This window comes from Xenopus laevis, chromosome 5S (assembly GCF_017654675.1).
Source record: "Xenopus laevis strain J_2021 chromosome 5S, Xenopus_laevis_v10.1, whole genome shotgun sequence".
NCBI classification, from domain to species: domain Eukaryota; kingdom Metazoa; phylum Chordata; class Amphibia; order Anura; family Pipidae; genus Xenopus; species Xenopus laevis.
The window spans coordinates 141,058,055-141,130,143 of record NC_054380.1 but is presented as its reverse complement, the minus strand read 5'-3'; the positions used below and the strand labels follow the sequence as shown (position 1 = coordinate 141,130,143).

At 39.4% G+C, this 72,089-nt stretch overlaps 2 protein-coding genes across 2 annotated transcripts in view; one reads left to right on the top strand and one right to left on the bottom strand.

Annotated features, from left to right (window-relative positions):
• Positions 1 to 11,879, top strand: part of LOC108717514 (vomeronasal type-2 receptor 26) — a 14,715-nt gene extending 2,836 nt beyond the window's left edge. Inside the window, exons 3-7 of the mRNA XM_041564152.1 lie at positions 1,099 to 1,352; positions 3,903 to 4,467; positions 8,279 to 8,506; positions 9,174 to 9,297; positions 10,981 to 11,879. Of these exons, the coding sequence (XP_041420086.1) occupies positions 1,099 to 1,352; positions 3,903 to 4,467; positions 8,279 to 8,506; positions 9,174 to 9,297; positions 10,981 to 11,879 (2,070 nt within the window). The remainder of the gene's footprint in view (positions 1 to 1,098; positions 1,353 to 3,902; positions 4,468 to 8,278; positions 8,507 to 9,173; positions 9,298 to 10,980) is intronic.
• A 39,791-nt stretch (positions 11,880 to 51,670) lies between these two features.
• Positions 51,671 to 64,380, bottom strand: LOC108717512 (vomeronasal type-2 receptor 26). Its single transcript, XM_018264747.1, has 8 exons — positions 64,233 to 64,380; positions 62,735 to 62,803; positions 62,290 to 62,587; positions 57,174 to 57,468; positions 55,783 to 56,610; positions 55,344 to 55,571; positions 53,244 to 53,367; positions 51,671 to 52,647 (listed from the first exon to the last, which is right to left on the bottom strand). Exons 1-8 carry the CDS (start codon positions 64,378 to 64,380, stop codon positions 51,671 to 51,673), a joined length of 2,967 nt encoding a protein of 988 aa, XP_018120236.1.
• Positions 64,381 to 72,089: the final 7,709 nt, after the last annotated feature.

Below are 72,089 nucleotides of genomic sequence, written 5' to 3'. Positions count from 1 at the left end.
ACCCGTCATGTAGAAAACACGCCAGCGTTTTTTGGGACTTAGAAAAAATTTTGACTTTTTTTGAAACAATCCCTATCTACTCTATTGCGCTTCGCCAGGTCTGAGGTGGCGAAGGAAGTCTAGCGTAAAAGGTAGCGTTCAGTACACTGCGCGCGTTAGTGAATTTGCGTAGTTTCGTCGCTAGCGAAGATTTGCCTGGTGTAAGGTTGCGAAGTAACACTAGCGAAACTACGCCAGCGTTCATTAGTGAATTTGCGCAGTAGCGATAATGCCGAACGCTAGCGAAAAAACAGCTAGCGTTCGGCGCTTCGCGCCTTAGTGAATTTGCCCCGAAGAATCTCACCCAGGAACTATAGGACATAGACCTACATTGGCCAATGAGTCAGTGCAGTGTAGGGGGTTTTATAGGCAACTTAATGGCTTACACTGATCAGCTGAGGTCAGATTGACAACAGGTGAAACAAGTCATGTCTACTTGCAATTACATGGAAAGCAATAGGAGGGAAGGAGGACCATAGCTGTCTGCTCACATAGCACAGGGGAAATGCAGAGAGCCCAGAAACACCAGGTTCCCGGTTCAAATTCAGCCAGGATATTATACCAAGTCTGGCTGCATACATAAAAAATAACCCATTTTGGCCTGGTTTATAACTGGTTTTTATTATCTTACATTACAAGGATATTATAGACAAATAGCAGGGTAACCTTTTTTTTACTATGATGATGTTTTGATGCTGATTCTGTTAATGCCTTCAAGAGTGGCTTGGATGATTTCTTGGACAAGCAGAATATCTAAGGTTATTGTGATATTAAAATGTACAATTAATATAGATATTGGTATATATAGTTTCAGTCGGTGTGTAGGTATGTGCACTGGGTTTTAATTTGGAGGGTTGAACTTGATGGACTTTGGTCTTTTTTTAACCTAACTTAACTATGTAACTATATATAATGAAGGTGAAAACATATGTATAAATAATGCAAGTTTTGGTTTTTGCCATTCTTGCCTATCAGTATGAAAAAAATATTTAGCTAATTCCATATCTGCTTATTGTTTAGCTTCACTAGAAGAAGCTGAAATGTTTCTTTAATCTGCAGATCAGTTACAGCTCTGAAGATCCAATATTTAATAAAAAAGTAGAGTTTCCATCTGTCTATCGAATGATCCCCAATGAGTTATCAGAAGTTGATGCTATAATGAGCATGTTTAAGTATTTTGGCTGGAATTGGGTTGGACTTATTGTATCAGATGATGACTATGGTTACAGGGCAAGTAAAAGTCTGGAAAAAGTAATGAGAAAAGAAAGTGTCTGTTTGGATTTCCTTATCAGACTAAGATTTACTGAAAAAAGGTAGGTTGTAAAGGATTCTGGATGTTCAATCCTGTAGCCATTTCATTTCCATTCTCCAACCTGTATAAATCTTAGAAATTCAAACACTGTGAAACAGCACTTCATATGGAAGCTCTGGAGAAGACAACAAGAAAAATGAAAGGGCAAATATAATGTAGTAGGTTTTTTAACTCCTCGACACCTCTCTGTGTAAGTACTCTTTACTATTCATTCTCACGTAAAAACCCATTCAGTGGACCAAAGTTACAATCTTTCCTTAACTATTTGTGATCCGCCGCCAGGGAGAGATGTGTACTTACAAATGTTTCATAAAGTTGTGTGACTGTCAGATAATTCCCTCGTTACTGTTATCCAGATTCGGTAGGAAAAATGGGCTTCAGATAGTGTAAAACTTTTTTAATAAATATCAAAATGTTTACAAATTTACATAATACCAGCAGATTGGCGCTTCTCAGTCTTTCCAGGTCTTATTTGTGGTTACCCGCTATGCTGTAGTTGGAGTTCAATTGTTTGGGCCAACATACCTATATACTTTTAGTTTTAAATGCATATAAAAAGTGTTTTTGGGAACATCCAGGGGACAAAAGAATTTGATATAACATTTTTAGTGTGTCACTCAACAACATCTTATCCCGTGTATTATTATAAAAATGCTCTCAAGTTGACATCTATGCTAAGGCCTTTCCATTACATCCACCTACTCTCACATTGTAAGGTCTCTCTATTACTAAGTTACCACCTCGACAATTATTGTTCACTTGTTCAATCCCCCAATATATCAGATTGCAATTGCAATTTCAGGCCATTTACTGTAATAGTCTATCAAGGTTATAGCAAATCTGGAGTCTATAGGATCATCTGTAAAAGGACCAACATTATCAATAGCAAGTTTTTCCCATGCTGAATCAGGGAATGGTACTGGTTTTACATCTGGTCTCAACTTAACTTTGTGTATAAAGTTCTTTGCACAGCCCAGTGAAGTGTTGCTTTGTGGTGAAATTTTAGACACTGTGCTGGGCTGTGTGGCACTGGTGCTGTAGTAATGAGACCATCAACTAATTGTAGGTTTAATGCAGCAAAGAGATCCCTTCCAAGTATAGCAGTTCCCTTATTCACAATGTAAAAGTCACATTTTGCAGTATTTTATTCAAATTGTACAGTCACTGGCAACCAAGCACAGGGATTGGATCCTTTAAGTAACTGATCAGTTTCAGGGCAGGTGCAACAAGCGGATCTTTTGCAAAGTATTTCAAGAAAATATCCTTTGGTTGTATAGAAGGAGCTGAACCTGTATCAATCATCAGGTTAATGGAGTGTCCCTTGTCAGCAGAAGCAGTACTGACACTGACATATAAACTTGTCTGGAATAAATGTACCAGCTTTATCCACACTTAATACTGTAACATTTGTAGTAGTGACTTCATGAACATCTTTAGCAGAACTACGGCAGATCTTAGCAAAATATCCTATTTTTGTGCATTTGCGGCACCGTTTAGCTTTTGCAAGACATGTAACATGATTTGCAGTGTGTTGTGTTGAACCACAGCGAAAGCAGTATTTTCTATTTGTATTTGCTGTATGATTTTGCAGTGTAGGTGAATCCCTTTCCTTAGCACTGTATTTTGCCTGTGACTGTGCATTATTAGGCCACAGTGCTGAATTCACAGTCTGTACATTCCCAGCAGTTCCCTGTCTGAGAGTTTTAGCCTGTGCCACTGCTGTTTCAATTTGGCTAGCAACTGTAATAGCCTTTGCAAGGGTTAAATCCTGCTCTAGGAGCAGTCTCTCTCTAATGTGAGGTGAGGTTGTTTTTTCCACTATTTGGTCTCTTAGCATTTCATCTGTTAGATTCCCAAACTCACAGGTAACAACCAGCTCTCTCAAAGCTGCCACAAATTGTTCTGTGGATTCGCCATTACGTTGTCCACGTTGGCGGAATTAATATCTTTCAGCAACCACATTTACTCTTGGCACGAAAAAGTTCTTTAAAGCAGTAAGAGCAGTTTCATAAGTCTCATCAGGTAATGGTAATGTATAGAATCCCTCTGCTCCCAGGCAGTGAATAAATAAAGCACACTTTCTAGCAGCAGAAATCTCCCCTTGGTCAGCAGCAATAAAGTAATTTTCAAACATATGGATCCAAGCAGTAAAAGGTATGGTAGGCTCACCAGGGTTTGGAAGAAAAGTTGCAGGCTGCTGCAGAGGTAGAATATCCCATCCTCGTCGCCATTTGTTATGTTTTGGGTAGCCGAGGATGAGTAGAGTATAACAGTGCATTATTAGCAGAGTCATGCAGGCATTACACAACAGTAACTTTCACTTTTACTTTTAAGCTACCAGGAAGTATGCACAGTATGTCTGAACACAGTGACATCTACAGGCCAACACCAAAGACTTACAAACTGATAGTTATGGGAATTATTGCTTTCGGGAAAATGTTTGTAATAACTAACCCTATTAGAATAGTTCTTTTATCTGTCCCATGTTTTTATTACTCCCAAACTATAGTCATCAAGATCTCTCTTAAATTTTTTTTGTTTGTTTTCAAAGATCTACTGTTCATCTAAGAGAAACCGCTAAAATTAAAGACACAATCTACAGAAGCACAGCTAAGGTCATCATGCTCTTTATCAGTTTAAAGTTTGCTGACCACACTAAATTTTTCCTTGATCCTGATAAAATTCCCAAAAAAATATGGATTGCATCCTCGTCTCTCCCTCATATAGCTGAAATGCGATATTTGCCAGTATTTGTTGCTTTAAATGGCACTTTGGCATTTTCTTCCCAACAAGGAGAGATTCCAGGTTTTAAGCAGTTTTTCTATTCCTTAAATCCATTTAAATATCAACGTGACATTTTATTCACAAACATGTGGCAATTATTATTTCACTGCACCTTTCCAAAGATAAAGAAAAAATCATCTATAAAGTGCACAGGGAATGAATCATTTGATGATATAGATCTGGCATCTTATGAAACATTTGATTTCAGAATATCTTATCGGGTTTACACTGCAGTTTACGCAATGGCTCACGCTCTCCATGAACTGTACGGCACAATGACAAGTCACCCTAAATCAGCAGAGAGTCTACAAGTTTATTTTAAGCAATGGCAGGTAAGTTGGTGAACAGTTCTACTTTAATAGTTGTTTATACAGTTTGCAAATAGCTACTTAGACATATATAGTTAATTTATGTTGGAAGAAAACAATATTCAGTTCAGTCTTTCCAAATTATCTCCAGCACACACAGAATATAATACATATGTAGGTCTTGAGATCAGAATAGCCCTGGATATTGCGGTTATCAAAGACATAACCCGCTCTAACAAGTATTAAGTCTGCCATCATATCATCACCCAACTGGTTATTCCACAGCCTCACTCAATTATTTTCTTTTCTATGTGAAAAATATCCCCCACTTTTCTTTATCTATTTATAAAATTCCTTTATGTTCTTCTAAAGAGTACCGTATATACTCGAGTATAAGCCGATCCGAGTATAAGCCGAGGTACCTAATTTTACCTACGAAAACTGGGAAAACTTATTGACTCGATTATAAGCCTAGACACAACTACAGCCATGTCTCCCAGCAGCGCACATTCCGCCAAAGAGACCCCCCTAGCGATCAACCGGACTTCTTTGCAAAGTTGATGGTGACAGAGAATTGCCAAATGGATTACTGTGTGCATTGTCCCACTGTCCCACTACCATGTGCAAAGGGTGCTGTGTGATATTGCCATCACTGTTAATCTTTCGTATAACCAACAGATGGCGCTGTGTGATATTGCAGTCACTGTTATTCTTTGATATAACCAACAGAGGGCGCTGTGTGATATTGCAGTCACTGTTAATCTTTCATATAACCAACAGATGGCGCTGTGTGATATTGCAGTCAGTTATTCTTTGATATAACCAACAGAGGGCGCACTGTTATTCTTTGATATAACCAACAGAGGGTGCTGTGTGATATTGCAGTCACTGTTAGTCTTTGATATAACCAACAGATGGCGCTGTGTGATATTGCAGTCACTGTTATTCTTTCATATAACCAACAGAGGGTGCACTGTTATTCTTTCATATAACCAACAGATGGCGCTGTGTGATATTGCAGTCACTGTTATTCTTTGATATAACCAACAGAGGGTGCACTGTTATTCTTTGATATAACCAACAGATGGTGCTGTGTGATATTGCAGTCACTGTTATTCTTTCATATAACCAACAGAGGGTGCTGTGTGATATTGCAGTCACTGTTATTCTTCCAAATAACCAACAGAGGGCGCTGTGTGATATTGCAGTCACTGTTATTCTTTGATATAACCAACAGACGGCGCTGTGTGATATTGCAGTCACTGTTTTTCTTTGATATAACCAATAGAGGGCGCACTGTTATTCTTTCATATAACCAACAGAAGGCATTGTGTGATATTGCAGTCTCTCCCCAAGTGAACTGTTGGTATAGGAATGATTAAAAGTGACTGCAATCTCAGCTACTGCCCGCTGACCCGAGTATAAGCCGAGGTAGACTTTTTCAGCACATTTTGGTTGCTGAAAAACTCGGCTTATACTCGGGTATATACGGTAAGTACCTTTTCTACATGTCAAACTTGATCTATTTCCTAATAGTTTCATTGTTTTATATTTTTAACCAAAGTCAAAGTCCGTTAAGCCATTTAGAAATGTAAATAGCCTTCCTAACATTTGAGTTTCTTTTCGGGAGAAAAACTTGATTTGTATGAACTAATAGAATTCGAATCTTTTGGTCAGAACCATTCGATTGAATATTAGCGATTCAAATTTTTTCTTAAATAACCTCCTAGTTGAATTGTTGAATATATTCGAATTAAAAAACATTTACATGGATTAATGGGCCTGTAAATGTCAGCATATTTGGGGTACTCAGTGTTTTCATACCTTGAGTCAATTCCATATTTTAGTTGACACTGATTGGCACTGCAAAGAGTTTCACAGTATGTTGTCCAGAAAAACCCCAAATCATTCTTAATTAAAGAGGTACCCAATGCTCATGGTCTTCTTTCTATTGTTTTTCTCTTTTCTTTTTTGGTTCTCCTTTTTCTTTTCTTTTATCCGAGTCAATTGTTTAAAATGGTGTAGCATTGTTTACTGTTATTTGTGCAATGGCAACTAATACGCTAACAATAGCTCATGCCCTGTGAACTCCCGGAAAGGTATTCTTAAATATTGTCATATGTATAAAACACAAATAAAAACATTTAAAGAAAAAAAAAAAAGAGTTACCCAATGCATTTCCATTTAGTTTATAACTAGCATTTATTTTAGCAAAGTGCATAACCTTTCCTGTATCAACATTGAACCTTATTTAAAGAGAAAATTGAGAGGAGGCTCAGATGCACCATCTTGAACCTTTAACTAGGGGAGCTAAAACAACAGTCTACATGAAAACGGGCACTTAATGAGCAATTCCTGAGGCTGACATATAATAGTTTACCTCTCTTTTGTACATCAATACATTTCTACCAGATGTATATATGCCTGCCTTAAGGACTGCTCATTGAGTGCCTGCTTACATCCATACAGTTGTTTTCATTAAACCTCTTTTGCTCATTTTCAGCCAGACACATCTCTCTGCAGAGGGGCAAATCCCTGTATGGAACTTATAATGGGTCATTTATGTCTGCAAGTGTAGTGTGCAACTTAATCACCCCTATAATTCCTTCTACCTTACTTCCGCTTAGTAGGAGTTCAGTCGGTTACTTTTTATATATGCTATAGTAATGATGTTGCTCTTTTGGTGATTTAGTGACCATGTCTTTGTATAATATCATGTAAAATTGGTTGCCAAAAATGTTTACCATTTTTTTCACCTTGTCAAGACAGCAAAAATTATTTTAAGGGCAATTGTGAGATATGCTATAGTTTTTTTATAAATGTGTTTCTGTTTGATGTACCGTATTTACTCGAGTATAAGTCGACCCGAGTATAAGCCGAGGGACCTAATTTTACCTACGAAAACTGGGAAAACTTATTGACTCGAGTATAAGCTTAGACACAACTACAGCCCTGTCTCCCAGCAGAGCACATTCCGTCAAAGCGCCCCCCCCCCAGCGATCAACCGGACATCAAAGTTGATGGTGACAGAGGATTGCCAAATGAATTACTGTGTGTATTGTCCCACTACCATGTGCAGAGGGTGCTGTGTAATATTGCCATCACTGTTATTCTTTCATATAACCAACAGAGGGCGCTGTGTGATATTGCAGTCACTGTTATTCTTTCATATAACCAACAGAGGGCGCACTGTTATTCTTTCATATAACCAACAGAGGGCGCTGTGTGATATTGCAGTCTCTCCCCAAGTGAAATGTTGGTATAGGAATGATTAAAAGTGACTGCAATCTCAACTACTGCCCGCTGACCCGAGTATAAGCCAAGGTAGACTTTTTCAGCACATTTTGGTTGCTGAAAAACTCGGCTTATACTCGAGTATATACGGTACTTGATTGATTAAGCTAAGATTTTAGGTACACTTAACTACCTTTACTTTGGTTGGTCACTGCAACTTATATCCATTGATCTGCACTTTTATCCACAGTTAGGAGTGTACAATAAGCATATATCCACATCAGGAACTCTGAATGGTACATTTAAATTCCCACAGTTCCCAGTTGGAACTTTTTTTTCAAGACTATTCAATATATAAAAGATTATTTCCTGTGGGTTTTGGGTTCCTTGTATATTATACTGTACTGTGAGTGGGGAGCCCATCCACCCTGCAGTATTGGGCGGGGCTAAGGTTTATTTTAATCTTTTTGGCCTTGCTGAATAAAATTTGTTTTTAACAAAATGGTAATATAATCAACTTGGGCCCATTTTTGATATTCATTACAATTGATCACTAAATCTTGCTCCTGTTGTACCAGATGTACTTTTTCATCTTTTTAAGCTAAATTCATTGATGCAGCGTCTGAAATTCAGAACTTCGTCTGGGGATGAAATACACGTTGACAACAATGGAGACCAACCAGCCCGTTATGATATTCTGAAATACTACTTCTTAAAAATAGGAAATGTAAAAAGGATAAAGGTTGGAAGTTTTGATGCATCCAAGTCTGATGGGAATCAATTATTTTTCAAGAACATCACCAGTCTCTGGGAACCCTATTTTTCAGAGGTAACAACACAGACAAACTATGTACTTTAAATTTTCAGTATGTAAAAGCCAAGATGGGAGTTAGATGGAAACCTGTAAAATGATCAAAACACATTGGTGTCGGGTAAATAGAGTCTTTATTTCCATTTTTTTTTCTTGTTTAAGCTCTATAATAGTGCCCAATAAACTAGAGCTACCTTTCTGCAATGTGCCATGTAGTCTTCATGGTGAACATTAAGAAAGTTTTCCATTCATGATCTCCAGGCCATGTTGGGTGATTCCCTGTTAAGGCCTCTTCAGGCAGAGGATTCTTATAGTTGTTGTCAGAACTGAACATCAGAGATGTCCTTCTCCAGGAGACATTGATACTCTGCTAAGAATATGTGAGAAACTCATGGTTCCAACATTAGTGCAGGTAGGATGGCATCTGGTGTGCCAAGAGTAGGCACTTGTCCCTGCACAGATACCAAATTCAAGGATCTCAGTTACACAGGTGACATGTTAATAATTTTAATTTCTGGACCCAACCAGTAAGAACACTGCAATGTTAATGTCACAGCTTATACTAATCTTCTATACTGCTGACATCAAGCACAAAACACTAAAGAAAATCCCTGTCCCTGTTCCCTTTCAAGCATTTATTTTCCCATATTCTGCTTTAAATTCATGTCTCTCTTTCACTCCACAGTTTGTCCATTCTCATTGTAATGAGCCCTGTATACCAGGGTACAGAAAAGCTAAAACAGAAGGAAAACCAAGTTGCTGTTATACCTGTGTACCGTGTGATCATGGGGAAATGTCTAACATAACAGGTACTGTATGTCTGATCTCAAATGCATTGTCTCTTCAAGTCTAGAAGAATATGGGATGATAGCTGAAAAAAATTAAAATGAGAAATAGAAAATGGGGAAATAATGTTTTTTTAAAAGAAAACAATAAAAAAACACAATGATAAAATGTGTAATTACCTTCCCCCCTCAGATAATATAAATATCTAGATAGGTTTGCCCACTTCTCACAGAGCAGAATTTCTTTATATTTGTGGAGAGGGGAGCAAAGCATTTACAAACATTGGACTTCTTATAGTGACCAACTTGGGGCAGCAAAACCTACATTCTAGTTCTACATTGTAGTAGAAGTCCAGAACACTGGAATAAATGAAAAGCTTTAACTTAACACTATTCCATCACCCTTAGTTCTGTGGGGTGGTTTGTTCATCTTGAAACAAGACAAAATAACACTGAGAAGTAGGAAGGACTTAATTATACTGTGCTCATTATATTTCATTTACATGACATTGTCAGACAGAGAGACTGGTACCTACTGTATATCACTGGCTTTGCAACAAACTTAAATCACCAGCCTTTTCCACATTTCTCTATGTGAAATACTGAAAAAATATAAACATACATGGAACATTAATGTACAGTGAAGGCAACAAGTCACTATCTCCACTATGACATTTAGGGGCACATTTACTAAGCTCGTATGAAGAATTCGAATGAAAAAAAGTTTAAATTTTAAAGTAATTTTTTGGGTACTTCGACCATTGAATAGGTTACTACGACCTTCGACTTTGATTCAAACGATTCGAACTAAAAATCATTCGATTTGTTTTTCGTCAAAAATTTAGAACAGAGGTAAGAACATATGCAAGACAAATGGCAAGTTATCAAAGCAACCAATCAGTGCATATAAAATACATGGTGTTGCAAAAATCCCAATCATGGATCTGTTGGTTTTGTAGATGTTTCTTAGAGTTAGCCATATCAATGTCAAATGTAGAGATATAATATAACATTATAGCAAGAAAAGGAAAGGGAAAAAAAGTAGGAAATAAAGGCAGAGGAGGAGACGTCATTATATTGTACATAGACATTTTGATTCACCAATAGAGGAGTAGGAGTTGGGATCTTTATGTTCCCAAATGGTCTGCAGGTAGGAAGGTAAGTGCTCCAGGGTGAGAAGCTTCTGGCCACCATTTAGTATATTGAAAGGGAGCTACTATATTTTCTTGTTTTTCCTGAATTCTGTTTGTCTAAACCTGTGCTTGAACTGGGGCGTGAAATGTTTTGGGCCTGTTCCCAGTATCTTCCCAGTCTAGTATCTTCATCCAGTCTTCTAGCATTTTGCCATGACTTATTGTAATTGGTGATGTCCCTGCCAATTGTCATTCTGGTGAATTTTTGCTAAAAAATGTGCTTTGCTCTTTAGTAAAATCGCCCCAGAGATTGAGCTGAAAGGGCACATATAAATGTAACTTCCATATATGAGAAGGGTTTTATATATAGTGTGATAACAATTTTCATGAAATAAATCAACACCCACTTGGTCCACATAGAATAAAGAAAGTATCCAAGAGTAATAAATATGCAAAAGCAAAATGCATTTTCAAATCTGTTTAGTGGCCTTGACTGTATTGAAATTCATTTGGCACCTGGCTAATAAGAGTGTCAAGTTGTACCCCAAGTATAACATGTACATTTTTTTTACAGATGCTCAGACTTGCATGAAATGCTCTAAATATGAAAAATCTAATTCTGGAAGAAACAGCTGCATCCCAAGGAATTCAAATTACCTTTCCTATAAAGACCAACTGGGAGCTACTTTATCCTTCATCTCTATAATATTATCCTTTACTTGTGCTGTAATCCTGGGAATATTTAGAAAGTACCGTGAGACTCCTATAGTGAGAGCCAACAACCAATATCTCAGCTGTCTCCTCCTCATCTCTCTCATGTTGTGTTTCCTTTCCTCTTTATTATTTATTGGGCGCCCCACACAGATATGTTGTCTCCTCCAACAAGTGATCTTTGGGATTGTGTTTACAATTTCTCTTTCATCTTTGTTGGCTAAAACGCTCACAGTTATTATTGCCTTCAATGCCACAAAGCCTGGGAGCAAGATGAAGAAGTATGTAGGAACCCAACTGTCCATCATACTAATCATTGTATGTTCTTTAGGTGAGACTGTGATTTCTGCTGTGTGGTTGGCCTCCAATCCCCCATTTGCAGAGGCTGATACTCTTTCTGATCCAGACTATATATTTCTGTTCTGTAATGAAGGGTCTGGCATTTTTTTATTCTGTATAATTGGTTATATGGGAACCTTGGCCCTACTGAGTTTCATTGCTGCATTTCTAGCCAAGGATTTCCCTGACCGATTTAATGAGGCTAAAAACATCACTTTCAGTATGTTGGTGTTCTGTAGCGTGTGGGTGACATTTGTCCCTGCATACCTGAGCAGTAAGGGGAGTAGAATGGTGGCAGTTGAGATATTTGCCATTTTATCTTCCAGTGCTGGATTATTGGGCTGTATATTTATCCCCAAATGTTATATCATTTTTCTAAGGCCTGAGCTGAACACAAAAGACCTCGTTGTTAGAAAATCATAGAATTATATAGGAATACGAATTTCAGGAAATCCTAGAGGAGGAATACCATTGGGAAACATCTCTATAAAATGGAATGTGATTTTTCAACATTTTTTCTTTTTTTGTTGGAAAACATTCCTGAAATCTTATATCTCCATTCAGAAGGAAAAAAAAAAAGATATAATGATCCATGGAATGTATTAGTAGCTTTGGCCTTGACTACTCAGTCATCATTTCCCCCTATACAAAACACCTATTTAAGATAGGTGTTACATAAGGTATATCTACTGTAGGATAGGTAAATTTAAAACAACTGGACTTGCTGAGTAATCAATGAAGACGTTTCACTACTCATCCGAGCAGCTTCTTCAGTACAACTAACTGGTGTGGGAAGTTCCGTTATATAAACTCTTCCACTAATCCAATCACAATGGCACATTGTAACTCTTCAAAGAGATGACATCTGAAGAAATTCACAAAGGTGTTGATTCTGTGTAGTTTCTGTGATAGGATTATCCAATGTGTCATGCAACTCCTAGATACAGGTGTTACTTGTGAGTTGCATGAATGGATGTGTTAAGTGTTCTGAATCCGCTGGGGTAGAGATCTTAGAACAGCATTGTATGTAGCAGACAGGTGGCCTCTGTTCAGGGATGGTTTCTCCACCTTGACATGAATCACCTCTTTCACGCCTTGTTCAAACCAGCGTCTTCTTTATCCAAGATTTGGACCTTGCTATCTTCAAAGGAGTGTCCCTTGTCTTTTTAGGTGTAGAAAGACAGCTGAGTCTTGACCTGTAGAGTTCTCCCTCCTGTGCTGAGCCATTCGCTTGGTGAGCAGTTGTTTTGTCTCCCCAATGTATAGATCTGTGCTCTCCTCGCTACACTGGACTCCGTATACCACATTGTTTTGTTTTTCTTTTGGAGTTGGATCCTTTGGGTGTACCAGTTTTTGTCTCAGTGTGTTGCTAGGTTTGAAAAACATAGGGACGTGGTGTTTGTTGAAAATCCTCCTGAGTTTCTCTGACACTCCAGCTACATATGGGATGACTATGTTTCGCCTAATATGTATTTCCGGGCGGTTATTTCTATTGGTGTTCCTGTTGGGCTTGGTTGCTGCTGTTTTGACAAAGGCCCAGTCTGGGGAGCCACACGCTTTCAAAGCTCCTCTGAGATGTTTTTGCTCTTTGTCTTTGGACTCTGTATCAGTTGCCACAACTTCCGCCCTGTGGTGCAGAGTTCTAATGACACCCAGTTTGTGTTCCAGCGGATGGTGGGAATCAAACAACAGATGTTGATCCGTATGAGTGGGTTTCCTGTATACTTACGTCTTCAAGTTACCCCCCTCTTGGATGCACATCAAACAGTCCAAAAAGGCAAGTTTGTTCTCGTGGACATCTTCCCTTGTGAACTTGATGTTATTGTCCACTGAGTTTATGTGTTCTGTAAAGGCCGCCACTTCTTTGGATCTGGATTTTATCATCCACATACCTGAACCAGTGAGTCGGTGTAGTTCCCTGGAATGTAAGTAAGGCCCTCCTTTCCACTTCCTCCATGTACAGGTTCCCTACAATAGGAGAGACTGGAGAACCCATTGCACAGCCATGTTTCTGTCTATAAAAAAAGGTTCTTGTATTTGAAGTATGTGGTGTTAAGACACAAATCTAGCAACAAACATACTTGGTTGGGACTGAGCTTCGTTCTGCTGCTGAGGGTGTTATCTTATTGCAGTAGATTTCTTACGGTCTCAATCACCTCTGTAGTAGGTATACATGTGAACAAAGAAGTGACATCATATGATACCATTGTTTCTTCTGCCTCTAGTGTAACGCCGTGAATTTTGGTTACAAACTCTTTGGCGTTCTGGATATGATGCACTGTATTGCCTACCAACGGGGCTAAGATGTTAGCCAAGAATTTTGCAATGCTGTATGTCACTGAATTTATGCTGCTGACAATGGGTCTTAGTGGGGCTCCTTCTTTGTGTATCTTGGGGAGTCCGTATAAGCATGGTGTGGCTTTTCTGTGGTACAGGCGGTGGTATAAAACTCGATCAATGGCTTTCTCCTTTTCAAGTTGTTGTAGGCAACCTATTACCTTTTTCTTGTAACCGCTGGTTGGGTCTTTCTTTAAGGGTTCATATGTATTGCTATCACTGAGTAGAGATGTTATCTTGCAGTCATAGTGAATTTCTGTGAATTTCTTCAGATGTCACCTCTTTGAAGCGTTACAATGTGCCATTGTGATTAAAAATTCTATAAATACATATGCAAATTATTATTGTGAATAGACCTAACTGCCAGCCATTATGTTATTAAATATTAAATGTTGAAATATAAATACATGAAGTCATGTCTCATGTTTAGACCTATTGGTATTCTAGTATCCAGTTCCAGAATCCAGTATGCTTCTCTTAGATTCAAGGGGCGCAAGGTGTCACCATGACTTTCACCCTAGATCTTGTGTACCCCTAGAGGAGCATAATAGAAAGTGTTTACCTATGGCTGACTTGTCATCTTTATTTTCAATTGCCCTAATATGCTCTCTTACTCTTTTTTTTCAGGCATCGAATAGAGCGGCCCACATACTGTTTCCTGCAACACTTACATTCCAATAAATATACTATCCGCTTAGAGTTACAGTTATAACATTCTTTACTTTGATAAATTCAACCTGTTGCATTAGCTGTAAAGCTGCTACTTATGTCAATTACCCTACAGGTTTTACATTTCATAGATCCACCCTCAAAAGTGCCTTTTGAGGTGAGCCAATCACCTGTCTGTTTCGGTATGGATGAAGAGACTATGCTAGGTGCCAGTATATTGTCCAATGTAGGGGCTTTTTTGGACACAAATTTAATTTAATTAGAAGATAATACTTCATGTAGTTTTTTATCGCCACCCAAAATCGGGAGGTATCTCTTAACCACTTTGCACATTTGATTATATTCTTCACTATATTTGGTTACAAAATAAATTATTTCATTTTGGCCACACAGTGTAACATTATTGTGTTGATTTTCATCCATATATTGCCTTTTTGGGACTAGTTTACTCGCTTTATCAGAAGAGTTATCATATGAGGTCCTTAGAGTAACCCCTTCCACGTAGTCTTAGAGACAATTCCCTTGACTGTTTGTGGAAGGAGCTAGTCTGTTTCTGCGATAGCGTACGAATTGACTATATTGGATACTCCGCATGGTATTTGCTGCTGTGGGCTTACGGAAAATCTCAGTGTCAATCTTATCTTGGTTTCTATTACCTATTAGTTTCAAATCCAAAAAATTAATCTTAGTAGTGCGATGCTCTAAAGAAAATTCTAAATTAATCTTATTATCATTTAGATATTTGTGAAAATCCATTATTAAATCAGGTGAACCATCCCAAATACATAAGAGATCGCCTATAAAACGACCGTACCAAATTATGTGACCTCGATAGGGATTATCATATCTAAGGATGCAACGAATGTAGTTCAAGTGTGCTTCAAAAGTGGATTAGGCTCCTTGCAGCCCAGGGTGCAGCAGCACTCCGGTATTGTTGAAAATAGTGAAAAACCTTAGGCGTTTGCGTTACAGCTCCCACCAACCCATGTATAGGTTGGCATAGGTGGGGGCATAGGATGCCCCCATGGTGGTCCCGCATCTCTGGAGGTAGTAATCCCAACCAAAATAGAAAAAATTGTGAGTAAGTAAAAATTCCAAAGTCAATAAAGTGAAATCAATAAAATCGTGTGTGAATTGGTGCAACGTGTTTAAAATTTCTGTTATAGCTCACACTCCCATGTTGTGTGATATAGAAGAATATAAGGATTTGAGGTCCATAGGGATCAAACTATAGGTATCTAACCAAGTAATATCTTTTACTTTGTCCAATAGGTGACCAGAGTCTCTTAAATAAGAGTGTAAGCGTAAAACTAGAGGTTTAAAGCTAAAATCCTGGTCACAATGGGTCTTCCCTCTGGTGAAGTTAGGGATTTATGGATTTTGGGGAGATGGTGGAACACGGGGACCACTGGGGAGGAGCTTGTTAAGTACTATCTATCCCTGGAATCCACCACCCCCAAAGAAATACCATAAGATACCAATTGGTCTATTTCAACCAAGAATTTTTCTTGTGGATTGGAGCTTAGTTTTTGATACACTTCCATGTCCCCCAATTGGCGCCTCACCTGAGCCAAGTAGTCCTCTTTGTTCATTACTACCACACCCCCTTCTTTGTCCACCTGCCAGTTCGTAATATTTGGGTTATCCCATAGGGCCTTCAACCCTTTTCTCTCCTTTATAGATATGTTATCATAAATCATATTCCTATTAGTGATGGGCGAATTTGCGCCGTTTTGCTTCGCCGAAAAATTCGCGAAATTCGCGAAACGGTGAAAAATTCGCGAAACGGCGCCAGCGTCTCGTTTTTGACGCAAGCGCCCGTTTTTGACGCCGGCGCCCATTTTTGCCGTGAATTTTCGCTGGCGTTTCGCGAATTTATTCGCTGGCGGCAAATCGCACGAATTCGCCACGAATTTGCGCCTGGCGAATAAATTCGCCCATCACTAATTCCTATGTTTACCCAGGTATAATTTCTTAAGGTCAGTTTCGACCAGTTCTTGGAAGATGTCCATAGAAGGGCATCTAGATATTATTCAGTAAAAATTGGAAAATGATTTCTTAGGGAGGTTGATATGACCCACTAATCCCTCTTCACTAAGATCGCTACTTTCCTCCTGTAAAGAAACCAGATCTGTCAAACAGCATTGTTCCTGAAAGGTAATGAGAGCTATTGTTTCTCCATCAACTCTCTTTGTTCTTGTATCAATGTTCACATTAGTATCGATAGTTGCACTGATATCTATGCCTCCACTATTAAAGTGTCTCCTCAAAGTCAACTTGCGAACAAATTTATTCACATCCAGCAGATTATTGAATAAGTTGAAATGATGGGAGGGAGTGAAAGATAGACCATTACTTAGAATTTTTTCTGTGATTCTGTTAGCTCAAATGAGGAGAGGTTAATAACATTCAGTAGGTCCTGTCGCTCCTCTTTGGATTCTCCCTCAGACTGTACGTTTTCCCCCAGAAACCTCTTTCCTCCTCTTTTTGTCCTCTTGTGTCCCTGTGGTTCTTCCCGGTCCATTCTCCGCTCTGTGGGGTTCCGTCTTTTTCTCTCTCTCTTTGATTGTGTCTCTTGGCCATAATAGTTTTTTGCCCTCCCGTAAAGCTCTCCTGTAATATCTCCCAGGTCATCAAGATCCTTCTCTATGTTCTTCTTTGCATTACGTAAAGATACAGGTTTATATCATCCGCAGCAAATCAAGTATCCTCACCTGAGTCGCTTGAAAAGGAGACCATTTTATTATGATGGTGAATCTTTGGTTTCCATCGCAGGATGGATTTAGGCCTATGCCATGTGTTCACCATGTTATTTTCATAGTCCCATTTATCCACATGAGTTTCTATGTTTTACAAGTGCTGGTTGATTCCTCCAGTCTTCACAGGTGTTTATTCAATTTCTAATCAAATTTTGTAAATCCATGGTTTTTAGAAGGAACTGTGATTCATTTATTTCTTCCCTAATATCATGGAGATTCTGTTTCTTATATTCTATGATTAGGCTCATCAGCTTCCTGGAGCATTTTGTTAGGGCACCATTCCATTTGTTTAGAAAATCCAAATTATCTTTAACAAAAATGGGATATTTTTTGATTCTTAGATGACTGGAAATCCACTCAAGAGAGATACTTTTCTACACTTAAAATGTCCCAACATAACAATAGTTCCTGTGACATTAGTTTCTCCAAACTTTTAAACAACATACTGTAGGTGCTGTAATATCCCCCTCATTATCAGACTCCATGTCCCCTACTGCTATACCAGACATGTTAAACCAGCTTATGTGATCCTCCAACTTCTCCAAGGCACATGATCCATTTAGCTCAGCAAAGTACATGTCCCTGTTGACTTCCATATTCCAAATGGGAAAAAAATGGGTTGAATCAAAATAACCACCACTAAGGGAATTGATAGAATGGAGCTGTATCGTGTATAGTAGATAAAGTTATTAGTTGGCTACAATGAGCTACACTCTTACACATTTCAAATCTCACACACTGATAAACTGTGAAAAGACTGTGAAAAAACTGTGAAAAAATTGGCAACTCACATTGAGGGGCAGATTTATCAAGGGTCGAAGTGAATTAGAGGGAATTTTCGAAGTAAAAAAATTCGAAATTTGAAGCAATTTTTGGATACTTCAACCATCAAATAGGCTACTACAACTTCGACTTCGACCTTCGATTCGAAGTAAAATCGTTCAACTATTCGACCATTCGATAATCGAAGTACTGTCTCTTTAAAAAAACTTTGACTTCAATACTTCGTCAAATTAAACCTGCTGAAGTGTTATGTTAGCCTATGGGGACCTGCTAGAGCATTTTTGTAAGTTTTTTTAAGGTGAAGAAAAATCGTTAGATCGTACGCTAAAATCGTTCGGTTCGATTTTACTTCGACCACAGGATAGCCAAATTCGATGAAACATCCTTCGACTTCGATATTCGAAGTATTTCAATTCGATGGTCGAATTTCGAAGTATTTACCACTTCAAAATTCGACCCTTGATAAATCTGCCCCTGAGTGTCACATATAGGATGCAGCACTATTGTCCAGTGACAGCCTTCCAAGCGTCTCCTGGCTCCCCTGTATATTCAGCAGCCATCAGATCAAATGGGGCCACCATTTGTAAATCCTCCAGGACATATGCGTGAGATCGGTGCTAGCTATAGGTTGTCTCATGGAGTGTACGTCACAGTGTTGCAGTGTCGGGCTCAGACAGACGCATCTGGATTGTAAACCCTGTGCTGTACGCCCTCTAGTGTCGAGCGCTCACCTCAGCGTTGGTTTCTGTCACGTGTTCAGAGTGTGACCTCTATATTGTGCACCAGTCCTCATCTCCTGCTGCAGTCCTTCCTCAGAGCCTCTTTAGATGATGCCATTTCGTGTTGCTAGCTCCTGTCCCCCGTGATCCCGATACTTGCGATGTCACATCCGGTCACTATAGCAGAGGGGACGGTAGAGCCACGATGTAACAACTGAGGTTGACCATTCAGAGTTTTCTTGAAGTCCCCGTAGCTGCCAGGCACACAAATCAGTATAATAAGTGGCCCCACTGTATAAGTCCCATGTTTGGTTGCCCGATATGTATAAAATGGGGGGAAAGAGAATACGATGAATAAAAAAGTAAAAAACACACACAGAGGAGTTGTGGGGTGATCGAGCTGGCCCTTTAACTATAGACATGCAAAGTAGAAAAGGGGTTTGGACCTCTCTAGACTCACCCCCTGCGTGTACTCTGCTCTGCCACCAGCGTTCCCACTGTAATGCAATTGCTCAAAGTATAGAAAGGCGGCACTCTGGTTAAAAAGAAGGTGGTTTATTGCAACAGGTCACAAACCAACATCACCTGATGCATTTCGAGAGCAACTCCCTTAATGATAGGCTTACAGATACATTTGTGTCACTTCCTTTAATAGACCACACAACAGCGACCTCTACCGGAATTACATGAGAATACAATGTCAAAAAGCATTTGTTCCCCTTCCAGTATGTCTTACTGCCAATGTAAATGCCTACATTTGAAAACTCACTTTATTAATATATTTAAAACCAGTAGTTCAGATTAAAATAACTACAATACCAGGAGTTATTGTTACAATAAGATGAGAAATGTGCCTATATTTCGATACCTTGAGCTTAAGGTTCCCAGCCTAATGACAAGTTATAGTTTAGTATGTGGTTATTTGCTCCCCTGGGTATCCCTGGAGCTAGAGGAGGGTAATTGTCATAACAAAACACTGACATAGATATAACCTACACACAGGTGGTAATAATAAAAAAAGTCTAAAAAGCTCCCTGTCAGACACGAACCTATGAATTATTAAGAGTAAGATTGACCATTCTTCACACGAGACATAAAAACAACAGGTCAGATTGATAATGATAGGGGAGTACATGAAATCTTGACCCAACAAGCAAGTAATTGAGGTCATTAGGGATAGGTGAATTTTTTCGCCGCAGAAATGACGCCTATAGACTTGTATGGTGTCGTGCATCAAAAAAAAAAGACATATGTCAAAAAAATGTCACCGCGCTGCAAAATTTTTTCGACGGCCAAAGACTTTAATGGACGCCAGTGACCCTAACACACAATCAGTATCTCTCCCTTCTGTACTGTTCCCTTCTCCTACCTCATTGAGGCCTATATAAACCTGCCTCATGTAAGAGTTACATGTCTGACTACCTGTTGTACTACTGATGTTCCTATGGTTCCCTACTTGGTTCTTGCATGGATTTCCTGGTTTGGACCTTTGGCTTGTGACTGGCAAACTTTGACAGTATAAGGGCATAGGCAGATTTTCAATAAGGCTAGGATAGACTAAGCCTCCCCAAACCTGTCTGACCCCTAAAATAAAATAAAACCTGCTTTGTTGCTGACTGCACTGTTCTTAATCACGGATCATTTGCTAAGGTCCACCTCCAAACCACTATGCTGAAGATATCAGTTGCACTCTGATTGGAAAATGTGGTTTGTAGCTTGTCCAATCAGAGCACATCTGACTTTAGAGACAGTGAAATGTACCAACCAGGTACAGAGTAGGCGTGGCTGGGAAAACTTTACTGAAGGCAGCATGGCAGAAGGGAGACTGATATGAAGCAATTGGATTGGAACATCCAGCTGGGCATGTTTGCAGCTTTCGGTCAACTCACAGGTACTTTATACAGCAGCTTCTCCACCAGCTTGATTAAGTATGCAAGGGTTCTTTATACTAGTTTTTCTGACTTTTTGTATTGCTGTTTTCATGAAAAACATCCTGTGTTATACCTTCCATTTTTCCTGAGGCTCTTATATGTAAATTAGGATTTAATTTCCCACTGAGTATAATGTGCCAGGACCCACTGTCTCCAATACACAATATATTATGAAAAAAAAACTGTTTAACCCAACCGGCGTGCAAGCTCTATTAGCCCACCCCTCTGGTGGGGTAAAAGAAATTCAGGGTAACTGGTTCCCTTTAAGTTAGCCGGTATATGGTAACATTTAGCCTCTCCAAACAAAAAAAATCACCCTCCGCCTATATATAAGGGCATCTCTGCAACATATCAACTGGGAAAGGTTCTTTGCAGGGTTAAACACAGAAAAAAATAATTCTGCTTAATAAATATACAGTCAGTATATTCCACCTGTAAGAATATCTGACATCCAACTGCTGTATGAAGAGAGAATGAAGAGAAACAGATGCTGAGAGAGGAATAGTGAAGATAAACTTGATTATTTCAGAAACTCTACAGAATTTTTAATTGATTGTATTTAGAAAGTTTCTTATTTCAGTATGAGGAAGCTTATATTAAATTTTCATGTTTGCGATAGTTCTCCTTTAAGTCCAACACTGGCAGGTAATGGGGAATATTGGAAGTGTCAAGGCCTTGAGGATCAGAAGAGAAGTTTAAGGACCAAGGAGGAAGCTGTAAGCAACACAGTCTGGAACAAGGTAATCAAAGGGTTCAGCAAGTTCGGGGTCGTATCCAGGCAATAGGTCAGTTCTGGCAGAAGAAGTTCATAATCGATAGTCAAAGTCGAGGTCAAAATCAGAAATCAGTTCAGAAGCAGAAGAATCACACCCAGAATGTACAGAAGTAGAACCTATTTTTGGGCAAGGATCCTGAGGCTGTCGTCTTTTTAAGTTTGAATTCAAAACCGAAAACAGATGTACTGACCCCGCACATTGATGCCCTGACATCATAGTAACATAGAGTGTGTGATCCCACATGTGTACCCAATGACTCTGTAACTCAGAATGTAAAATCAATAGTAGAATTCTAATAGATTGTAAGCTTTTCATGGCAGGGAGAAGGAGAGACTGTTATTAAGTGCACTGTGCCACAACTGAACATATATAAACTGATATAAAAAGTGAGATAAAATATAATATAAACTTAATTATCCAATCTATGTCCAGATGTTCAACTTCCAACACTTGACTTACCTCTTCTCCAATGTCAGTCAGTATTACTGGGCTTTTTCTCAGAATTTGAGCATTTTTGTTGGCCCAAACACTTTAGACTGAGCAGGTGCTGAAAGTCAGTTCTTTCTATTGTATTTATATAACATCACACATTTACATAGTGTTGTACAAACAGGGGAGCAACTATCATAAATATTCCTAGTTCTAGCAGTTTCCAGACACAGATTGGATAAGGTCTCTGCCCTGAAAAGCTTACACTCTCTAGGAATTCTACTTTTAATGAAGTTATTGGGTACATGTAAGGAATTCGTTATTCAGAAACCTGTTCATTTCATTTTTCACTGTAGTAACAAACACAAGAACATGTTGATGGTACATGTATGGGACCTGTTATCCAGAATGTTCGGATCTGTGGTTTTCCAGATAACGGATCTTTCCATAATTTGGATCTTTATACCTTAACTCTGCTAGAAAATCATATAAACATGAAATAAACCCAATAGGCTGGTTTTGCTTCCAATAAGGATTAATTATATCTTAGTTGGGATCAAGTACAAGCGACTGTTTTATTATTACACAGAAAAAGGAAATCATTTTTTAAATGTTGATTATTGGGATAAAATGGAGACTTTAGGAGACTGCCTTTCCCTAATTCAGATCTTTCTAGATAATGGGTTTCCGGATAACAGATCTGATACCTGAAAAGAAAAGACCCATTATCTGGTAAAACACCAGGTCCCAAGCATTCTGGATATATTCTGGATAATATGTTCTGACAGATGCCCATTCATCAAATTTTTACGTGTATGACAATTTTTTTCTCACTCCAAATACATTAAAGTCAATGGGCGTTTTTTTCTTGTGGCGACTTTTTTTGTCTCTGGGACAATTTTGTCACAGAGATTTTTTTGTTGCGGCTATAAATCCATGCCTTCCCGAAAAAATTTGCTCATCACTACAGCCGACTTTAAAAAGCATGAATGAAAGAAAGTCAATCATATGTAAATACTTATCTGAAAGCCTCAAAATCCTTGTTTTCAGACTTTTTGTGTGAGGAAAAAAAAGCAAAAACCATTAATGCCACAAAGAAAATTGAGGTTTTACAAGAACATCTCCTATTGATTTTTATATGACCGGAACAGCTTTTAGACTTAAAACACTTGAATTTTTTTCTGGTTTGAGTGATTAGTTTAATTAATGATTTTTATGATTCAGAGAAACACAAAAAATTATCTTTAGTAAATGGGCCCCACAGTAATCTAAATTGCATCACTGAGGGCCCAGTTATGAAACACTGTATATTTTTGGTTTCCCAGAACACAATTAAAAGTAAGTATAAGGAATCAATAAGATACTGTTCATCTTGAATTGCCTCCTGAGCTCAAGATTTATAATGTCTTTCATATTTCCTGCCAGAACAGTTTGTCATCATTATCCCCCTCCTCTTTTTATGGTCGATGGTTAATCTGAGTATCTGGTACAGAAGTCATTTGAAACTACATTATGGTCCTAAGAAAAGATCTTTGGTTCCTGCCTCTGATATCCATGCAAATGTTAGTTTTATTTGAATTTCCTGGGTGCGATTTCACTGTCAATTCCTGTGTCTGAGTACTGCCTGATCCTGACTATCAATGTTAGCTACTTGTCATGACCCTGTTACCTGTTCTTGACTATGTTTTTGGATTCTGATTTGGTACCTCACTGCTCCCTCAGTAATTGACCTTGGCCTGTCCCCTGTCTATGCTCTGCTTCTTCCCTGTTCCTTTTGTGTACACTCTGGTTCCCATGCCTGCCCAGAACTAGTGCCCTGGTTCTCTCACTTTAAGGCCAGGTATCATCTGAGTAGTAGAGGGCTCCTCCCGAAGCAAAAGGCAACTGTTATAGGCAAAAGCGTGAGCTGTGACCAGCACCTTGGCCCTTGTTTAGTTTTGGGAGACCGTGCATGACATTTACTTTCATTTATATGTGAGAATAAATTAATTAAATATATACAGTATGTCCAAGATGGTGTGGTAAGCCAATGTGCGTGTAGGAGATTCATGCACAGGATCCTTCAGTTTCCTTCCACATGTCCTAATCACCTCTGCTGCAACCCATGAAGTACCTGCACAAATGGCAAAGCACTCCCAGAAAGCACTCTGCAGTTCTCACCTCGCCGGCTATTAATTATGTGAGTCAGTTACAGGGATTCGAATGCTGCCATAAAGACTCAAGGGCAAAATTGTGCACAGGGGTTTAACAATTTCTCTAAAACCCATAATCGAAAAACAAAATTCTAGCTTTAATGGAGTGAAGCAGTGAAGCTCTTTCCCCCACTTTCCACATAGGCTAGAGCCTTTTTAGGCCATTCCATTAGCAAAGATGAATTTGAGATGGTCTTAGCATCCCTTCCTCTTAACAAGGCTGAAGGCCTTGATGGACTTCCATGGGACTTATCCTCAGCAAGAAGAGCTCTGCCAAGCTGTTGGAGACTTTGCAATATGCATAAAATCTTCAGAAGCTCCCTCCGACCTTCTCTGAGGCCCTGATTGCTGGGATGTGAAAGTACGACTCTTGCAGAAACACAGCTAACTGATTTCAGCATGATTATGCCAAGTCTCTTGTTTCTTCACCTAAAATAAGCTGAGTGTGTTCATGCCGTAGACAACACAATGGTTCTAGATGAGAACAGAAGAACCAAGAGGGGCTGACATTGGAGTATTTCAGCAGGCTGAGGTGTCCACTATCAATGCTCCTCCATGACACCTGTGCTATAATATACCTCTCCATCTCCATTTCTTCTCATCTACCCTTTTTAGCAGTATGTTCCTCTCCACTATGTGGCAGCCAGTCTGAATCTGCTGAGACAGTCATTTGTGATTGGTTCCTCTGGAATGCCAGTAATAGAATTCTGATTCCAGATTGGGTTATTAACCAAGATGAACTTCCTTGTGGTGAACTAGACTGTCTGTCCTACTTGGTCTTGAATATTATTGGTCTTGATATTGAGTCCAAATGTCCTAATTTGTTTGCTTATGGCTTTTATAAACCAACATACACATATACACACACACAGACACAGGTTTGATTATTTAATAGGAAGAGTGGATTTTTTGGGTTAAGTCTTTGTGGTCTAACATTTAGTTCTGAGCTTATATCATAGTTACAAATAAGTTAACAATGAACATAACAGTCACTATAATACAGATGAGAGCACTCAACCACCTATGGCATCATCATCATCAAACCATGAATTTTGGAAAAGCAAATTTTAGTGCCTTGAGGGCTGCCGTAAGGAGTATTGATTGGGGCATTAAGTTTTCAGCTAAAAACACAGAACAGAAATGGTTGTCCTTTAAAATTATATTAAACCATTACTGTTCTCAATTTATTCCCTTAGAAGCTCTAAGAATTACCCTATGTGTCTTAATACAGAAGTAAAGAAGTTAATGGGAAAGAAGAGAGAGGCATTTAATAACTACAAATTTGTTGGGACAGAAGCTGCATTTAATGAATATAAACACTATAATAAATGTTGTAAATCAGCAATCCAGAAGGCAAAGAAAGGAAATGAAGAGTTAATTGCGATGGAGGTGAAAACTAACCCTAAAAAGTTTTTTAAATATATTAATAGTAAAAAGATGCAGGTTGAGAGTGTTGCTCCATTAAATAATGGTACCAGTATGGTTGTAACAGATACAGATAAGGCAAATGTGTTAAATCAGTTCTTTTCTTCATTGTATACAATAGAGGAGTGTGAGTTCCCAGGCTCACTTTATAACTGCACGAATGGTTCAGCTCAATCTAGTCAGTGGCTGACTCAGGATATGATTCAAAAAGCTTTAATACAAATTAATGTAAACAAGGCTCCAGGGCCTGATGGCATACACCCCCGGGTTCTAAGAGAGCTTAGTTCAGTTTTAGACCAGCCCTTATTTCTGATTTTCTCAGATTCACTTTCATCTGGTATGGTGCCTATGGATTGGAGAAAAGCTGATGTTATTCCAATATTTAAAAAGGGATTACGATCTCAGACTGGCAATTATAGGCCAGTAAACTTGACATCTGTGGTGTGAAGGCTTGTTAAGGGATCACATTCAAAATTTGTCCTAGAGAATGTCATTATGAGCAGCAATCAGCATGGCTTTATGAAGGATAGGTCATGTCAGACAAATTTGATTGCTTTTTATGATGAGGTAAGTAAGATGCTGGACAGTGGGGGGCAGTAGATGTGATCTATTTGTATTTTGCCAAAGCATTTGATACTGTTCCCCACAAACGACTGCTTTCTAAACTAAGGTCTGTTGGGCTTAATGAAGTCGTTTGCACGTGGATAGGAAACTGGCTACAGGATCGGGTCCAGAGGGTGGTTGTTAATGGGACATTGTCTACTTGGAGTAAGGTTCTTAGTGGGGTCCCTCAGGGCTCGGTATTGGGTCTTTTATTTAACTTGTTCATTAATGACTTAGGGGAGGGGATTGTAAGTAATGTATCAGTGTTTGCAGATGAGACAAAACTATCAGCCCAATTAATTCCATCCAGGATGTGGCACTTGCAACAGGATCTTGACTAACTGGCAATCTGGGCAGCTAAGTGGCAAATGAGATTCAATGTTGATAAATGTAAAGTCCTGCACCTGGGATGTAACAATATCCACTTATACCCTTAATGGGACTGCACTAGGCAAATCCATAATGGAGACGGAGCTTGGAGTCCTTGTAGATAATAAACTTGTCTGTAGCAAGCAATGCCAGTCAATAGCATCAAGGGCAAATAAGATCTTGAGCTGTATTAAATGGGGCACAGATTCACGGGAGGAGGGGGTCCCACTGTATAGAGCACTGGTAAGGCCCCATCTAGAATATGCCGTACAGTTTTGGTCTCCATCACTCAAACAGGACATTACTGTATTAGAGAGGGTACAGAGAAGGGCAACTAAGTTGGTATGAGGAAAGACTGGCCAAATTGGGGATGTTCACGCGGGAGATGAGGCGCTTAAGGCGAGATATGATAACTATGTATAAATATATAAGGGGCTCATATAATAATCTCTCTAATGATTTATTTAACAGTAGGTGTTTCCAGCTGACACAAGGTCACCCATTCCGATTAGAAGAAAAGAGGTTGCAGCTAAATATTGGGAAGGGGTTTGTTACAGTGAGAGCTGTGTAGATGTGGAATTGTCTCCCTGAATCAGTGGTAGGTATAAGGAAGGGTCGGATGCTTTATTCACCAGTAGCTCCTCCCAGCAGACAGGAGGGAGACAATGAGATTAGAGGAGGGAAAGGGGTGTTACAGGGAGAGCTGGGAAGTGAATCAGTGGAACAGGCTGATACATTAGAGTTGATCCAGTACAAGTTGATCCAGGGACTAGTCCGATTGCCATTTTGGAGTCAGGAAGGAATTTTCCTCCTCTGTGGCAAATTGGTGAGGCTTCAGATGGGTTTTTTTTGCCTTCCACTGGATCAACTGGCAAGCAGATATATAAAAAAAAAAAAATATTAAAAAAAGTTGAACTTGATGGACGTGTGTCTTTTCTCAACCTTACTTACTATGTTATTGGCCTTTCATATTCCCCCAGCAATTGTGGAAGCCTCACAGGTTTGAAACCACTGCTCTAATATGAAGCTCTAGGTAGGGTATATCTACTTATACCATCAGTGTTGCCTTTTTCTCTCCAAAGGAAATATAATACAGTATAAAGATAATTTTCTATGCTTTGCACAGAACCACTGGATGTGGGAGACGAGACTTTAGAAATCCAAAGCAGAGGATTGTATATTGTAAAAAGAATGGGAAAAAAATATTCCAGTTTGTTGAGCTATTTTTTTTTTTATAATTTTCTAACAATATTGTCTTTTTTATTCATATCAGGTTTAAGAAAAATCATATAGCACTTGGGGATAAATATACAGGCCAATAATCCAGCACTGGATGATAAAATGGCAAATATCTCAACTGCCACCATTCTACTCCCCTTACTGCTCAGGTATGCAGGGACAAATGTCACCCACACGCTACAGAACACCAACATACTGAAAGTGATGTTTTTAGCCTCATTAAATCGGTCAGGGAAATCCTTGGCAAGAAACGCAGCAATAAAACATAGTAGGGCCAAGACTCCCATATATCCAATTATACAGCAGAAGAAAAAGCTAGACCCTTCATTACATTGGAGAATAATATAGTCTGGATCAGAAAGAGTATCAGCCTCTTGAAATGGGGGATTGGAGGCCATCCACACAATGGAGATTATAATTTCAATCAAAGAACATATAATGACTAATATAATGGGTGGTTGGGTTCCTATATACTTCTTCAGCTTGCTCCCAGGCTTTGTGGCATTGAACACAATAATAACTGTGAGAGTTTTAGCCAACAAAGATGAAATAGAAGTAGTAAATACAATTCCAAATATTACTTGTTGGAGGAGACAACATATCTGAGTTGGCCGCCCAATGAATAATAAAGTGCAGAGAAAACACAACATGAGAGAGATGAGAAGGAGACAACTGAGATTTCGGTTGTTTGCTCTCACTATAGGAGTGTTGCAATACTTTATAAAGATTCCCTGAATTACAGAGCATTTAATAGAACATATAACAGAAAAGGAGGCTAACGTAGCACCCAACAAGTCTTCATAGGAAAGAAAGTGTAAATTCCTTGGGATGCAGCCATTCTTCTCTTTGTTAGACTTTTCATTTTTTGAGCACCTTATACAGGTCTGTGCATCTATAAAAAATTCAGAAATATAAAAAAGATTTCTTGAGAAATTGATATATATATATAGATAATATAATTTTATATATATTTATATATATAATTTTCTGAATCATCCGAATCCTTCTCAAGTGTTTTGGGCAAATCCCACACCCCAATTTAAATAGTTGTGTCCTGAATCCTGCAGATAAAGGCTCAGATTTGTATGTTTCGGTTCATCGCTAGTAGAGAGGTACATGAATTCCTATGCTTGCTGGCTATGGTTTGAAATGGGATTCTGACCCTCTCTATATAGGGGTTTATTCATGACAATCACCCTTAGGTACAAATGTCTTTAAAAATCCCAAACAAATTAGGGCAGCAGAATTTTAACTCTGGTGGGCAATGGTATTTTCTAGTGTAGCGTTGCTTACTGTGCCATACTGTCAAAATGGAGCACGTGTATGTGGCTTTGCATCATGACTTACCTGACTTATATTTATAACAACAGGGCAGTTTTCCATCTATTTTTGATTTCCTGGATCCTGGCATACAGGGCTCATTGCACTGGGATTTGGGGCGCTGTGGGGAAAAATATCACCACCATGTACCTTTCTTTTAACCAAGAACAATTATTGCAAGTATTGTAATCAGCACATGTTTTCAGAGTTACAATGATTAGAAACACTGGTTGAAGAACAAAGCAAAATGAAATAATCCTAACAATTAGAAATTGGCACATAGTTGTATATTTTGAGGATTTTCTCTGACCTAAAGCACCATTCTGCACCCTATATGCTTCCCGTGAGGCGGAGAGTAGCGATGAGCGGAATTTTTCGTCAAGTTTCAACACAAAAATGAGGCCTGTTGACTCTAATTGATGGAAAGATTTATTGCGTTTCATAAATTTTTTGCCACCTATAGACTTTAAAGTATTTTGAGAAATTCTCACCCTTTGGTGAATTTTAGGCGAATCGGAACAGGTCAGATTCGTCCCATCAACTGAATACTAAACCTTCCTTATTTCTAGATTTATAAACCTCCTTTTAACCAAAATCATATCCTGGGAATAACGGAATGGACTAACATTTTAGTTACAAGGTGATTGAGAGAAGGAAGCCATCACATACCCAAAAATGTATATGGGCAGCCCCTTCCTGGGTTTATTATTTTTTGCAGCCCACGAGTATCATTAAAGAGTTTTTCCACAGAGCCATAAGTGAAGGGTCCATTTGCCTACATTAAAATGAAGTATCTTGAAAAATTAAGATTTCGGTGATTTTTTTCTTAGAATAGATATAGAATAATTTGGTTTTCCACTGAGGCTTCTCAATATTTGGTAGTTAATAATAATAATAATAAATTGAGGAAAGCAGAGAATATTTTACCTGTGTAAAGTAAGGGCCAATTTAAGTAAGATTTCAAAATTAAATATTAAAAAAAAAATCAGTTTGCCCTTTTGAAAAATGGACATCAGTTAAGTTTGCTGGAGCAGCACTATTAACTGGAAAAAAAACATGTTTTCCCATGACAGTATCCCTTTAAATCAGACATTATTGTCTGCATAAATCTAGGGGGGACGGTGGAAGCACTCTTAAGGCCAATTTAAGTATAATGGAAGTGCCACTTACAATGCACTTCCCTGGGCCCCTGTCTCATAAGGAATTCAATATAAATGCAAATGCATTGTAAGTAGCACTCAATAGTAAAATCCATTTCCCACTGAGACACATTCAGTTGAGTAGGAGAAACAACAGGCTGCCAGAAAGCAGTTCCATCCTAAAGTGCTGCCTCTTTCTGAAATCACATGATCAGGCAAAATGACCTGAGATGCACCTACACACTGACTCTGCATCTCCTAAAGCCTGGCAAACTGGGTTTTTATATTAAAGGGACTTTAGCCTGAAACTCACTATTGCAATCAGTCAGCAGTTCTTAACATTGAACTTAAATTTAAATAAATGTTTAGAGGAGGGCATGTAGTAACTGGATGAAGCCAATATGGTTCCTAGCCATGGATTTGGGGAAACATCATGAATGCACCTCTTTGTAAGACTCGGTCCATTCAAACGACATACCTCTCAGTTGGCCAATACCCTATTGGTCGCTGCTCTGCTGCAATTTAGTGCTGATATTTAGAATTATTACTATTGTTCCCTTATGGAAAAGTAACTGTGCAGAGCAGCTCTGGAATCTCTACAGTGTAGTGTTCCAGTTCAGCTTGAATTTCTATGGACACAGAATTAAACCTTCTGCTCTAAAGACCTTGTACAGATCTAATGGGTTTTACCTGCCATTGTTTGAAATGAGTTTGTAGTTTTTCTCTTCTGTCACTGAGACTTGCCAGTTGTTGTTCCATGTGCAGTTTGTGGAGAGCGAGAGCCATTGTGTATACAGCAATATAAACTCCATAAGATATTCTGAAATTGAATGTATTGTTCAATGAAAGACCATACTCCTCAAACAATTCACTCTCTGTGCATTTGGGAAGGGAGATGCCGGTCCTGCTTGGAAATGTTTGGATGGTGTTGGACAATTCACAATCAGACAGTTGTTGTGAGACATTTGAAAATAAAACACTACCTGAATATTGAGATGGTTGTAAACCATGTAAGAATTCCCTAAACCCAGGAATCTCTCCTTCTTGGATGGAAAAAGACAAAATGCCATTAAATATTATTTTACTTTCTGGATATATAGCCAACGCCCTTAATAAAGCGGAAGATACAATCCATACTTTCCCTGGTATTTCAGAGAGGACAAATGAAAAGATATTAAAAGTCACAGATATCAAATTAACTATAAAAACGATGACATTCGCTGTGCTTTCCAGTAATGTCTCTCTGATCTTAATGGAGTTTGTAGAAGCCATTGACTTAAATTCAAGTCTAATGAAGAAGGCCAAACAGATGCCATTTTTCTTCATTCCTTTTTCCAGATATTTGCCTGCTGTAAGACTGGTCTTAACATCAGATACAATGAGCCCGACCCATGTCCAGCCAAAGTGCTTAATCAGTTCCACAAACCCATCAATTTCAGACAATTCATCCGGGACAGTTCTGTAGAAAGAAGGAAACTGTGTTCTGTCGTTAAACACGGGATCCCTGGTGCCATAACTGATCTAGAGAAAAGCCAACAAATTAAAATTAGCTGTATGAAAAATATTAATGTACCGTTAATAAACATTTACATTTTATATATTCTTTCTCTTTTCATAAGGATCTTACCAGTTTGGAATTTAGAATGCTATCTGGTTGCTAAAGTGACCCTTATTAGATTGTATTTAGTGAGGAACAAAAAGAAAGGACAATTAAAGTCAAAGCAAAAAAAGAGAAACATATCGCACAGTTGCTTCTATCAACAAGACATAGGGACAGATTCACTAAAGGGCGAAATGTCGCCAGCGAACACTTTGCGCACTTCACGCCAGTTTGCCGGGAAAAAAATTGTTACCACTACGCTAATTCACTAAAATGCAAAGTTGCGTCCTGGATTCCGAATACTGGTGACCTTTCACTAATGTTACTTCAGCAATGCAAGGGGCAATTTTAGCTAGGCTCGAATATCGAGGGTTAATTAACCCTTCGACTGCCGAATTGAAATCCTTCGACTTCGAATATCGAAGTCGAAGGATTTAGCGCAATTCGTTTGATCGAACGATTGAAGGAATAATTGTTCGAACGATTCGAAGGATTTTAATCCATCGATCGAAGGATTACCCTTCGATCAGAAAAACATTGGCCTCGGTAGGTTTTAGGTGGACAACTAGGGGGTCGAAGTTTTTTTTTAAAGAGACAGTACTTTGACTATCGAATGGTCGAATAGTCGAACGGTTTTTAGTTCAAATCGTTAGATTCGAAGTCGAAGGTTGTAGTCGAAGGTCGAAGTAGCCCATTCGATGGTTGAAGTAGCCAAAAAAAACATTCGAAATTCTAAGTTTTTTTCCTTTATTTTCCTCTATTCCTTCACTCGAGCTAAGTGAATGGGCCCCCAAGTGTTTCAAAGCAAAATTATGCTAGCAATTGCTTCTGCCTAGCCAAACTTTGTTAGTCCTCTCATTTTTAGGTCAATTTGAATAGGGCGGGTACATTAAAGTCATATAGACGCCTTTATTAGAGATGTTGGTGCAACTGCTTGAAGTGGCCACTTTTAATTACAAATGTCCAAGGAACCTGAATAAAGACAAAAGAGATAATATTGCCTACACATGAGCCCACTGTATAATGAATGTTTTATGGCCCTCAAATGTCTGGGGAAAAATGTTAACCCAAAAAAGTTTAATACAGTAGTGAGGACTTTTGCAGGCAATCCCGCGAAATAAAAGGACAAGTTGCCAGCGTTTTTACAACTTTAATGCATTTCCTGCAGACAGGATATGATGTAAGTGACATAAGATTGAGGAAGATGAAGCTTCATTTTAGCAATTCACCTGGTCTGAGGTGGCGAAGTCAACTCTGGCGAAAGAGGTAACATTCAGTAAAATTCGCACTTTTCTGAATTTGCGGAGTGACCTTTCGCCAGAGCCTGGTGATAGAGTGTGAACGAATGCTAGTGACAGTCCCGTTCACTAGTGAATTGTCACCTACACCTGTGAATTGGTGATGTCCCTGCAGATGGGATTTCTAGCAAAAAGCCACTCGCATTAGGCGCTTAGTAAATCTGCCCCAAAGAGTATTGGCCACAACTCTTCCATCCATGAAGGCCACTTATCATACGAGTTCTCTGGACTGTAGAAGAGTGCACCAGAGCCCAATGGTTTCTACTAGTTCTGAGCTAATAGCGGTGATGGATGTATTTTGATTTCAACAGGAAACTATTCTTTTACATTGATTTTAGCATTTACTTAAAAAACAGGATGGAAAGAGAAAAGGGTTCATAATGGGAGGGTTGGGCATGCATTACATTTTTTAAATTATTAACCAATCAGAGGTAGGTTCAAATTATAGATTTACAATACATATGTATCTCCTTTTCATCTGCATTAATGGAAGTTATCTGTTTCAGGCAAGAGTCCTGTTTTTTATAGAACAGTTTCAGTCTACCATCCACTTGATGATGATGATGCTTTTTCATAGAGATAATGCAAGTTCACTTAATATAGTACATGGTAAGGTGTAGGCACTAAATGTTGTAAGATGGCAATTAACCATCTTACAACAATGATAAGGTGATGAAATATTATCTCAGTAGATTTAGAAACCATGGTTGATATATCTCTCATTATGACTTGCTGGTGTTAGTTACAAAAGCTTCATGGAGATTTAACAAATCTAAGATATAGGATTCCATATTTTTCTCAAGTGGAGGATAATGAGGGGCAGACTCACTGGATTTGAGTGACATGACCGATGTTGTTGCATCCTCTATCATTTTATAGTTTTGTGAGTCAATATTAGTTTTTTGGAGTCAGGTATCAGTTTGCAGCAATTTCTTAAAGGTTTCCAGATGTAAAATACATGTGCCTTGAGGTTACTCCCACTTGGCAATGGCAGTTTAGATTTAGTTTAATTTTCCACTTTTTAATCTATTTAAGGGTTATAATATCTGTGAATTGTACTTTCTAGTTTAGGGCATTTTTAATTTTTTTTTAACCATTTTTTTAGTTCAATATGGTCTTGGAGACAAAGAAAATTACCAGAATTCAGTAGGTGGTGAAGAATTACATAGTTAATTTGGAATAAAAAAAGACAATAGTCCATTAAGTTTAAACCCTTTAAATGATCGCGCATATAGAGTATAGACACATACAGATGCAGCCACTTTGGTTTGTCTGTTTGACACAGAATAACTAAACACAGATATCCCATTTATCTCATTTAACACAGAAAACTGTGACATAACATCCCATCTAATTAAAGCATTCACCATTGTGAACAATGGTGCTTTGGTATGCTAATGAAAAGGTTAAATGCATTAAATGAGTTAAGATAACTTTAGATAACACAGTTTCTTCAATTAACTCTGAGTCATGACGCATTTAACTCACAAATCCAAGTGGCTTCATCTGTACCTTACATCCCTATCGATAGGGGAGAAATTATTTTTCTTCCATCTATACAGCTGAGAAAACATTCACTTAAGGTTTTCTATTCAATAGACCCAATATTAAAGACTTAAGTATTAATGGCTTCTTGCAAGGGGACTAATACACGTGAAAATAAACAAAGGCCCAGGATCCAATGGTATTAATCCCAGGATACTAAAAGATCTCAGCTCTGTGATTGCCAAACCTTTTCTTATTTTCCAGGATACCTAGAGGTTTAGCATTGTTCTGAGAGACTGGTGAATTGCTAATATGGTGCAACAATTCAGCCTGAAAATTGTAAGCCTATTAGTGTGATATTAGTTTAGGAAAGATTTTGGTCTGAAAAAAGGTACTTGAATGCATGTTTTTATGCATAATTGCTCTTCCCAGACAAATTGAATTGCTTTCTATGAGCAGAAGCCTAGAAATTGGGGGTAGAGGATGTGATCTACTCAGATTTTGATAGATAAATTAGTGTGTACCTTGAGGATAAAAACATAATTCTGCCTCTTTATAGGTCCCTGGTGAGGCCTCATCTGGAGTATGGGGGCAGTTTTGGACTCCAGTCCTTAAGAGGGATATAAATGAGCTGGAGAGAGTGCAGAGACTAAGTGCAACTAAACTGGTTAGAGGGAGGGAAGAGTTAAATTATGAGGGGAGACTGACAAGGTTGGGGTTGTTTTCTCTGGGGGAAAAAAGGCGCTTGTGAGGGGACATGATTAGACTTTACAAGTACATTAGAGGACATTATAGACAAATAGCAGGGGACCTTTTTACCCATAAAGAGAATCACGTACCAGAGGCCTCCCCTTCAGACTAGAGGAAAAGAAGTTTCATTTAAAGGAACAGAGTAGGGGGTTCATCACAGTGAGGACAGTGAGGTTGGGGAATGCACTGCCGGATGATGATTCAGTTAATGACTATAAGAGGGACTTGGATGATTTCTTGGTGTCAAGACCGCCGGGAGCGCGAGGAGTCGCGTCCGCTCCCGGCGGCGAAGAATTCAAGATGGCGGCGCCCAGTCAACCCACGTGGGTTCCGACGCCGGCGACGTGACGTCAGCGCGGCGCGACGGTCGCAGGCGCGCTGACGCTGGCGCAAGGGCGCCAAATTCAAACATAAAAGGACGCCTGAGACGCCAAGATGGCGCCCGAAAATAGGATTCTGTTCCCTGAGAGTTTCCTGGGTTCCCTTGCTGTTTTCCCTACTTATATCTGCCTGATTCCTTGTTGTGACCCTTTGCCTGGACCTGGACTTCGCTGATACTCTGCCTGCTATTGACCCCCTGCCTGGACTTTGGACTTTGATTATATTCTGCCTGCCTTGTGACCTGTTGCCTGAACCCGATTACCCTTTCTGCTTAATCCCTGGATACCACGATCCTGATCCCTCCTGAGGGGCTTCCTCCTAGATCCGGACTACTCCCCAGAGGGGGCTCCCGGCTCCCTGACATTATTTTCGGGCCATGGATCCTTCTGAGGAAGCCACACCTCATGTCGGACGAGCGCTCCGCGGACTGGCATCCCGCATGGAGGACTACGAAAACCAGCAGGTTCGCATTGGGCAAGCACTCGATGTCCTGCTAGCTCAAGTGCCTTCTGAGCCTTCCACTGCTCCACCTACTGGAGATCCCCCCATGGCGGCAGCCCCTACGAACGCAAGCTACCCGACAGGTGAGCCTCGCATTCCACCTCCCCCTCGCTTCAGTGGGGACCCACAAGCCTGCAGGGGGTTTGCCACGCAATGCCAAATTCAATTTGAGTTCCAACCCACACAGTTTCCAAGTGAGCGTTCCAAGGTGGGGTATGTGATGTCTCGATTGGAAGGCAAGCCACTAGAGTGGGCAACGTCTCTTTGGGAGAAGAATTCCCCGCTGACTTTTGATGTTAAAGACTTTCTCCAAGCTTTTCGTTTAATCTTTGATGCTCCAGGTCGGGTTACGAACGCCCCTGCCCGTCTCTTGCAGCTCCGGCAGGGAAGCCGCAGTGTCAATGACTATGCTATAGACTTCCGAACACTGATGGCGGAGACTTCCTGGTGTGATGACGCTTACAAGGCTGTATACTACCAAGGCCTATCCATCCGCATCAAAGATGATCTCGTCTCCAGAGAGACTCCTGACACCCTGGAAGGGCTGATCGCTCTATCCATTAAAGTGGACACTCGTCTCAGAGAGCACCAGGTGGAGAGAGAGCGCAGCAGACGATTTTCTCCCATGTTGGCCCCTCGCTTTCAAAGGCCGATTCTGCAAACACCCGCTGTTCCTGTGACTCATGTGTCGACGTCCCCCTTGGAGGAACCTATGCAAGTAGGAAAGACTCGCCTCTCCGAGCAGGAAAGACTCCGAAGACGTATGGCAGGTCTCTGTTTATACTGTGGTGGGCATTCCCATTTTGCCAACGCCTGTCCTGCCAAAGCCAAGAGTTTTGTACCCCGAGGTATGTCTCAGGTTTCTCATGTAGGGGGCATCACTCGAGGTCCTCTGGAGAAGTATCAAGAAAGTTCTCGCAGACTTCTTCTTCCTTTGCAGATTCACCTGGCAAGTAGGTCTATCTTCGAAAGGGCCTTCCTCGACTCCGGAGCGGATGGCAATTTCATGGATGCCTTTTTTGCCGAACGCATGAAGATTCCCCTGCTTCCATTATCTTCACCCCTGCGAATTACCGCCATAGATGACAAACCCCTGGAGTTTGAATTCGTCACAAAGTTCACGGCGGAACTATCTGTACAAGTTGGGGCGCTGCATCAAGAAAAACTTTCATTCTTCATCATCCCCTGTCCTTCTACTCCAGTAATATTGGGTCTTCCGTGGTTACGTCTGCATAACCCCACCATAGACTGGTCCACTGGGCAGATCTCTCGTTGGAGTTTATTTTGCCTGCAACATTGCCTTCCGTCAAAACCCCTCGAGAAGGTGAATGTCTCCTCTGCGGAATTAAAGACTTTGCCCTCCACTTACAAGGGATTTTCCGATGTGTTTTGTAAAAAGTCGGCAGAGTTCCTTCCCCCACATCGCTCCTACGATTGTCCGGTTGAACTCCTGCCAGGAGCTATGCCCCCCAGAGGGCGCACCTACCCTCTCTCTCCTGCAGAGACTACCGCTATGAAGGAGTACATCCAAGAAAATCTCCAGCGGGGGTTTATCCGCCCTTCTACCTCTCCTGCAGGGGCTGGGTTCTTCTTTGTGGAGAAGAAGGACGGCGGCCTTCGGCCTTGTATAGACTATCGGGGTCTGAATAAGATCACCGTGAAGAACAGGTACCCCCTGCCCCTGATTGCCGAGCTCTTTGACCAGCTGAAAGGGGCAAAGATTTTCTCCAAGTTGGATCTCCGGGGGGCCTACAACCTCATTCGCATCCGGGAGGGTGACGAATGGAAGACGGCATTCAACACTCGGGATGGGCACTATGAATATCTCGTTATGCCCTTCGGCCTATGCAATGCCCCTGCCGTCTTCCAGGAGTTTGTTAATGATGTGTTCCGAGATCTCCTAGGAAGGTTCGTAGTCGTATACTTGGACGACATCCTGATCTTTTCCAAGGACCTTGAAAGTCATCGCTCCCAGGTGAAGGAGGTACTCTCTCGTCTGAGGAAGAACTCTCTCTTCGCCAAGTTGGAGAAGTGTGTCTTCGAGGTATCCAAGATCCCCTTCCTAGGATACATTATCTCTCCAGAGGGATTTGAAATGGACCCCGTGAAGGTGTCGGCCATCCAGGAGTGGCCTCTCCCACTGAGTACCAAGGCAATCCAGAGATTCATCGGATTTGCTAATTATTATCGACAGTTCATCCGGGGGTTCTCTTCCCGCATTTCACCTATCCTGGCCCTCATCCGGAAAGGGGGTAAACCCAGCCTGTGGCCTCAATCCGCCATAGAAGCCTTTCAGTCCTTGAAAGAGGCCTTCACGTCCGCTCCTGTTCTCCGACATCCCAATCCTGCACTACCCTTCTGCATCGAAGTCGATGCTTCTGAAGTCGGAGCCGGAGCTATCCTGTCTCAGAGACACTCCACTGATGGAAAATTGCACCCCTGTGCGTTTTTCTCCAAGAAGTTCTCATCCGCAGAGCAGAACTATGATGTCGGAAATCGAGAACTCTTAGCAGTCAAGCTTGCCCTTGAAGAATGGCGTCACCTCCTGGAGGGCTCTGAAATTCCTGTCCAGATTTTCACTGATCACAAGAATCTGGAGTTTATACAGTCCCTCAAGAGGCTAAATCCCAGACAAGCCAGGTGGGCCCTTTTCTTTTCCCGTTTTAACTTTGTTTTGACTTATCGCCCAGGTTCCAAGAATCTGAAAGCCGATGCCTTGTCTCGTAGCTTCACTCCGGTGGATCGTGACCCTGAGAGGCAGGAGCCAATCATTCCACCAGTCAAGATCATTGCCTCTTTGTATCCCCAATTTGCCGACCAGATTCTGGCTGGGCAGTCCTCGGCTCCTCAAGATACTCCGATTGGCATGGCCTTCGTCCCTCCAGAACTTCGCCTGGCCATCCTGCAACAAACCCACTGCTCCAGACAAGCTGGACATCCTGGTCCGGCCAAGACCCTTGAACTCTTGAGGCGCCTAGTCTGGTGGCCTGATATCCGCAAGGATGTAAAGGACTTTGTGGCTGCTTGTAATGTCTGTGCCACTTCTAAGCCTAGCCATTCCCGCCCCAGCGGGTTGTTACAGCCTTTGCCGGTTCCCTCTCGTCCGTGGACGCACCTCTCTATGGACTTTATTGTCGAACTTCCTCCCTCCGGTGGGAATACTGTGATCTGGGTTGTCATTGACCGCTTCAGCAAAATGGCCCATTTCATCCCTTTGAAGAAGTTACCCTCTGCGGTGGAATTATCCCAACTCTTTATTAAGTACATCTTCCGCCTGCATGGTTTCCCGGTGGAGATCGTCTCCGACAGAGGCACCCAGTTTACCGCCAAGTTCTGGCGTTCTCTATGTAAAGACTTGGGAATAACACTTAAATTTTCATCTGCCTACCACCCACAGACGAATGGGGCAGCTGAACGTGTGAACCAAGCCTTAGAACAGTTCCTGAGGAACCACGTGTCTCTTTGCCAGGACGATTGGTCTGACCTCCTCCCGTGGGCAGAGTTTGCTCATAATAATGCATGTCATTCCTCCACAGGAAGGTCTCCATTTATGGTGGTGTATGGACAGCACCCTCAAGCCTTTCCTCAGGACTTCGTGTTGTCGGACGTCCCGGCTGCAGATGATCTGACAGCCCATATGCTTGCTATTTGGGCTGCAACCAAGTCTAATCTGGAGAAGTGTGCTCTAGTCCACAAGACTTTCGCGGATCGCCGTAGAAGGCCCTCTCCTCCCTACAAGGTGGGTGATAATGTCTGGCTCTCTTCCAGGAATATTCGCTTGAAGGTGCCATCTCCCAAGTTGGGTCCGAAGTTCCTGGGTCCGTTCCCCATCTTAGAGATAATTAACCCCGTAGCCATCAGACTTCAACTCCCACCAGAGATGAGAATCCCCAACGTGTTCCACGTCTCCCTGGTGAAGCCCACCGTCTCCAACCGTTTCTCTGGTGTCCAATCTCCTCCTCCTGCTGTCTCTGTGGAGGGTCAACAAGAATTCGAGGTGGAGAGAATCCTTGATTCCAGAATCTCCAGAGGGTCCCTTCAGTACCTCATCCATTGGAAGGGCTTTGGCCCCGAAGAATGCTCTTGGGAGGGACATCGTGATGTGCATGCTCCTCGTTTGGTAAGAGACTTCCACTCCAAGTTTCCCCAGAAACCAAGTCCCGGTGGTCCTGAGGCCCCCCGTGAGGGGGGGGGTACTGTCAAGACCGCCGGGAGCGCGAGGAGTCGCGTCCGCTCCCGGCGGCGAAGAATTCAAGATGGCGGCGCCCAGTCAACCCACGTGGGTTCCGACGCCGGCGACGTGACGTCAGCGCGGCGCGACGGTCGCAGGCGCGCTGACGCTGGCGCAAGGGCGCCAAATTCAAACATAAAAGGACGCCTGAGACGCCAAGATGGCGCCCGAAAATAGGATTCTGTTCCCTGAGAGTTTCCTGGGTTCCCTTGCTGTTTTCCCTACTTATATCTGCCTGATTCCTTGTTGTGACCCTTTGCCTGGACCTGGACTTCGCTGATACTCTGCCTGCTATTGACCCCCTGCCTGGACTTTGGACTTTGATTATATTCTGCCTGCCTTGTGACCTGTTGCCTGAACCCGATTACCCTTTCTGCTTAATCCCTGGATACCACGATCCTGATCCCTCCTGAGGGGCTTCCTCCTAGATCCGGACTACTCCCCAGAGGGGGCTCCCGGCTCCCTGACACTTGGACAGACATAATACAAAGGCTATTGTGATACTAAACTCTATAGTTAGTATAGATATGGGTATATATCATTTATGTGACAGTAGGGAGGGGTGTGTGTATGGGGCTGGGTTTTCATTTGGAGGGGTTGAACTTGATGGACTTTGTCTTTTTTCATCCCAAATTAACTACTTAACTATATAACTATGTAAATATATATATATCCCCTTCATACAAAGACAACTGGGTAGTACATTTAATACAGCATATCTCTGTGATAACCTGCCTGGAGTTGAACCAGGGACCTGGTATTCCTATGCTGTCTGCATTACCACTGCAAGCAGACAGCTAAGGCCCTGGTTCACTCCTATGGCTATGCTTGGTATAGCTAATAGGCATGGCTTGTTTCACCTGTCGCCAATCTGGCCACAGGTGATTTTTGTAAGCCATTTGAGTGGCTATACATCTCCTTATACTGCTGTGACTCATTGCCCAGTATAGGTCTATGTTCCATAGTTCCTGGGTGTGATATATATTGTCTGATTGACTTCTGCCTGACCTTGCCAATCTTCTGCCTGAACTAATCCCTACCTGTATTTGACTATCCTTTGTATCCGGATTTGGCATCCACTTGACATCCAACACCATTTACCTTGATATGAAACAACCCTTCCAACCCCTACCCTACAAGGCCATAGCAGTGAAAACTAGATAAAAACAAAAATTAAATCAACAACCCCCCATTTTAGGGAGGAGATTTGTGGACTGTTATTTTTGTCTTTCAACCCAAATTGGCAGAAATTCAACATCAAACTCTAAACTTAAACTGACCTCTCCATGCTGAGACGCTGGACCTGGGAATGCAGCCGCTCCTCCTAGCTCTTCTGCGATCCATAGATGACAAGTCAGAAGCTGATATTGCTACTACTCACTAGCAGAACCCTGAAAATGCAGCCATGTCAAGGCTGGAGGTAATGTCAATCCAAACACTTTCACACTGTTCTCCAGAGCTGGATGAGTTAATCAGGGTCACTTCAAAACTCGCCTTTGTAAGCATTTTTACATTAAGAAATGATATTTTGACTACAAACCTGAGGGTACCTGTAAATCCCTGTGACCGAGGCCATACTCAGAGAAGAAACACAAGACAAATCTCCTATGAATCCCACAACATTTTTATTTTTCCAACAGCTGTAATTTGGGATGGGTTGTTGTGTCCCTGATAGGATACTAAATGTGCCTTCCAGTGACTTTTCTACATTGTCAAAGGAGTCAAATATATGATAGCCCAAAGTCACATTAGGCAAGATCTCCGGATCCTTGTTGATCTCTCCAATTGTATAAATGAAAACCAGTAGATAACGGTACCGTCTGAATGATGATCTGGCAAGGCAAATATTTAATACCAGAAACTCTTTGAGTTTTATAAATATATTTTAAAAACATTCAACTTTTTTCTTTGATCGTAACATAAATAAGTGGCAAATATCTTTAGTCATCTACCAGTAAGGAGACAATTACACTCTCACGCTGTACTGTGACAATATGGCTGCTGATATTGGTGCCTAAGATATGTCCTATACTACTTCATATGGAACAAAAGAAAATTGTGATTATTTACATGTTTAGGCAACAGCTAATGAAGATGGCTAAATGTCCCCTTTTTTACTTTTCTAGACTATATACTCATAAAAGCAAAGGGTTTTAAAAATAAATTCAAAATATACCGTAACTGACATAACATTAGGTTACAATATCTATATTAAGAAACAGTATGCAAACCTGACAATGCAAAAAAAACTATGATTACTCACATTTGCAGTCTATAGAGTCGTTGCCTTTGTTTAAAAGGCAAAACTCTGTATTAACATAAGTCTTTTAGGTGAAAAATTCCCCCAAGCATCAAGTCTCCTTCCCTAAAATACTTGGTATCGCTGCTGCCGTTCAGTTGGCACCCAGAGCCAGGTCTGGGCATTTCAGCATCTGCAGGAAGAACCTGGAACATCAGAACCACTAGAAGAACCTTAAGTCTAATAGGAAATAGAATCTCCATTGATTCACAGAGGAGAACAAAGAGGAGTTGCAGATTGTGCAGCTGATGGGGGCAAAAATGAGACATCATAATGCAACACAGGCTTAATAACGTATTTATATGTATCTTCTATGAAATGCAATTAGGAAGTGCCTGCAAATATCTAAATATTTTTATATATGTTCCCTTGAGAAGCATCACATCTTCTTTTTGTCTCTTCCTAATATAACCCAATAGTCTCTTTGCGTTTGTATATTGCTGTGCACCTTTCTCCTGCTTCCACTTATAACTGTACCTAAGAATAATATTCTGTTATCATTCAGTACAAATCATTTTTGTTGTTCAGAACACAAAATTCCACAAACTACTAAAAAACACTACTAAGGATGATTGAATGATTTGTAACAGAGGAAAGGAAACTCATGACTGGGATGGTCTCAACAACATCCAAGTTGTTCTTTTAGCAGTGTGGGTCATGGTCACCATAGTCACATACATTTACATTGAAAACACTAGCCAGGGTGCAGCAGTGCGAGTATAGGCGGAGGGTGATTTTTTTGTGTGGAGAGGCTAAATTTTACCATATAACTTAAAGGGAACCAGTCACTCCAAATTTCTTTTACCCCACCAGAGGGGTGGGCTAATAGAGCTTGCACGCCGGCTGGGTTACACAGTTTTTTTTTCCAAAATATATTGTTTATTGGAGACAGTGGGTCCTGGCACATTATACTCAGTGGGAAATTAAATGCTAATTTACATATAAAAGCCTCAGGAAAAATGTTAGGTATAACACAGGGCTGTTTTCATGAAAACAGCAATAAAAAAAGTCAGAAAAACTAGTATAAAGCAACAAGAACCTTTTTATACTTATTCAAGCTGGTGAAGTCAATAAATGAGAAAGGATAGTCAATACATTATCAATGCCCTAAAATTTCAAACTTTGCATTCATGAAAGAATTCTCCATTTACAGCAATTCTATTTGTTGTGAATATAAATTCCCATGTACCCTGCCTGGTTCCTGTTACTTGTCCTGTTACAGGTGGTGTTGAAGGCCCCCGCCTCTGTTTAGGGATGGTTTCTCCACCTTGACATGAATCACCTCTTTCACGCCTCGTTCAAACCAGCGGTCTTCTTTATCCAAGAGTTGGACATTCTTATCTTCAAAGGAGTGTGCCTTGTCTTTTATATGTAGAAAGACAACTGTATTGGGGAGACAAAACAATGTTCACCAAGCAAATGGCTCAGCAGAGGGTGAACTCTACAGGTCATTAGGGGTCTTTGACACCACCTGTCTGCTACATACAATGCTGTTCTAACATCTGTACCCCGGCAGTTTCAGAACACTTCAGACGTCCATTCATGTTACTCTCACTGATTGGATTAGTGGAAGAGTTTATATGCTCAGGACTTCCCACACCAGTCAGTTAAACTGAAGAAACTGTTCATTAGGACCTCTACTTCCCCTGCTGAGGGGACTAAATAAAATTACCATCAAAAATCACTGCCCCTTACCTCTTATCTCTAAATTGTTCCTATGGTTTTTTTCAAATTGTGTCTCGTTACTTGCATCTTGAATAAAGCTATGTATTTTGGAGTTTGTAATACCCCCGCTACATTCCTGTATTTTGTAAATTATATTTTTCATGATTTGCTGGTTCAATATGTCATTGTATACCTTGATGACATTTTATTTTTTTCTGCTACTCTGGAGGAACATCGAAGACATGATAAAGAAAACATCAGCTTTATGTTATTTAAAGTTTCTAAGTGTGAATTTTAAAGATCCTCCATTGAGTTTTTGGGGTTTCTTGTTTCTACTTAAGGTTTCTACTTCAGAAAGTTGAAGGCATTCTTAAATGGTCTCTTCCTGTTGACCAAAAAGATTTGTGGGTTTCACAAAATTTCTACAGAAAGTTTATTAAGAACTTTTCCGCTATTGTTCAGCTCAGTAGTAAATCAATAGAGGACAAGCAGTTTAGAAATATAAGTGGGACAGTTATGAACTACTTTAAATGCCATGATACATGAGTTAAGAGCTCTGGGTTGAGTTTAGGGTAGGAAAGAGACAATCTAAAAATGTTTGGACATTATACATCTTTTACTCGAGGGAGAGCAAGTTTCTATAAGAGTCGGATTAAGGGAAAATTGCAAGGATTTTTGGACAATCTTTTTTTTAAAAACAATTTTTTATTGTACTCCATTGTAGAAGACAGTAAAGGAGTGATTTGAGAGGTAAGAAGGAAAAACAGAACAGGGCAGTTTCACTAAGATCAGAACAGTGTCAAAAGCAGCTGAGAGATCAAGGGGTATTAGTAGTGAGAAGTGGCCTAAAGCCTGAATGTAAGGAATGTAGCAGGTATACAGTGTGTATACAAGTACTAGAGTATTTTAAAGATTAAGGGGGTTATTTATCCAAATTTATCTCAACATTTTCTGCTACAAACTCCGATCAAATCCGCTCTGGTTTTTTACGCTTAGTTATTAAATTTTTCCGAAAATTTGCTTTGCAGGAAAAAAAAAGCAGATTTTCATGGTTTTTTGCAATTTTTTTGGATTTTTTTATCCGATTTTCCAAAAATTTTTGGAATTGTCATCTGAAAACGCCAAAAACTTCGGGGTATTGCATCAAAAAATCATTGGGACTTCTCCCATTGACTTTTCTGCAACCTTGACAGGTCTGAGATGCCGGATTTTCAAATTCGGACTTTTCCATCCTCGGGGTCTACTAAATTCTGAAAAATTAGTTATTTTTGAAAAGTCCTATTTTATATTTTAGTTTTTCATGATTTTTACATTCGGAGTTTAGTAAATAACCCTCTAAGCAAAAAAGACGAGACAAAGGTTGAAAGATTGGAGGGATCAAGAGAACTTTTTTCAGAATGGGTGGTTCAATTTGAGATGACATTAAATAGATATGAATGTAATAGATAATAGGATGCAATAAGACAGGAGATGCTGAGAAGTTTGACAGAAATGGGATTGAATGTACAGGTAATATCTAACAGTATCGGATTAAGAGGAAGTATCTTCCTCTTTATCTATTTTCATAGACTCCGATTCATCCTCAACCAACTATTTTAAACCATCTATATTGACAAGATCCTGCTCCTTAACACACATCTATTTTTCCTCACTTTCAATCCTTCTTAAAGAAGAACTAAACCTTTTGTAATGAAATGTATTCTCAGTGCTCCTCATTACCCGCCTCCTGAAATGCTGCATTAAAAATTGTATATTGCCCACCCTCCACTCACATTGCAGCCTCAACAAGCGAATCACAGAGCCATTTTATTTACAGCGCATCCCTTTCACCAGCTTCTCGATGCTTTTTAATGTTAGATCTGTAACACTATAATTATTTGTTGAGCAAAGGAGACAGGCAGAGCATAGAGGTAATTGGTTGTTGTTCATTGCCATTTCATTCTTCCTCCACTAGTTCTCCCTAACGTTACTCTTTGCAGAAAATAAACTTCAGAGAGAAATAAAAATCCGAGGTTGCACTTCTGTTATTCCAGGGTCATTTTCACAGATTTTTCTCTAAAACGTTATGCCTCACAGTGTCCAACAAGCAGAAGCTTCTTTTTTCTACCCTTTGTATTGAAGCTTAGGCTAAAAAAAACTCTTTCCATATCTATAAAAAAAGAATTGGGCAGGTGCCATGGAGCATGGAAATGAATGTTCAAACTTACTTGAATCATCCAACCAGACCAGTAAATTGCCTTAGTGCTGACTCATGTTTAAACACAGAGGGTTGCATCATAGGTTGCCAAAGACTAGCTGCCAGTGAATTTAATTCCATTTTTCATGTCATGCAGTATCTGTGTTGAAAATATTAGCCACAAATGGCTCCCAATCTGTGAAAATGCACATATGCAATAGTGTTGGTATTGGGACATCACTGCAATTACAACATGGAATGTATCTACAATGTTGCTGGAATTGTGGGGGGTGAATTCTGTTTTGTGGTTAAAAATATACTGATTGTGATGTGCATACTGCACTGAATTTATCATAGCGTTCCTCATCTTTAGTATTTTTAGTTGCACCTGTACTGAGGTTTCCTTGCTCCATATAAAGCCTCATTTGTGAATGCAATGCCATGTACAAAGTGCAATTTGCAACCAATTTTCACACAATGCAGTGTTTGCAGCTCATTTCTTCAGTTGGGGATTGTATCACTTCTAGTGCCAAGTTCTGTGGCATCAATAAGTACAGTTTCATGTGGTTTGTCACGTGGTTGAGTAATGGGGGTGGGGGAGTTGGTACTCGGTGCAACTATACAGAAGTATAAGGAGTGTGTTCAGACTATTTATAAATGTTGTTGATAAGCACACAACTTTATATCTGTATTAGAGCACCACATATTCATAATTACTTATTTTCCTTAAGTTCTGTATGAATTCTAGGGATGCAACAAATCCACTATTTGGATTCGGCCGAACCCCCGGATCCTAATTTGCATATGCAAATTAGGAGTGGAAAGGGGAAACTTTTTTAATTTCCTTGTTTTTTGACAAAAAGTCATGCGATTTCCCTCCCTGCCCCTAATTTGCATATGCAAATTAGGATTCTGATTCGGTTCAGCCGGCAGATGGATTCGGCTGAATCCGAATCCTGCTAAAAAACGGCAGAATCCTGGCCGAATCCCAAACCGAATCCTGGATTCGGTGCATCCCTAATAAATTCTACCTTGTTCTTGTAAGTATTATCTCGTTGAGCAGCTAAAGCACCCACACTTACATGTTACATTTTGATTCATGGAAACTATACTTTCAGCAGTTACTCCATTTATAATAATCAGTTTAAGGCTCAGAGAAAGCACAGTATACTAGCAGATCTCTTCTTTATGCATCTTCTTTCTATCCCGTCTAGACATGGAGGTTAACCTACAGTAATTGCTTTAGTAATAACACAGTGTTGCGTGTTGAGATGTAAAGTAGACAAAATTAACAAGAAAAGAGACATTTTTCCTTATGGACTACATGAGTAACATCTTTGCTTTTCATCAAAAGTATCACACACACAACGTATTGATATGTTTTTATAGCTCTGTAATAGCAGTAATTGTAATTAGCAACTACTACATATAAATAGGTTTGTTCCTTTGCAACAATTAGATATTGTTGTTTTTAGCTCCTCCCAATTTAGTGTCCACCTTGAACATTTGCTTTGGATGTGTCTCATGTTATACTCATGTACTGCATTTTTTAAGTTTTTTTAAGATTAATTCTCAATATCACACAAATGACCATAATTATTATTCACTGTCACGGAAACAGAATATCAAGGGTCTTAAATATGGCTAGAGTCTTTGGCAAGCGTTTGGTAAGAAACATTACTTTTATTACTTATGTACATCCTATAGCAGGGATCCCCAACCTTTAGAACCCGTGAGCAACATTCAGAAGTAAAAGGAGTTGGGGAGCAACACAAGCATGAATGATGTTCCTGGGGTGCCAAATAAGGGCTGTGGTTGGCCATTAAGTAGCCCCTATGTGGATTGTCAACCTACATTGAGGCTCTGTTTGGCAGTACATCTGGTTTTTATGCAACTAAAACTTGCCTCCAAGCCTGAAATTCAAAAATAAGCACCTGTTTGAGGTCAATGGGAGCAACATCCAAGGGGGTTGAGAGCAACATGTTGCTCACGAGCTACTGGTTGGGGACCACTGTCCTATAGTATGCAAGGTGAAAATGGGGTTATTGGGGTCTCCTTGCTCATTGTCAGGCCTGGATTTGTGGAAAGGCCACCTAGGCTCTGGCCTAGGGCGGCAGGATTTTAGGGGCGTGGCATGCTGCCCAACCACACCCACATTGGTTCAAAAACACTGGGGATGCCCTGGAGATACAATCATTTTTAAAATTTCCCCATTGATGATGAAAAGAAAAGGTGCATAGGCCACAAAAATGCAGGGACTACCAATGCCTCCAGCCTAGTTATGCCTCAGTACAATTAGAACTTGTTCAGGATGACTGTGTCTACACAACACAATAAATCAAAACTCACTTTACTTAATATGACAGTTATGCAAGAAAGATATAATAACAGTAATGGTAGGTTGAGGGGGAGGAAGGGGGTATAACATGGAGGCAATAGATTATGGTGGAAGGGTTCAGATGCAACTGTAACTATTTATGCACACAAAGGGGTCATTTATGTCCACTAGGGCAATGAGCAATTTTGAGCAGAATTAAAAAATGTTTGCCATACTGCAATCCAGCATCGTTGCACTTATCAGGGTAAGTTATGCAAGGCGCAATTGTGGGCAATGTCTCAAAATGAGTAGAATTTTGCATGCACTTCATTTCAAATTTTGCACAACTGCACTGAAATTTTTCCATGTCTACTTGCTGTCATGCACCCTATTCCTCAGACAAAAGTGCAAGACTCCTTTTGATGCAGGGTCCCTATGCTTTAATAGCCACAGCAGTATTCAATTCTGAACAGGAGCCATGAAGGACTGAGCGGCACTGAGTGCAAATAAATGAATGTTCCAAGAGTTCAAGTACCTTTCCCGCATGTGACTGCAATTATGCAATTATGCTTGTGCGGAAATGTGCTGTAACAAATGATAGATGGCAGTAGCTGTTGCAGCAAACAATGTATTAAACAAATAGCAGCAATTAATTCTCAGTAAATTCAATATACCAGGTACAGTGACACACCACGTTCCACTTGTGGTATTAATCACACAGCCCCAAGTATTCCAGCTGCCTCAAGGGTGCCCCAAGGGATTACACAAAGAATTCCCTATCCAAATCCAGTAACTACACTTGGCGAGTACCACTTTGGGAACTACTCACACTATGGGGTATATTTATCAAAGAGTGAAGTTAGAGGTCACTCTCCATTCATTTCTATGGGATTTTTAAAGAAGTATTTATCAATGGGTAAAAGTGAAAGTTCATCCTTTGATAAATACACCTTTCAAAATCCCATGACTTACAAGGTAAACAGAGGGGTAGAGAGGACAGCCTTGTTGAGTGCCCCGCTGCAGAAAAAACATGAACCTAAGCTACCTGTTGGACAATACCTGGTGGTCTAGTGGGGCAGTAGGGAAACCCCCCACCTCAGCCACGGGGATGCCCATGGAGGTCCAGCATGCTCGTCTGATGCATACAGTCTTTTATTCACTCCTGTGTAGCTTGATGACATCGCAGCATGATGACGTCATTGCACAAGATTTAAAAGTGACACAACCTATTTTCACTGCCCAATGTAGGTCTGCTTATTTAAGTCCTTGGATGCTTTATCTAGTTTGACCTCTGCTGTTTTTCTGCCTGAACTGAATTCTGCCTGTTTATTAGTTATTTGTACCTCACTGTATGTACAGATTTGATCTCGGCCTGTCCTACTTGACTACACTCTGCTCTATTCCTGCTACGCCTGTGACATGCTCCACTTCCGTTGCTTGCCCAGAATTCTTTTCTTGATTCTCATACCTGGCAGGATTCGAGTAGTGGAGGGCTCCTCCTGAAGTGAAAGGTGGATGTTATAGGGGGAAGAGTGAGCTCAGACCAGAATCTTGGCATTTGTTTGGGAGACCATGAGTAGTGATGGGCGAATTTCCCACGCTTTGCAAAAAAATTTGCGAATTTCGATGCCAGCGTCAAAATATTTTTGACGCTAGCGACAATCAAAGTCAATGGGCGCATAGAATTGTCGCCGGCGTCGGAATTGTCGCCGGTGTTAGAATTATCACTGGCGTCAAAAATATTTTGTTGCCGGCAATTTCGAGAATTTATTCGGCCGCGGCGAAACTCGGAAATTCGCCACAAATTCACTCCTGGCAAATAAATACGCCCATCACTAACCATGAGTGATACTACCTGATCAACTAGAATGCATAGTAGGGAGAGTATAGTAATGTATAGTAGGGAGAGTATTGTAACCATTGACTAGCTGTGGTCAAATCAATATTTACACAAAAAAAGTTTGCAGATAGGCCAATTCTACTGAGGGCATTTCTGCCACTCACTTTGGGTAACAATTAAGGCTTATTTGTTCTATTTTTTCTACTTTTCTGGGTAATAGTACAATTTTTTTGAGACTGCTACAGTTATACATCTTAACTTTATACTCAACCTCATATTGGAGGGGTGCTGAGGCTATTTGTATAGTATACACAGTGCCTCTTAATTAGCACATATTAGCCATATTTTTCACTGTGTCTCAGTGGTCTCGAATAGATTTAATTTAATTTATCTGCACCAACTGATTTTTTAATGTATCTCTAATTCTAATAGTACAGCAACTACAATTTCCCAAATTCCTTAGGCTTTACACCCCAAAAGTCAGTTTGATTTAAAAGCCCTACATCTGGGTTAACCGGAGAGTGAGAGCCATAGAAAAAAACTAAAGAATGAGGCGGCTGTGCATTGGTAGTAATTAGAGACACATTAAGCAATCAATTGGTGCAGGAAAATTAAATTTGTATTTAAGACCAATGTGGAACTCTCCTAAGTTGTTTTTAATGATGCGATGAATAATTGATGAACTGAGTGTGAATATATTTATGAAATGGTTTCTAATATGGGGAATGCATTTATGGTATGGGGGAATGAATTGGTGAAATCATCAAATTGTGAAATAAAATGTATTTTGTTCTTTGAGCAGGATGTGAACAGTAGGTGATAATTAATATTAATTGTGGGTACAAAGTAGAGTGCGAGTTAAGAGGCACCCTCATGAAATAGCAAGTCAAAGCCAGTTGAGGAAAACTACAATATCTATTCCCTAAATAACTGCTCTCTTCCCAAGGAGAAACATAAGAAATAGGAGGGAATTCCTATGCCTCATAAAAAGGTAAGGTAACCACTCAAAGTCAATAAATGTTGACCCCTTATCCCACTGAAACTCCACTTATAAAATCTATTTTTTTTAATAGTGGGGAGTTTTGTGTTCAGTTCAGGTCTTAGAAATATAATATAGCATTTGGGAATGAATATACAGCCTAATAATCCAGCACTGGAAGATAAAATGGCAAATATCTCCACAGCCACCACCATTCTACTCCCCTTACTGCTCAGGTATGCAGGGACAAATGTCACCCACACGCTACAGAACACCAACATACTGAAAGTGATGTTTTTAGCCTCATTAAATCGGTCAGGGAAATCCTTGGATAGAAATGCAGCAACAAAACTTAGTAGTGCCAAGGTTCCTATATATCCAATTATAAAGAAGAAGAAAAATCCAGACCCTTCATTACATGTTAGGATAATATAGTCTGGATCAGAAAGAGTATCAGCCTCTGAAAATGGAGGATTGGAGGCCAACCACACAGCAGAAATCATAGTCTCACCCAAAGAACATAAAATTACTAATATAATGGACAGTTGGGTTCCTACATACTTCTTCAGCTTGCTCCCAGGCTTTGTGGCATTGAAAGCAATAATAACTGTGAGAGTTTTAGCCAACACAGTAGAAACAGAAGTAGTAAATACAACCCCAAATGTTACTTGTCGGAGGAGACAACATATCTGTGTTGGGCGCCCAATGAATAATAATGTGCAGAGGAAACACATCGTGAGAGAGATGAGGAGGAGACAGCTGAGATTTTGATTGTTGGCTCTCACTATAGGAGTCTCACGGTACTTTATAAAGATTGCCAGTATTATGATACATGTAACAGAGCATATAATAGTAATGGATGATAAAGTAGCACCCAATGCGTCTTCATAGGAAAGGAAGTTTATATGTTTTGGGATGCAACCATTTTTCTCTTTGTTAGAATGTTCATATTCAGAGCATTTTATACAAAGCCATGCATCTAAAAACAATACAAAATGGAAAAAGAAACATTTTAGATCCTTTAAAAATGACAACTGTCACGGTTGTTGAAATTAACATAACAAGCTTATCAAAATAGTAGCTTATAGAAAATCAAAGATTTATTTTACACTTGGAAGCTACAAAGTGCGAAGAAAAGCCACAAGTCACAATGTTTTTGCACTTTGCTCCTTGCCCTACAGTTTGTATTGTTAATAAAATCCTGATATACTGCTCTATAGTCTCTAGACATATATGGAAATAGTCCCTTGTTTGTTGGAAGGATAAATAAAGCTCATCAATTTTTTGGAACCTGACCAGCTCACATCTGGATCCTGTGCCAATGTTGGACCGTGTATGATCAGTTTTGGGAGAGTGTATAGCTGAAGTGGTCAGGAGTTAAGTTAAGGAAGGGGGTCATACAGTATATCAAGTCAAAGTGTTTACCTCTAAAGGTAGACAATAGAACCTACAACCCAGTGATATCTCAGTACAGCTAGAGTGGTCCATGTCTCTATATGGTACAAAGAATTATTTTGACATACAGTTGAAATAGAAAATGGCAGGGCACATAGATGTGTTTGCATTATAACCTACCGGTTGTGTTAGATATTTCACCTTCTGCACATAACACACATTTATAACAGCAGGGTGGTTTCCTTTCAATTTTTAATTTCCTGTATCCTGGCCCACAGGGCTCATTGCATAGAGATTGGGGACACTGTGGGGCAAAATATATAGGTGATTTAAACTTTTGATTATGGAGAGCAATTATTTTGCTCAACATATTATTTCCGGTGTTTCTTTTGAATTACTGTTGTAAAACAACATGGTTGAAAACACAAAGCAAATACCTTAAAGTTGTATATTTATTTGAATTCCTATCACCAAAAGCATTCTTGCCATCACTTTACCAGTGAGATATAGCATGGTTATCAAAATAAAGTTTTTATTTTTTAGATTAAACCTCACCTTCAGTTCATGTTCTCAAATGTGACTAAAAGATATTACCATGGACATTCCCTTCCTCCAGTACTAGCAATATAAACCTCCTACTCACAAACACACCAACACAATTTCCAAGACAGGTGCACTGCCAAACAGAGCCTCCTGTAGGCTTCTAGTGCACATAGGGGCTTCCAATTGTCAATCACAGCCCATAACTCCCCCAGGAACTTTTTGCATGCTTGTGTTGCTCTCTAACTTATTTTCCCATTTGAATGTGACTCACAGATTAAAAAGGTTGGGGATCCCTAACTTAGACACACAAAAAAGCCCATGCTAACACCAACTTCAGAGGTATTATGAGTTCCATGGCTGAAGAACCAAGAACATTGGGTACAAAGTAGGTAAAATAAAATAAAAATTGTGATGGAAAACAGAACTTAAGGGACAATGGTATAATAATTATACCCAGGTAAAAAAAAAAAACTCTGGTCAAAACCCTTTGGAAAAAGGTCTTCTTAGTGATTTTGGTGGTGTCAAAATCTCATATTGTTTCAAAAAACCCCTTCCTGAGTTGCCTGCATACTATGTATATAGGCTTCAGAGGTTAATATGCATGAATGTTGCAGGCATACACCTAGTTATATCCACTTGAAATAAGTTTGCTCTAACTACATGCAACCTAGTTGTCAACACTTTTGATAAGATGTGATATTTGTCTATATGACTATATGACTCTTTACAATGTGACTCTATATGACTCTTTACTATGAAAAGGTTTGCCTTCCTTCTACATTGAAGTCTTGATTGAGAGAACCTGAAAAAACACCCCTGTTTAATGTAAGTTCAACAGTAGAACATGGACATCTCTGTACTTTTCTTGTATGCCGCAATTTCAGCCATATTGGTGTTTCATATGTTAAACTTTAAGGAGTCCCAGAAGGGGACAATACTGTCAGTATTCTAGATTCTAGTCTTTAATTTTGTCTCATCTGGATAGAGCTCAGTGGTTGTAACAAGAGAATTGGCCTGCTTTTAGTTTAGTTACCCTCCAGGGAGCAATAAGAGCCAGTGAGGTCATCAGCCGGGTGAGTCAAGTGAAGTCAGATGAGGGATTTAAGTGGATGGCTATGAATTGCAGGTGACAGAACCTCATTGATATCTCCAGCAACCACCACCAGGGTGTCTGGCATTGTGTTAGTAGATCAGGAGGAGGGATATAGGTATTAACTAATAGCACCTCAAATGAGGAACAATAACAATGTAAAACAGCTATTTGGCCTTTAGGCACCTCAGGAGCATGTCACTGCTGGAGCAACCATCATAGAACAAACGGTTTCTGAGTAACCATTATCCCTTGCCAGGTTGCTGTCTGCACCAGTGGGCTGGCCTTATAACCTGGGCCATTGACTACCATTGATACTTTTCATACTTAAGATTTTATATTTATACTTGGTCTTCTTACTCTTCTTACACACCAGCCACATACACAGAACTTTACCCATTACAGGGCACAACCCATCTTGCCTCCTTGTAAGTCCAGTTCCAGTGGAGAGTGGGATTGCTTTGCCATTACTTGAATGTGATCAGATCATAACTTTCCACCCAATATGTGGGGTCCATTGGGTTATTTAACTAAGTTTTGGCAACCATGGGTTGGCTGGGCCTATCACTCCTCCCATTTGTCAGGAGTTTTAACACCTTGTGCTGCATGTTGAGCTTACAAATAACCACTCATAACTTCAATATTACCTTTGTAAAATAAGGACCCCAGAGATCAGCACTGCTATTGATGTAAAGCTGACTTCCAACAGGTTTAGAGGTATCAAAGCTTCCAACCTTGACTGTTCGTACATCTCCTTCTTCTGAGAAAAAACATTTCACGATTTCATAATACTTTGATGGGTCTCTTTTGACATTAAAGGGACTCTTGTGCCTTGAAGTCATCTCAAAATTCTTACTCTGTATCATATAATTTAACTAAGCATGAAGAGATTTATAAATAATGAGTTAATAGTCATCCTACATATGTTTGCATCTGTGTGTATTCCACCCATCATTTGCTTTTAGGGCATGGATGATAATTGAAGTTAACTGTAGGGACTTGATGAAATACACAATGCACAATTGAGAAGGGGCTTTACTGTTGTGATTACACAATGCTGATCATATGACCCACCAATCATCTTACCTGCCATTGCTTAATATTAATATGTTCTCTTCCTCTCCTGTCAGAATGACCTGCCATTGTTTGGTTGATGTACAATTTATGAAGAGCGAGAGCCATTGTGTATACTGCTTTGTAAACTCCATATGATGTTCTGAAATTTAGGGTTTCATTTAGTGGTACATCATACTCCTGAAAGAATTCACTCTCAGTACATTTTGGAAGAGAGATGCCTGTCCTGCTTGGGATTGTTTGGATGGTGTTGGACAATTTGCAATCAGATAATTTCTCTGAGACATTTGGAAACACAATGCCATCATTATAATCAGATGGATTTAAACCATGTAAAAAATCTTTAAACCCAGGAATCTCTCCTTGTTGGATGGAAAGAGCCAAAATGCCATTAAACGTTATTCTGTTTTGGGGATATGCTGAGTCTAATATCCTAAGGAAAGTTGACGATACAATCCATATTTTTTCTGGCATATCAAAGATGGCAAAAAAGAATAAAATAAATCCAACATACCTTAAACTGGCTAAAAGAACTATCACATTAGCTTTGCTTCTGCCTAAAGTCTCTCTAACCTTAATTTGGGTTGTAGAATCCATTGACCTCAAATCAATTCTAATAAAGAAGGCAACACAGATGCCATTTTTCTTCATTTCTTTCTCCAGATTTTTGCCTGCCATAACCTTATCATCAGATACAATCAGCCCAACCCATCGCCAACCAAAGTGCTTCATCAGTTCCACAATCCCATAAATTTCAGACAATTCATCAGGGACAGTTCTGTAGAAAGATGGAAACTGAATTTTGTCATTAAACATGGGATCCCTGGAGCCATAACTGATCTGCGGGAAAACAGCAAATAGAAATGAATTTGATGACTTGAACTATTTGGTGTACAGTACCTTTCTCAGGGTATCTGCAATTGAAATTGATTAAAGTTCACCTACTGTATCAGTTTACTGTGACCTTCTATGTTATGCAATTTACTTAGTTTTCTTTCACTGGAAAGAGAGACAATTCAAAAGGAGAATTAAAGAACAGTTTTTTAATCTATTCAGATCTATTCTGAATTTCTTAAACGTGATTTGATGTATATGGTTTTTGACTGCCCCCATGGTGACCATCTTGATTGAGGACAAACTACCTTTTCTAGAACTCCATTTCATGAAGCACTTACCTAACCAGGCAGCAGCCGGACTAAAACCATGGGCACAGTAAGTTTCTAAAATAAAAAGTTAGAGTCTGCTTTATAAAAACACCAAAATAAAATCATAACATACAGGACACTTTTGACGAGCTATACTTTCAGATATACTTTTATACTTTCAGCTATGCTTTCAGATTGTAAAATTGATCTTTGTCAACGTGTTTACATAAAGAAATTATAGTTTATTTGAATACAAACCTGAGGGTACCTGTAAATCCCTGTGAGTAATGCCATACAAAGAGAAGTAATTGAAGACAAGTCTCCTATAAAGCCCACAACCTTCCTGTTTTTCCAGCAATTGTAATTTGGGATGAGTTGTTGTGTCCCTGATAGGATACTAAATGTGCCTTCCAGTGACTTCTCTGCACGGTTACAGGAGTCAAATATATGATAGCCCAAAGTCACATTAGGCAAGATCTCCGGATCCTTGTTGATCTCTCCAATTGAATAAATGAAAACCAGAAGATAACGGTACTGTATGAATGATGATGTTCTGTGACGTAAAAGAAAAGATTTAATGATTTAAATGTGTTAAATAGATACTAAACATTATTTTTCAAGTGGCAAAACTCATCTCGCATCAACAAATAGGAAGACCGTCAATGGCCATTCTTTATGTATGTTTTGCTCTTCTGTTATAACCCAACCAGGATACAATGGGGGGAATTAATCTCAGTTTTGGAAAGAATTTTAACTGCCATTTTTACTAAGAAATAGACTATTCAGAGATGATACAGGCAAGAACTTGATTTTATGGTTTGTGATGGTTCAGATCCTGTGCTGCGTTCTTTAAAACATTTCATTCTATTAGTGAGAGCTGTTTTTCCTTAAACATCATTGACTGTTGTTTTATTATTTCCCATCAAACTATGGAACCATGAAAGCCTGCTAATGAGTATTTTTGTATACACCACCAATGAGATTCCGTTGAAGAGTTATAGTTTAAAATAAGCTATACCCAATACCAGAAACTGTACTGTTTGAGAGAAATAGTGTTGCAGCATGTTCTTGACACACTGTACTATAGCTATACTGTGTTTGTTTGTTCAAAGATAATCAATATGGCAGCTATCAACTATTTGAATACGAGGTGTAAACAACCAGAAGAAAACTGTTTTACTTAGGAATCAAAAAGGGAACATGAAGATGATATAACATTATGCTAAAATGCTATTATAGGGGTTGAGCATGCAAACTTAACATAAAAACAAAGTATTGTACCTTATACATTTAGGTTGTTTTTGCTTTTGTTTGAAATAATTATGTAATATGCGTTCAGTTATATATTTAAAGTGAAAAATCCCACCAATCATCAACTCGCCTTCCCTAAAATACTTGGTATCACTGCTGCTGCTCAGTTGGCACCCAAAACTGGGATTGGTCATTTCAGAGGCTGCAGGAAGTATCTGGAACATCAGAAACAAAAGAAGAACCTTGAGTCTGATTGGAAATCGAATCTCCATTGATTCAAAGATCAAAGCAATGACGAGATGTAGTTTGCTGAGCTGATGATGCCAGAGATGATACTTCATAATGCAACAGAATCACGATAGCAGTTGACTTATTTATATATTTTACCAATAAGAAGCAATTATCGCTCACCTAAAAATATAAGTTCCTTTGAGAAGTAATCATCTCTGCTTTGTTCAGCTCTTCCAAATATAACATTTTACTTTTGTATTTTTATGTGTTTTCATTGGACCTGTCTCCTACTCTTTCAATTCCATTGTCATGCAGCACAAAGCATTGCTTTAGCCCAGGACAAACTATTTCCAAAAATGTTTTACAAGGACATTAGAAGATTTGTAACATAGGAAAGTTATAACAAGTATAATGGAATGGGGCACATGTTCATTAATGTGATTGACACTTAAACCATCAACTCAACTTGTAACTCATGGAGACAGGTTTACTTGGTGGGCCCTATGAATTACTTGTGTTATTACCCTGAATGGGGATTCTGTTGGCTGTTAAAATACTCACAGGAGATTTGCATCACAAGGTAGAAGAAGTTTACTCCTTAAATGTGGAACACTTTTTAATTGCTGCTCCACATCTCCCATTGTAAGATGGCATTTTTTCACTAATTCCCAAGTTAACTTATAGGTTGTTGTAGTTAATGGTTTCTCCATTAGTATTGGGCAACATTTGTTTACAAGATTTCAACACAAAAACACCATTTGACTTGTATTATGCAGTGAAAAGGTCATGGTAAAAAAAAAGGTTGTGCAGTTTTGAAAAGGTTACTGTGAAAAAAACATTGCAAATTCACCAATATTTCAGCAAAATAGGACTGATTGGCCCAACACTACTACCAATGTATATGAGTTCCTATCATTGGCCTGGATGAAGAAGTGTTAGAGTACAAACCTCAGGGCTGGTTATGGTAGTCGGATGGCTTCTGGTTTACCAGTGGATGGTGGGCATGCCTATTAAGGCTACTAAGCACATGGTTTAGGTCACCTTTTATCTCCTTGGATCTAATGTGTGTCATTTAAGGGACATTATAAGGACTCATGACTTCATCAGATTGAGGAAATGTCAGAAAACAGATCATTGCCTGTTCTAATCAAGTCTTTCCCCTAGGAAAGTGATTTTCAGACATTTTTATGGTCACCTTTAAGTCAAACATTTGCTCTGGGCCCCCCCCCAACAGTTTATAGCAAGGTTACGGTTTTATTATGGTATAGCTGTTTCAACCTTTCAGTCATAGTACCAAGAAAGAGAATAAATATGCGTAACCGCTCCAACTGACAACACAATCAATGTGAAAGCCTGGCAGCCTGTAGGTATACAGCCGGGTGCTGGACTCCTTCGGTGTCCCACAACGCACAAAATGGAGTACAAAGGATGAGGTTCCAAAATCTTTATTCGTTTATGAGACAAGACACGTTTGCATAGTATTGCTTGACCCGTTTCGGACGCAGCCGTCTTTAATCATAAGCATAAGGAAACGCTGGTGGAAGCAACAAAGTCTACAGTGGTTTATTTCTGGAATTGTCTTACACCTCCAGAAGCAAAAATGATGTACATACGAGTCTGCTTACAAAAAATAGTGTGCGTTTTTAAATAAGGTTATTCTTAAACCTGTAAACATTGTTAAATACAAAACAATCATAAAGAAATAATGACCAAATAAATACAATTAATGTATTCAGTATTAAACAAAGAGGGTAATATCAAATCTGGTATTTACACCGTGTAGATTACGTGTGTGTAAGGTAAGTATCCAAAAAGCCTCACGTGTATTTAAAAGGCGTAGCATATTGCCCTCTTAAAGGGGTACGTACCTTTTCAATAACTTTAAGCCCTAAATCTGAGGAACCCTGGTTGCTGCATATACTAAAGTGTTTACCGATAGGGGATCTGGTGTCACCTTTTTCTATAACATTTAAGTGCTCCCTAATTCTATCTTTAAGGGGTCGAACAGTCCGTCCAACATATTATTTTTGACATGACTTGCATTCCCTTTGATACATTACCAAAAGGGAGGGGACAGGGCTAGATACCAGACTTGGAGACAATGGGGCAAATTCACTAAGTGCCGAAGCGCCGAACGCTAGTATCAATTCGCTAGCGTTGGGCATTTTCGTTACTTCGCAAATTCACTAACGAACGCTGGCGTAGATTCGCTAGTGTTACTTCGCACCCTTACGCCTGGCGATAATCACTACGGACGTAACTACGCAAATTCACTAACGCGCGCAGTGTACTGAACGCTACCTTTTACGCTAGACTTCCTTCGCCACCTCAGACCAGGCGAAGCGCAATAGAGTAGATAGGGATTGCTTCAAAAAAAGTCAAAATTTTTTCTAAGTCCCAAAAAACGCTGGCGTGTTTTCTACATTATGGGTGATAGGCTGAAAAAGATCGAAATTTTTTTTAGGGCTCCCCTCCTTCCCCCCTACATTTCCTGACTCATGGCAACTTACCTAGACAGTGGGCACATGTGTAGGGCAAAATAAAATTTTTATTTGATGTTTTGAAGGTTTTCTAGGCATTTGTAGTGCTGATACGTATTCCTCCATTGAAATTTGAATTTGGCGCCGTATGCAAATTAACCTTCGCTAGCGTAACTTCGCTTCACTTAGCGAATCAACGCTAGCGCAACTTCGCAACCTTACGCTACCCCTGTGCGCAACTTCGGATTTTAGTGAATTTGCGGAGCGCTGGCGAAACTACGCCTGGCGAAGTGCGGCGAAGTTGTGCCTGGCGCAACTACGAATCTTAATGAATTTGCCCCACTGTTTCCCCAATGTAGAGGATCTCCTAGAAATTAATCTAAGGATTATTAGATAAAATGTATTTTAGTATAGAATCATTAAAAAGGATTGGAAGGTGTTTTCTTATTATTTTGCATATCATTATACTCAGAGCTGTACTCCGTACTAAAATATATTGGGGTAACCTTATCTTTATTCTTATTATTTCCATTATCTGACCATTTTTTATTTTGCTTAACACCTGAAAGAAGACTTGTGAACGTGCCTTGAGAAAAGCCGATTCCACAATGTCGGCAGGGTAACCCCTATCAGTCAGTTTTTGTTTAAGAACAAGTGATTGCTCATCATAAGTTTCTATTGTAGATCAATTTCGTCTATAGGATAAAAACTGACTGAATGAGATTTTTTGTGTGTTGAGGATGACAACTGTCATCAAAAAAGTATTACCAGCCATTGGCTTAATGTATATTTTAGTTTCAATCTTGCCTATAGATGTTATACCCATAAATATGGCATCTAAAAATTCAATGTTATGAGAATTTTGATTTGAAGTAAAAGTTAAATTTAAAGAGTTGGTATTCAAATAGTCCAAAAAAAATAAATTTTTTCATCTCATGATCCACTCCAAATAAAAATAAGATCATCTATGTAGCGATCGTACCAAATGATACAGTTGCTACAAGGGTTAGTAACTTAGTATCTCCAAAGACATGGGTACGATCCCACCACCTATAGAGGTTGGCATAGGATGGTGAAAAGGCAGCTACTATTGCTGCCCCACGTCTTTGGAGGTAGTATGAACCGTCAAGATAAAAGTAATTGTGGGTCAGAAGGAATTTGAATGCTAAGGTAAGAAAAGAAATCCAATCATATAAGTAAAGTCGTGAATGGTGTAACATGTAATTGATAGCCTCTAAACCTTTGAATGTGCGATAGAAGAATATAAAGGTTGGACATCAATGGTAACCCAGCTCTAATCAAAGGACCATGGTATCTCCTTTAGTATAGATAGTAAATGACCTGTATCCTTCAAATAAGATCTTAAACTCTTAACAATCAGTTGAAATCCATGATCAAACCAAATCCCTCACTTAAGGAGCCAATACTGGGTGTAATATTTGTGGATTTTCGGATCTTTCGCGTCCACTACCCCCAAAGAAACACCAAATTTAACAAGATCAGTAATCTCCGACTGGAATGTTGTTGTGGGATTGTCCGTCAACTTAATATAGGTGTCAGTATCGGACAGTTGGCGTATAGCTTCAGAAATATAATCAGTGGCATCAGTAATCAGTTTAAAACAATCCAAAAGTATATCTTTTTCAAGTGGCTCAGATGAGGTTTCTTCTTGTGGAGTAGTGCATGCAGATTCTTTTGTATCACAAGAGACTAAAAGAAGCCCGAGTGGATTTTAATACGGATCCCAGCACTCCTGATTATAGAAGGTCAAAAAACTACAGATTCCATGCACAAGTACAAGGGTGAGCAACCATGGATGTGGGGAAGAAATCGGCCAAATGGAGATGGGGGACTTACGGTCAAGAAGGATATGGAAGGAGCAAAAAAGCACTGTGGAAACAAGATACAAGTTGCGAGATGTCCGTCCTAAGAGAGGGAAGAGATATTAATTGTAGTTAACCTGTCTTTTTTCCACTTTCAGCTCTTTAGCAAAGGTTTGTCCTTTGCCCTAGACACTTTCATATATTTACACAGTTACACAGTGGCATATAGCTCTGTACCCTAATTGTGCTGTTAATTTACTACTTAAAGCTTGGACAGCAGCATGTTCTCTAACTAAAGTGAAATAGTATTCTTTATTCGCCCCACTTTAAAAACAGTCTATATGATCAAGACCTGACGCGTTTCAGGCTCTTACACCCTAATTATACAACGATGACTTAATCTATGGGTTGACCCTAACCCTCAACACAGAACAGGATAAACTTAAGGTTTCATTTAACAAATCTCAAATCCATCATGACTACCATGGACCTTCAGCTTGGGTGTCCAAAGCCCATACGATTTAAGAAAGCAAATGATTGAAGGTTGTGTAAATATAACTACATATTCTTTCCCTTGCAGGTGATCTTTTGGTGAAACGTACTATCTGGTGTAGGGATGGGCGAATTTTTTCGCCTTGCTTTGCCGAAAAAATGACGCCAATAGACTTTTATGGCGGTGTGCGTCCACAAAAAAAACGCGCGTCAAAACAATTTCGCCTCACAACAAAAAAAATTTGACGCCCATAGACTTTAATGGGCATCTGCGACATTTCGCTGGTGGCAAATTTTTGGCGAAACGAAACGGGTCAAATTCGCCCATCCCTAATCTGGAGCAATCATGCATTGGAAACATTTTGTGACTGGTTGTAGTAGGCACAATTACAGTGGAATTCTGGGAAGAAATATTTCATTGTGGATTATATAATGCAATATTCTTTACTTTTTAAACTTTAAATCTGTAATAAATTCTATGTGGCTAGTGATAAATAAAATGATCTCTAAATATCTAAATAATATATATATATATATATATATATATATATATATATATATATATATATATATATATATATATATATATATATATATATGAATAATGAACATTATAAACTATTTGTTGATTTATAAATACATTTATTAATGAGAAAGAAGAAATCACTGACATTAAAAACTATATTGGTACACAATGGTTATATAATGGCAAACAGTATGCAACAATAGGAACTGGCTCAATGCCTTGATATATTCACACAGGGGTCTCACCTACAGACAGTAGTTGACGCTCTGCATATGTCTATATAAGTATGATTGAGTCCCCATCAATAAAAAATGCCCAACACTATCATTAATATTTAGTGCAGTGAGCCTGACACTTACATTGGGTCACTCCATAGGGTCCTGATAAAATGAAAGGGAAAACATATTTATAGAAGCCAATCCTTCTTGTTCTGTCTTGCTGTGTATACAAGTGGACATACACACAAGTTAGCTATTGCCTAAGAGTTTCTTCATAGACTTTCCAGGTTCTCTACCTTGAGTAGAGAACCTGGAAAAGTAGTGAGCCTTTAGTATGAAGCCATTTTGAAGGATCTGATCGGAGTATTCCCTTAGCTCTACCAGAAAGGATTTACTACATATCATAAAACCAGTCAAAGTGGAAGAAATGTTGAAAAATCCCATTCTAGATTGTCCTGTAATTTCAACCACTTTCCCAGCTAAAACTGGGATGCTAAACCCTTCTCTCAGTATCAGTTCTATTGTGTTCTAACTATATTTACTTTTGTGTTCAGTTCAGGCTTTAGAAAAATCATATAGCACTTGGGGATGAATATACAGCATAACAATCCAGCACTGGAAGATAAAATGGCAAATATCTCCACAGCCACCATTCTACTCCCCTTACTGCTCAGGTATGCAGGGACAAATGTCACCCACACGCTACAGAACACCAACATACTGAAAGTGATGTTTTTAGCCTCATTAAATCGGTCAGGGAAATCCTTAGCTAGAAATGCAACAATGAAACTCAGTAGGGCCAAGGTTCCTATATATCCAATTATACAGAAGAAGAAAAATCCAGACCCTTCATTGCACTGTAGAATAATATAGTCTGTATTGGAAACCATATCAGCCTCTGGAAATGGGGGATTGGAGGCCATCCACACAATGGAGATTATAATCTCAATCAAAGAACATATAATGACTAATATGATGGACAGTTGGGTTCCTACATACTTCTTCAGCTTGTTACCAGGCTTTGTGGCATTGAAGGCAATAATAACTGTGAGAGTTTTAGCCAACACAGTAGAAACAGAAGTAGTAAATACAACCCCAAATGTTACTTGTCGGAGGAGACAACATATCTGTGTGGGGCGCCCAATGAATAATAAAGTGCAGAGGAAACACAACATGAGAGAGATGAGGAGGAGACAGCTGAGATTTCTGTTACTGGCTTTCACAATTGGAGTCTCACGGTACTTTATAAACGTTCGTAGAATCACAGCACAAGCAATGGAAAATATCACTGCAATGGAGGACATAGTAGTAACAAAAGGATCCGAGTAGGAAAGATGTTTTATATTCTTTGGGAGGCAGACATCTCTCTCTTTGTTAGACTTTTCATATTCTAAACATTTTATACAGCTCTGTGCATCTAGAAGCAATTACAAGCAAAAGAAAGAAAAGATATTAAACTCGACTGAGACAAAGGAAAATAAGGGTCCAATTTTTTAACAAATCATATATTTTTTTAAAATCTGTTTTTAAAAAATTCAGTAAAACTCTAAAAATTTGAGATTTATTAAGTGTTAAAATCATGAAAAAAAAAACAAATACAAAACTTTATCCAGGGGGTCCTTATAAGAATGTTTTTGGAACTTTTGTTACTCTGATTTGGATTTTTTTTGTAAATAATCATATTTTTCTCATAGTTCCTTAATCCACAATTTTGTTATTTATCAAGTGTAAAATCGGTACAAAAGTACGCCAAGCAAAAGCTGTCAAGGTCATGTAGAAGTCGATGGAAGTTGCCTTTCTTTTCTTGCCAATGTACATTCATGAAAACTTGAGGTATTCAGATTTTTTTTTTAATCATTCAGTGGCTATTTTCAGATGTGTTTTTTATATTCGGATCTTTTATGATATACATGATTTTAAAGAAAAATTATTTAATTATGATTTTAAAAAGCTAAAATTTTCCTTTTATAAATGGGCCTCTGAGTAAAAGATATCAAAGTCTTTTTAAGTCAATGGGAGCTGCGCTGATCCTATTGGACCTTTCTTTTATCTATTCAACTTTAAGAGGTTTTTGGAATAAAGTCTAATTTTTAGAGAATTTTGTATTTTTTAGCACATGATTTGGTATGATTGCCCCCTAATAAAGCACTCTGCTCACATACTCAGCAACTCACAAACACATCATTAGATGAAAGTGTAAGTTCTAAATATAGTTAAAATATATTCTATATAATGTGCAATTTAAGTAGAGTTGTAGTGAATTAAGCCAACTGAATGATATTGTAGCCATCAATAGAGAGAGAGGCCATTAGTCAATATGCAGTCCCCATAAGTTCATAAAATGAAAAGAGTATTACACTCTGTGCCAGAATAGAAGGGACCAAAATCAATCAACCTGATGTGCATATCACCTTTAGCTTCATTCAAGTTGGCCCTTAAAGAAAGCTTTATTAGCTTTAGACCATCATAAGTACACACTGTTGTTGTTTTTATTATGTAATTCCGAGCTATAGCCCACCATACTGTTCTTAGTATTTTATATTTAGTCTGTACTTGTAACTGATAAAGACAGCAGTAAAATAAACAAAAAAACAAGAATATTTTTGTTTGCAAAAACGAAGTGATCCCAAATAAACTTAAATTCGTCCCACGGCAGAGGCAGAGGTCTGACCTAAGTCAGTAAAAGAATATTTTTGCAACCACACATAGGGGCAAATTCACTAAGATTCGAAGTTGCGCCAGGCGCAACTTCGCCGCGCTTTGCCGCACTTCGCCAGGAGTAGTTTCGCCAGCGCTCCGCAAATTCACTAAAATCCAAAGTTGCGCTCAGGGGTAGCGTAAGGTTGCAAAGTTGCGCTAGCGTTGATTCGCTATGTAAAGCGAAGTTACGCTAGCGAAGGTTAATTCGCATACGGTGCGAAATTCAAATTTCAATGGAGGAATACGTATCAGCACTACAAATGCCTAGAAAACCTTCAAATCAGCAAATAAAAATTTTATTTTGCCCTACACATGTGCCCACTGTCTAGGTAAGGTGCCATGAGTCAGGAAATGTAGGGGGGAAGGAGGGGAGCCCCAAAAAAATTTTCTTTTTCAGCCTATCACCCATAATGTAGAAAACACGCCAGCGTTTTTTGGGACTTAGAAAAAATTTTGACTTTTTTTTCAAACAATCCCTATCTACTCTATTGCGCTTCGCCAGGTCTGAGGTGGCGAAGGAAGTCTAGCGTAAAAGGTAGCGTTCAGTACACTGCGCAAGTTAGTGAATTTGCGTAGTTACGTCGCTAGCGAAAATTCGCCAGGCGTAAGGGTGCGAAGTAACACTAGCGAAACTACGCCAGCGTTCGTTAGTGAATTTGCGCAGTAACGAAAATGCCAAACGCTAGCGAATTAACGCTAGCGTTTGGCGCTTCGGCGCTTAGTGAATTTGCCCCAAAATGTGTGACAAAAATATTATGTTTGCATAATGCATTCTGCCTGTGATATTTTATTCAATAAAAGTTCTCACTTATTTGTAAGAAAATAATGTTTGGAAATATACAAATGCAGATATAAAATGAATTCTGTTAGGATTTTTATTGTTTCGGTTTGTTTTTGCAATGAGATCTGTTTTCATGAATTTTGCAGAATAAATGGTTTTGTCTTTACGTAATTCATTTGTGCTGACAAAACTTTTTTGTTTCATCTACAGAACTGATGATTATGAATGATTATGTGGTAGGCCCCTCCTTCACAGCGACGGAAAATAATTGGAATATGTTGGATGTACAAAAAATGGCATTAGACACATATGGGCAGATTTATCAAAGGTCGAGGTGAATTTTCGAATTGAAAAATTTTTAATTTCATGCTATTTTTGAGTACTTGAGTAGGGAATAGTCCAAATTCGATTTGAATTTGCAAAAATATCGAAATTTATCATGTTTTGTCTCTTTAAAAATTCGACTTCGATCATTCGCCATCTAAAACCTGCAGAATTGGAGTCCATTGGTGGACTTTTGGGAAAATCAAATTTGATTGAATGTGCTTTTCCTTCGATTTGAACAATTCGAATTCAGCCGAATATGGCCCTATTCGACACAAAAAAAACTTTGCCATAATTTCGGTTGGTCTTTTTGAAATCGAATTTAGATGTTTTTTCAATTCAAAATTTGACCCTTGATAAATATGCCCCATATGGTCAGTATAATTTTCCCTTGGGTTGTGGAACTCTCATAATGCCACAAATATATGATTTATTTAGTCAAAAATACGCTACAGTTTGGAAACATTGAATACGCTATTTCTGGGAATGTCTTACACAGGCAGAAAATACTGGAGTCTGTCTAAAGGTCTTCTGAAGATTCACCACAATAAACAATTCACCAATGAGACCAGAAAATCCAGGGCTATTCATTCTTTATTGAGAGATGTGGGGCCTGAATGTTTGTAAACCATTCAGACCTTCACAACAGCATTGGTGGTTATGTCCCATCCTTACTAAATCATGCTTGGATCAATCTGCAGAAGGTAGAGTCCTATGCGGAACCAATTTCTAAGACCTGGACCCAACCAGCAAACCCGCAGAGCGTGTCCTCAACCCCAAGCCGCATATTTATCCACTTTGATCCGCTACCCGACCCGGACCCGCAACTGCCTTATCCGCAACCCGACCCGCAACCCACCGTCTGCCATCAAACAGGAAGTGACGGTGCTGCAAATCAGAAGTGATGTCATCAAAAGTGGGCGGGAATAGTTTTACTTAGAGTAAAAAGTAGACAATATTACATAAGATAAGACATATAGATGAGACCCGCAACCCGCACTGGAAAATCCTCCCCTCATTCCGCCGGGTGCCTGCTATTTTTGCGGGTACCCGACTCACTGCAGGTCTAACAGAAGGACTGAATAGATATGGAACATGTAGTTCACCACTTCTTAATTTTGGCTATAAAAGCAAAAGTTTGACTCTGGTACTGTAGCTCAGTTGTTACCAGCAATACTCCAATGGGATGGCCCATCTGATTGCTGGGATTCCTTCAGTGCCACCTTTGTGCACATAGGAACACAACAATAGGTAGGCATAATTGCTTCATAATTTACAGGTAAGGAGTCAAGAAGAAACTTATAATGTAAAATTCAAAGCTATTTTCACTTTATTACATACCTGATGAGTTGGATATTTCTCCTTCTACACACGGAACACATTTATAACAACAGGGTTGTTCCCCTTCGATTTTGTACTTCCTGTATCCTTGTTGGCAGGGTTCATTGCACTGAGACTGTGGGAGCTGTGGGACCAAATATTACTTTTGCAAATATTCACATTAATTTTACTTAATATTTTCTGAAGATACTGCAACCAGAAGATACTACAACCAGAAGATACTGCAACCTGAAGATACTACAACTATAAGATACTGCAACAAAAAAACTACAACCGAAGATACTACAATTACAAGATACTGCAATCAGAAGATACTACTACCAGAAGATACTGCAACCAGAAGATACTACAACCAGAAGATACTACAACCAGAGGATACTACAATAAGAAGATACTGCAACCAGGAGATACTACAACTAGAAGGTACTACAACCAGAAGATACTACAACTAGAAGGTACTACAACTAGAAGATAATGCAGCCATAAGATACTACAACCAGAATATACTACAACAAGAAGATACTGCAACCAGAAGATACTACAACTAAAAGATACTACAAACAGAAGATTCTACAACTAAAAGGTACTACAACTAGAAGGTACTACAACTAGAAGATACTGCAGCCAGAAGATACTACAACCAGAAGATACTGCAACCAGAATATACTACAACAAGAAGATACTGCAACCAGAAGATACTACAACTAGAAGGTACTACAACTAAAAGATACTGCAGCCAGAAGATACTACAACCAGAAAATACTGCAACCAGAAGATACTACAACCAGAAGATACTGCAACCAGAAGATACTACAGCAAGAAGATACTGCAACCAGAAGATACTACAACTAGAAGGTACTACAACCAGAAGATTCTACAACTAAAAGGTACTACAACTAGAAGATACTGCAGCCATAAGATACTACAACCAGAATATACTACAACAAGAAGATACTGCAACCAGAAGATACTACAACTAGAAGGTACTACAACCAGAAGATACTACAACTAGAAGGTACTACAACCAGAAGATACTACAACTAGAAGGTACTACAAATAGAAGACACTGCAGCCAGAAGATACTACACCAGAAGATACTGCAACCAGAAGATACTACAACCAGAAGGGCCACCAATGAGGGAAATGGGTTACCAATATTTATTCATAAACTTCTGATTTTTATTTTTTTTTAATAGACCATTGAATTAGTTTCTGGAACATGGAGCCTGGGAACCTGCACTAATCAATCCCCTATTTTGTGTTTTTTGTGCATGTTGTACTTATACAATGTATAATGAGAAAGAGATCTATGTAAATCTATTTCTTAAAAAATACTATTTTATTTGATTAGAAATGTCCTGCTTATTAAAATGTTGTAATAAACTTAAGACTGATTGGAAAATTCTGACAGAAACCTCAAAGGCTAACTGTGTGTGTTATTTCTGGTGTGTGGCTACAAAGTAGACCTGACTCTATTCATTATGTCTGATGTTCAGTTTTTAAAATTCTGTGAGGAATGCTATGAATAAGGACATTTCTTACCCACAACTAAAAAGTAGTGGGGTTAGTACTCCCAGCCAATGCAATGTTCCCTCTATTTCCTTCTCGGCTATGTGGGCAAATACATTTTGTGTGCACATTTTAAACTTGTGTGCACAGTTTTTAAAAATTGTCTGCGCAGGTCAGAATTAATACAAAATGTTGTGTTTTCACACAAAATACTTTGTTTACCCAGCAGGCATGGAACTAGAGGTAGGCAGAAGAGGCACTTGATGGGGGTGGGGAGTGCTGGGCAGGTCAACCCCTAATCTTGCCCCCAACTCAGGTTCACTCTCCCTTCCCTTGATCTCATTCACTACAAGCTGCCCCAGCATCAGGAAGGGTTCAATCTGTGAATGAGTCTCTAGCGCAGGGATCCCCAACCTTTAGAACCCGTGAGCAACATTCAGAAGTAAAAGGAGTTGGGGAGCAACACAAGCATGAAAAATGTTCCTGAGTGCCAAATAAGGACTGTGATTGGCCATTTGGTAGCCCCTGTGTGGATTGTCAACCTACATTGAGGCTCTGTTTGGCAGTGCACCTGGTTTTTATACAACCAAAACTTGCCTCCAAGCCTGGAATTCAAAAATAAGCTTCTGCTTTGAGGCCACTGGGAGCAACATCCAAGGGGTTGGAGAGCAACATGTTACTCACAAGCTACTGGTTGGGGATCACTGGTCTAGCGTATTGTGATGTACCACCTATGCTATGCTGAGTGGTTTGTAAATGTAGAACACTAGGCCAGAGTTACAGCTCATGGTAAAAATAACATTACATTTGGTGCAAACAATGTGGGACTTTAAAAAGGTTAATTGTGTAAAAACGGAAGCCTATTGTGTAAGCCTATGATTAAGGGCGGATACGCTCAAAATGCATCAGGTGACACACTCTGCATGTTGTTTTAATGCAGATTAATAAAAATTATTGCTTTTAAACAACCAATCAACACCCACACATCTTGAGATTATAAGAAGTACTGTGGCCGTGGACCAAGTAGGAGGAAGTCAAGGGAAAGTGACCAACCAGGTGTTCTTTGGTTTTGATGTTCATACTTTGCAGATTCGGGGGGTCCGATGAGAGTGCACCAAAGTTCCCACTTTCCCTCTGATGGCTACATTACAGTGGACATCTTTGTAGGTTGGAAAGTGAATAAGGCGGAAGCACAAGCTGAAGTTGTGAGTGTGAGTGATGTTGACAGCAGAGAACCTAAATTGGCTCAGGGTGGGTTACAGTAGAAGATACTCTACATGTGGACTGGAATCTTTGCAGAGAAGCCTTTGGTAGGTCCAAAAGTTCCAAGATCTGTTTCTTGTGACCAGTGGGTAATACAACTGTATGTCATGTGCATCTTACTCTGGGGGTCCTACATACCCTATTCCCCCCCATGTGGGTGGATGAAAAAGCTGACACTATAAGGACTGGTTGTTGTATAAGATTCTCCAAAAGAAGAAAATGTATCTCAGTTGTT

Bases quoted from the DNA above. Each gene is read 5' to 3' on its own strand.
- LOC108717512 (XM_018264747.1), bottom strand. From the start codon at position 64,380: ATGGGATTTTTCAACATTTCTTCCACTTTGACTGGTTTTATGATATGT. The intron at 62,588-62,734 runs GTAAGTCCCCCA...GGCTTCTTTTAG, and splicing joins CTTCCATATCCTTCTTGACC to TCTCTTGTGATACAAAAGAA. The intron at 53,368-55,343 runs GTAATATTGAAG...TTTGCCCCACAG, and splicing joins GGGGTCCTTATTTTACAAAG to TGTCCCCAATCTCTATGCAA.